Raw genomic sequence first — 72,089 nt, 5'->3', positions numbered from 1 at the left:
AATTTTGGCAAATCAAGACACTATCGATTACAAATTTATAGAAGCATGCACTACTTTGAATCGGAATACTTGTTTTCTATCTCCCGTTTGTACGCTGAATGTTTTGGACCTTATCACTGCGTTGAGGAGTTCCAACTCAGCCGGTTTTGACGGAATTTCAAGTAACTTAATTAAGCGCTGTAAGCTTTTATTGTGTGATGTACTTACTTTTGTAATTAATCTTTCAGTGGCAAAAGGTCAATTTCCTGATTGTCTAAAGCTCGCAATTGTTATTCCACTTTTCAAGAAGGGTGATCCCAATGACTATTCAAATTACAGAGCAATTAGTTTGTTATCATATGTTTCTAAAATTTTTGAACTTAACTTACGAAATCAAATGTTATCTTTCTTGCAGAAATATAATTTTTTCAACGCCTCTCAGCATGGATTTACACAGTCTAAAAGTACTGAGTCTGCACTATGCGATTTTCAAATTCGAATAGTTGATGCACTGGACAAAAACCTGTCGGTGGTTGGCCTTTTTGTGGACTTCTCGCGAGCTTTCGACCTTGTAAACCATGATATATTACTTGCAAAGTTGCACAGATGTGGTTTTCGTGGTAAAAGCTTTGAAATTGATGTGCTCCTATCTCTGTATTATGCAAACTTTCATTCACACCTGCGTTATGGCATACTAAACTGGGGTCTCAGTGCTCATGTGTCGCGAATATTTTTAGTTCAGAAGTACGCCATCAGGATAATGTAGACCTATGTTTAAAAAACTTGGAATTCTTCCTTTGTCTTCTGTTTATATTTATCAAGTATGTGTTTTCGTGTTCAAAAATAAAACCAAGTTTGAAACTTATCGTACATCGCATTCACACAATACACGTAATAAGGACCAGTTGCTGCCGAATTATCACAGAACTGGGTTATACCAGAAAGGCATTTTCTTTAACGGGTGTAAGTTTTATAACCGCATTGACGATTCCATTAAAAATTCACCTAACGTCAATGTGTTTAAGTCTAGATTAAAGCGGCTCTTACTTGAGAGAAACTGTTACAGTGTGGAAGAGTTTTTAGATGTAACGTAATTTATGTAGTTTTGTATTAAGTTTGTCAATTTGATGTATTCGCATTATTTGAGGATTCTTGTAAATGTATTGACGTTTTCCTCAGTTGCATGTTTTGCATGCTTAATTGGAGAAATAAATGATTTATTATTATTATTATTATTAGTACAGTTCAAAATATTGTCACGTTTAGGGGGTAGTGTAGGAAGAGAAACAAGATCGTAGCTCAAGTATGTCTTCTTTATTAGGCTAGGCAGTGAACACTGTCCAAGAGGGGGTGTGTGGGTGTGGGTGTATGTGCGTAAGGCCTTCTGAAGTGCCGCCAAGCGGAACCCGCTCGATACGAGCAGGGTGCCCCTATGTCCAACACGCCCAAAAGACTTACTTAAGGCACTGCGCAAGGTAACGAGCCGTCCGGGCACTAGAAAGTTCGGACTGTCGCTCGTGACCTCCCTCTGGGGATGACCCCAGAGTTCGGTGATTTAGCCGAGCTACGGTGCATCTTTTATACTCGTCAGCGACCTCATTACGCTAACCTTGCTGACTATGGTGGTTACTGGGTGTGCACCGTAACTATTAACACGGGTGTGACAATATTTATGGTACCAAAGTCGGCAATGTTTCCCGCTTTGGAACCTACAATTTGAACTTGTACCAAAAGGTGCTTGTAGGCAGCCTGAAATTGACGGGCTGTTGGGTTGTTGTTAAATCCCCCTTTGCTCCTGATTGCCGCAAAGAACAACTCTAAGTGATCTTGGGACAATCTACAGGTGGCAATATACTTTAATAATTTTGTTTCTTCAACATATTCTTTATATAAAGCCTTAATCGACTCTATTGCGATTCAAAACCCTATAAACCCAGTTTTTCTTCTGCACTCTGTAACTGGGCGACCCTCTAATTTAAGGCCAAGAATATAATGCTTCATTTCTTCAAAATATGAAAAAATTTCATCTACATTGCCAGGAGACAAAGACCGCTTATATTTGTATTTGGCCCACTTACCTTTTGAATTAAAAATATCAAACAGGTTGTTAAAATTTTGAGATTTATTGGGTCTTCTGTCTCACACAAAAAAAGGTTTGTTGGGAAAATGGAATTTCGCACTATTTTCAACTAAGTTGAAAATAACATTAACCTAGTCGTCCCAACACAAGACCACTGACTTAGGCTCGGTCTTGTTACCTAAAAACGCTGACGTTTCGGTGGAAAATCTACCACCGTCTTCAGAGAATCTAAAAAAGAAAAAACACAACGGCAGAACACAGAAAACAACAACTTAATAAATATTAAACCTGATAATGTTCAATATGGAACTCTGAGAAGGGTTTTGTCAATAAAAATTGACATAAATTTTGACTTTTTTAAAAAAAAAAGTCAAAATTTATGTCAATTTTTATTGACAAAACCCTTCTCAGAGTTCCATATTGAACATTATCAGGTTTAATATTTATTAAGTTGTTGTTTTCTGTGTTCTGCCGTTGTGTTTTTTCTTTTTTAGATTCTCTGAAGACGGTGGTAGATTTTCCACCGAAACGTCAGCGTTTTTAGGTAACAAGACCGAGCCTAAGTCAGTGGTCTTGTGTTGGGACGACTAGGTTAATGTTATTTTCAACTTAGTTGAAAATAGTGCGAAATTCCATTTTCCCAACAAACCTTTTTTTGTGTGAGACAGAAGACCCAATAAACCAAGAAAAAAAAAAAATGAGTAATTCGTCTCAACAAACATATAGAACATATCTCCAACAAAAATTTTGAGAGTTCTCCAAAATTTTAATCGCACCAAAACACGTCCTTACTAACTTCAGCATATTGTCACGTTAAGGGGTAGCTCAGAAGGAAGAATATTCAGGTTTCCACAGGTAACCCACTTTTATTTGAACGTAATAATTTAATAGCTAGACAATAACCTTACCCCCAGATTGCCAAGATGGCGGGGAGCATGATGTGGTCCGGGTTTGACGGGGGGCGACGCTTTATCGGGGATGAATGAACCCTAGACTTGTGTCCGAGGGCATTCACCGGGCCGGTAAAGTCGTTAAGTACCTCACAAAGGGAGGTAAGTAGGTACGGCAACTTATGCTGCTCGCCCACACTATTTCCTTTGCTAGGGCTGATCTGGGGTGTGGCACTTGGTCACCTACTGCTCCACGTTGCGTTGCACAATAGGCGTACCCAGACTAACCCAGAGATCAGTCAGTGACTTCCCTCTGGGGAAGACCCCAGAGTTCGGTGATTTAGTCGAGCTATGGTGCATCTTTTATATTCGTCAGCGACCTCATTATGCTAACCTTGCTGAGCAGTGTTGGTTACTAGGTGTGTACCGTAACTACTAATACGGGTGTGAAGAGCCTGTGTTTTCCTGTCACGGGATGTTTAAAACTTGTGTGTAAGTTAGTAGCGTCAACTAGTCGTGCACCAAGATGTTGGACAGCACTAATATTTGACACAGCTCCGTCAAATGTCAGTGAAGTCACTGTAACACCACCCTCTTGAACAAAGAGTAAACACTTTTTTACAACTCAAGGTGTAAGACCGCTGGTTAAAAAATATCCCACCGGAATCTTTTACCTCTGGTTGAGGCAAACCAACATAAAAACTACAGCATTCTTTGCTTCAGACAAATCCTCTGAGTCGTGATGTGCCCCCACATCAATAAAACCGGTAAAGCGGCTTCCGTCCCACTCTATTCTTTTCCTGATGGCCATTTCGTCCATTACTAAATTACACAGTAATGGTCCATCAGTCAAAAATAATCGCTGTTTTAAAGCGTCTAATGATTCTTTAGTGAACCCAGGACTTCCATCAATTGACGTGTACCACCTAGAGATCGTTCTAAGGTGTGGCAAAGAGTTTTTAAATGTCTTCCTAACAAGTTTATAGGCTCTGGGAGAAAAGAAGGCCAAGCTTAGCGCAAAAGCTCTTAATTCTGGTTCAAAGTGGTGTGTAGTGGAACCCTTTATTATGCGTTCAAACATAATTGCGGCAGGACCTTCAAGTGATGCCTAAAAACAAAAATGTTTTAAGAATTGATTTGATTTGATTGAATTGATGATTGTTTAAAATGATTTAAGAAAATGTAATTTAACGTAAAAATACCTTGACAATAGATACAGAATGGTCGGTTGAAAAGCCTTCTTCTTGAAATAATCAAGCAGACTCTTCAAGTCTTTAACTTTGCTCTTCAAATATCTAACATTGCTTTGTAAAGTCTTTATGGTATGATTCTTTTTTCTTATTGAAGCTTCGTAGCTAAATTTCTTTTTCTCTTTCTTGGTGTTGAAAAATCATCACTTGACAAATCTCCAACGTAGTTCTTTCTTTTCCTTAAAGTTAATAAAAAAATTATTTGAAAATTTGTTCCTAAAAAGTTGAACAAAATAAAGTTTGTAATTGTAATGTAATATGATGATTTTTTTAGTACTAAATTTTGTAGTATTTAGTAAAGTAGCTTTTTGTTGGACCCTTTAGCAACTTCAGTGATCCATGGAATTCTGAAGTATCAGGAGGGCTACCAGAACGTTTATGATTTAATTCTGCTAACAACTGTTCTGCAGTACTTGGTGCTGTGCTTGTAGAAGATGAGCATAATACTTCTGATACTTCAGGTTGAGGTTCTGTGAACACTATGTAATTGTGACTAAAAAAATGTAAAATAAATACACTGCTTTAAAAGTTTAAATAGTATATTACACACCGGGGTGGGAAGAGTTTCATTACTGTCGAGAGATTAGTTAGATAGCCGAGACGCGAAGCGTCGAGGTTTAGCTAGGATCTCGAGACAGGAATGAAACTTCCTACCGAGGTTTGTATACTATTTTATTTACAACCATCATATTTCTATCAAAATTTACAATTTATTGTTACATTATATTGTTTTAAAAAATTTGATTCAATCATCTTTTTTTTTTTTTTAAATATTAACAATCACAATTTTAGAGGGCGGGAAATGAGGGAGGGAAGTGAGGGCGGGAAGTAGAGGTGCGCAATATGATACTTCCTAACCTTCAATGACGTTAGTAATGACAGCATTACATATATGGTTGTAAATAAAATTATATTCTATACCATTCAGTTTCCATTTCAAACTGGGTAGACAACACAATATTTGCATCCCCAGTATTTGTAGTAGACTCATGTTGTATGTCTTCTGGAAGGCTAAAAGTGTATATATTGTAATTATTATTTTAATCTTCAGTAAACAAAGATGAAAAAATATATAAATAAAAAAAATATCCAAGTAACAAATATTGAACAAAACAATACCGAATTTTTAAATTAAGTCAGTGCCAGCTCCTTTTGCAACAATGTTTAATACAAAAACTTACCTGCCAACTCCACTTAAAGTATCTGATGAATTTTCATCTTTCGTATTGTCCATTTCACATTTTTCCAATTGGTCACTGATTGAGGTGCTGAACCACCACTATATTCAAAAACTGCAATTATATAAAACAAATGTAATACTTAGTACCTAGTAGTAGAGCTTTTGTTTTAATATTCCTGTTAGGCTTCGGTTTTTAGTTTCATGTAAGTATGAGTGTAACTGGTACTAGTCTTTTCTGAATTCTTGAATTATTTATGATATATTTGAATTATTTTGTTAGACGCCGCCCCTGATTTCTGTTTACAATAGACAGTCAGTACTAATCAGTAGCAACTTACCTATTTAAGACTAAAAGCTGGATTTATAAACTCTGTTGTTCCCGTTGCTCGTAATTCGCGTCGTTTCCACGTTACTCGCAGTTCGTTGCTCGGACCGGTTGTTCGTGTATTAACAGATTAATCAATTTATATTGTGTTACTGGTTGTTGGAGTTGTTCGTTTCTGATTGATCAGATATATTTGACATTTGACATACGCCATATCTCAGCAAAATTGGCCCAGCACAATTCCAATGTAACCCAAGATAATTTTGTATTTTATTTGTTTCATATATTTTTGTCTGTCCTGGCTTCAATTTTAATTCAGTTTACTCGACAGGTTGGTGGTATAAAATGGATATGGATAAACGGATTCTCCTTGGTGCTTTTGGCTTAGTTATATGTGCCTATTTGGCATCAGCTACACAAAGAAAAAAGCAAGTTCGCAGATACAAAGTTCGGCCCATCAATCGGCAGCGGATGGTTGGAGGAAGTTTTTATTACTACCAAAAAATGAAAAAACTAGATGAACCTTAATTTTTTAAATACACGAGAATGACGCATTCAGTATTCCAGAAATTATTGACAAAACTTGGACCTCTCATAAAAAAACAGAAACAAAAAGATGGCATTTCACCTGAAGAAAGGCTTGTGATTACTTTGCAGTAAGTTTTTGTTATTTATTGCATTTCACTTGCTGTACCTGTCTCAAGGAACCAACATGTAGGTACTCGCCTGGAATTTTCAAATTGGACATACCACAGTGCACAAAATTATTCACGAGACCTGCATTGCAATATGGGTAGTGCTTGCCCCAGAATAATTAAAAAGTCCATCTACCTCAACAGAGTGGCTAAATATTTCTAGAGGATTTGAAGACAGATGGAATTTTCCTCATTGTGTAGGGGCTCTAGATGGGAAATATTAACAAGCACCTGCAAAAAGCGGATCCCAATTTTTTAATTATAAGAAGAACTTTAGTGTTGTTTTGTTAGCTGCTCGTGACTCAAAATATCGATTTACACTAGTGGACATTGGAGCATATGGGTCCCAGAGTGATGGTGGTATTTTCAGACAAAGTGTTTTTGGGCAGAGGCTGGAAGAAACCAATTTAAATCTACCTCAAGACAATATTTTTCCAAGGTCATGCACAAAAATGCCCTTTTTTAGTGGCGGACGAAGCCTTCCCTTTAAAACCCTACATTATGAGACCATATCCTGGTAGGGGATTATCAAATACCCAAAGAGTTTTTAACTACAGGTTATCACGTGCTCGCCAAACAATAGAAAACAATTTTGGAATTTTAGTGGCAAGGTTGAGAATCCTAAAAACAACTATTGTTGCAAAAGTGGAAAATATAGATAATATAGTTAAAGCAGTAACAGTTCTCCACAATTTCTGCCTAAGAGAATTGGAACATGATGAAGAAAATATTTACTGTCCTCCAGGATTTGTTGATAGTCCTGGCATGGATAATGGAGAAGAGATAACCATCCACTACATTCAGTCGGGAGATTAGGGGCAAATAGGAGTCGACAAGATCTCTATGACTTAAGAGACAGACTTGCTGAATATTTTATGTCTGATGCTGGAGAAGTTCCATGGCAATACAAAGTTATTGAAGATGCTCCTATGACAAATATATTATAATAATATAAATTGTGTTATTATGTATTAATTTTTATATTCTTGGTACCGTAAAACCGGGTGGCTTTGTGACACTTTATACATATTTTAACAATTTTTATCGATTTTGCTATTTATAATCAAGTTAAAAAAAATACATGTTAAATGTACATCCTTTACCTAATGAAATCACTAGTTAAACTTAATTTATATTATTTGTGAGATATATATTTTTTTGAAAAAAGTTGTCACAATTTCACCCGCATGCGACGGGTGAGATTATGACACCGAACAATCCAAATAGAAGCACTTTCTCCGCGCCCAAGAGAGCGAGATTGTGACAAAAGGTTTAAAAAGATGCTTACTTTCAACCGCCGGGACCAGAACAAATCAAATTTAGTTTCTACACACAAAAAAAATATTTTTTTTTGACACCAAATGTATGCAAATACAATATTTCTTGTCATTAAAAACTTTATTTTTTTTAAATCAAACGTGAAAAAATATAAACAAAAACGTTTCTTAAATGTACCTATGCTACATATTCAAAAATAAATATTAATTCTAATGGTACCTAAGCATTTAATCTAAATAAGAAATTTGTCCATTTCAGGGAAATAAAAAATTTGTCTCCGTGAAATCTGTGTAGGTGGACTAATTTTCTGTTCGATAACGTCGTTGAATTCGTAAAAAAGTTCATCTTTTTTCTCCGGCCACTTCCAATATTTGCCACAGCTTTGCATTGCACTTACATACAATCCGTCGGTAACAAATTTTGTTATTATACCCGGAAAATATTGTTGTTCATACCGTATGATAACGAAATCGCCAATTTTTTTTTTTTTTTTTTTTTTTATTTATCTTTACTTCAAGTTACATAAATGTACTTAATACTACATAAAATGAAGTGGCGTCTAGGAAGAAACAAAGTTCAAATAACATTTACGGTCTGACACAGACCTTATACAATAAACACAATTACATTTACCGGTTTAGAAATTCTTCAATGCTATAAGGCTCTATATTAATTAATATATTTAATGATTATTTGGCGGAGTTAGGGACAAATAAGTTCTACCAGTTCTTGGCCAACGTTTCGATATATTAAACATATATCTTCATCAGGGCTAAAAGGTATAAAATGTTACAAAAGATAGTGAAACATGTACGGACCAAACGCTTACCTCGAACTGTCTTAAAATATGCACACTATTCATATGAGATGTTACAAACGTGTACGTGCACAATACACAATCATGTAATAAAAGGTTAAAACAACACATAACAAACTAATTACAAACACAATTGGGGAATTGTCAAGAAAACGTACGGTCGGGACCCACCGTTAGACTGCAACAGAACGCATAGGGTGATGGCCCACTGACCATTGACCCACAAAAAGTTGTTTTTTTGTGTCCGTTAAATATAAACATTTAGCATATTTAGGTGTACGAATGAGTGTAAGCGAGAATTATTATTATTATTATTATTAATGTTTATTTCCACAAGAGTTAGAGTTAGATCGGTCTGTTCATAAAATTGTCAATTAAGTTCGAATAAATGACGTTTAAATTTTGGGTATCAGTTCTAAAATTTACGGCTTTGTCCCTCCACTTGTTTATCCACAGCATTTCGGAAATCACCCGTTTTTTGTAATTCGCTGCACTATCCAGTATCCTTGGCTGCGAAAAATCAAATGTGTGGCCGTTGTTTTGGTAATGACACGCAAGAGCCGTTGTACCTTCTCCTCCATTGTGTGTCAACCTAGTACAATCATATTGATGTTGTTTTAGTCTTAGGTTTAATTTATTTTTTGTTTGCCCAATGTAGTTATTGTTACAATCTTTACAAGGAATTAGGTAAACTACGCCAGATCTCTCCAACAGCGGAATTTTATCCTTTATCTTTGAGAACAGATCCCCTACTGTTTTTTTGGGATATGTGACTAATCTTATCTGGTCATTATTCAAGATTCTCGTTAGTTGGTTGCTTAAACCTGAGATTAAAGGTATTTTATAATAATGTAGATCAGGTTCTGAATTTGGTGTTGTCTGATTTTGATTGGTACGTTGGGCACGAGAGTCCGATTGACTTAAGATTTTGTTAACTACGATGGGGGGATATTCATTAAGATTAGCAATATGTCTGATTTTATCAAAGTTAGTCTTCCAGAACTTCTCGTGGCTCAACTTTGTGACTCTATTCTTCAAGGACTTCAATATGGCAATTTTCTGTGACAGGGGATGCGTAGACTTGAAATTAATAACTCTTCCAGAGTGAGTTGGTTTCTGGTACCAGTCAGTAAGAAGGGTATTGTCATTATTTCTAATGACTAATACATCCAAAAATGGAATACATTGGTGCTCCTCCACTTCACAAGTAAATTGTAAGTGTGGCTCAAAAGAATTAAAAATATTCAAGACCCTATCACAAGTGTTGGAAGGCACGCAAGTTATGATGTCATCTACGTAGATATAGAGGAAAGGAACCACAAAAGGTAACTTGGGCAATGTGTGGGACAACAGCTCATGCATACACATGTTAGCGAGGAAGGGAGACAGAGGATTACCCATGGCACATCCAAAAACTTGGGAATAAAACACATTGTTGTATGAGAAATAATTAAAGTCAAAAATGAGAGAAATGATGTGAAAGAATTGGTCTTTGGGGATGTTAGTGTGAGGTACTATTAAGTGCCAATGTTTTTGTAATGTATTTAAAGCCAGTTCCTTTGAGATATTGGTGAACAGTGACTTCACATCTAATGATATGAGAACGTATCCATCGGGGACAGCGTTGATTTGTTTTATTTCCTCTACCAATGCAAATGAGTTAGTGATTGAATACTTGAACAAGTGGTTAATATTTGAAAGGATGTTGTTTAAATATTTGGACAATTTATATAATGGTGACTGTACACACGACACTACCGGTCTCAGGGGAGTGTCGTTTTTATGAATCTTAGGTAAACCGTAAATTCTAGGTGGTAATGAATTTTTTGTTATTAGATAATCGTGGGTTTTTTTGTCTAAACAGTTGTCATTATACATTTTTTTAATTAGAGAATTAATTTTATTTTCGTAAGACGTAGTGGGGTTCTTCGTAAGTAATTTATAAGTCTCAGGGTCATTTAATAATTCTGCCATTTTGTTCACATACAAATCCCTGTACATCAAAACTGTGACATTGCCCTTGTCGGCCCTTGTGACTATGAGATTATCATTTTCTTTCAAGAACTTTTTGGACAGGTGGAAAGCCCTAGTATAACAATCACTGTGTTGCGCAGATTTGAGTTTATAAGCGTGGTTACTAATGGCATTTGTACAACGAGCCCTTAAGTTATTTTTGTTGTCAATATCCGGGGTCAGATCTATAATAAATTCTATGTCCTTAATAATGTCAACTATTGGAAAATCAGCCTTAGTGTGGTTTAGTGCAAATTTAGGACCTAATGCTAAAAGTCTAGAGACCTCAGAAGGAGGTTCGATACTTGTTAAGTTTTTTAACCAACCGTCCGGTGGCGACCGACAGTTCCCAACACTCCCCAACTTGAGCGACTCAATCTTTTTAATATGATTAAGCTTAATCCTACTGTACGCTGTATTATATTTAAGATTACAAACACTAACGAACTGATTAAAATGATAAATATCTAAATTTGTTTGGAACAATAACACATTATCCTCAAGAATACTCTTAATCCTACCTATCTTCCAAATGGCTATTTTAATTTCTAGTTTTAAAATTTTGTGCATAAAACTTCTTGTTAATTGGTCCAACATAAACATAAAAGGATGTGAATTGTCCATAACAGAGTACAAGCAATTGACATTCTGCTGAATGTGTCTGGGAAACACTTGGTGAAACTTACATTGTAATAAGAAGTTGCGTCGATTCTCCCAGCTTGCCAATTGAGTCTTGAGATGAATGTGATCCTTGATCGATTTGTAAGTAGTAGGTCCATACCTGTTCCGCACGTCTTCAAAAAACCCCATAGTTTGATGTCCGGTAGCCGCAAAGGTATATAGATCGTAGTAGTGGCGTCCCAAATATGTGAATATTTAATGAAACATTGGCACTTAATAGTACCTCACACTAACATCCCCAAAGACCAATTCTTTCACATCATTTCTCTCATTTTTGACTTTAATTATTTCTCATACAACATTGTGTTTTATTCCCAAGTTTTTGGATGTGCCATGGGTAATCCTCTGTCTCCCTTCCTCGCTAACATGTGTATGCATGAGCTGTTGTCCCACACATTGCCCAAGTTACCTTTTGTGGTTCCTTTCCTCTATATCTACGTAGATGACATCATAACTTGCGTGCCTTCCAACACTTGTGATAGGGTCTTGAATATTTTTAATTCTTTTGAGCCACACTTACAATTTACTTGTGAAGTGGAGGAGCACCAATGTATTCCATTTTTGGATGTACTAGTCATTAGAAATAATGACAATACCCTTCTTACTGACTGGTACCAGAAACCAACTCACTCTGGAAGAGTTATTAATTTCAAGTCTACGCATCCCCTGTCACAGAAAATTGCCATATTGAAGTCCTTGAAGAATAGAGTCACAAAGTTGAGCCACGAGAAGTTCTGGAAGACTAACTTTGATAAAATCAGACATATTGCTAATCTTAATGAATATCCCCCCATCGTAGTTAACAAAATCTTAAGTCAATCGGACTCTCGTGCCCAACGTACCAATCAAAATCAGACAACACCAAATTCAGAACCTGATCTACATTATTATAAAATACTTTTAATCTCAGGTTTAAGCAACCAACTAACGAGAATCTTGAATAATGACCAGATAAGATTAGTCACATATCCCAAAAAAACAGTAGGGGATCTGTTCTCAAAGATAAAGGATAAAATTCCGCTGTTGGAGAGATCTGGCGTAGTTTACCTAATTCCTTGTAAAGATTGTAACAATAACTACATTGGGCAAACAAAAAATAAATTAAACCTAAGACTAAAACAACATCAATATGATTGTACTAGGTTGACACACAATGGAGGAGAAGGTACAACGGCTCTTGCGTGTCATTACCAAAACAACGGCCACACATTTGATTTTTCGCAGCCAAGGATACTGGATAGTGCAGCGAATTACAAAAAACGGGTGATTTCCGAAATGCTGTGGATAAACAAGTGGAGGGACAAAGCCGTAAATTTTAGAACTGATACCCAAAATTTAAACGTCATTTATTCGAACTTAATTGACAATTTTATGAACAGACCGATCTAACTCTAACTCTTGTGGAAATAAACATTAATAATAATAATAATAATAATTCTCGCTTACACTCATTCGTACACCTAAATATGCTAAATGTTTATATTTAACGGACACAAAAAAACAACTTTTTGTGGGTCAATGGTCAGTGGGCCATCACCCTATGCGTTCTGTTGCAGTCTAACGGTGGGTCCCGACCGTACGTTTTCTTGACAATTCCCCAATTGTGTTTGTAATTAGTTTGTTATGTGTTGTTTTAACCTTTTATTACATGATTGTGTATTGTGCACGTACACGTTTGTAACATCTCATATGAATAGTGTGCATATTTTAAGACAGTTCGAGGTAAGCGTTTGGTCCGTACATGTTTCACTATCTTTTGTAACATTTTATACCTTTTAGCCCTGATGAAGATATATGTTTAATATATCGAAACGTTGGCCAAGAACTGGTAGAACTTATTTGTCCCTAACTCCGCCAAATAATCATTAAATATTCACATATTTGGGACGCCACTACTACGATCTATTAATTAATATCTTTCTTAATTCTCTTCTAAATGCTTTCTCCGGTTGTACGCTCCTTATTCTGTTTTCCAGTTTATTAAACAATTTTATTCCCATGTAAAACGAACCCTTCTCATATAATGTTAGTCTATGTAGAGGATAAATAGCGTCATTTTAGCGAGTACTGCACCTCCTATGAAAATTTGGCGTCTTGTTACTACATACTGTATTATTATGTTTGTTCCTATAAGTTAACAAAATTACCTCAAATATATATAACGCAAAAGTAGTTAGTATTTTATTTGCTCTAAACACTCCCCTGCAGATTTGCAAATGAGACATGTTACAAATCACTCTTATAATTCTTTTTTGAATTACGAAAATACTCTGTGCTGGACTGTTTGATGCCCAGAAGATTATACCATATCTCATTACATTTTCGAAGTTTGCAAAGTATAATGTTCTGAGGGCGTGCGGTTCTAGGTACTTTTTTACATTACGTATACAGTAACAAGCTTTGTTCAGTTTGACACCCAATCTCTCAATATTTTCACTCCAATCTAAGAATTCGTCAATGTTGACACCTAGAAACTTTGTAGCACTATTAAGTTCTATCTGATTTCCATTAATATTGAGAGATTGGGGTACTACAATTTTATTTAGTTTTGATCTAAACAAAACAGCAATCGTTTTTTCGCGATTTAGGTATAGGTTGTTTTTACTGAACCATAAATCTGTTACGAAAAGAAGGGTTTCAGTGCGATCACATAGCTGGTCTAAATTTTTTCCTCTTACTAGGAGGTTAGTGTCATCTGCATATTGTGTTATGCTGTAATCACGAGAGCTGTCTAGTTCCATATGTAAATCGTTCACATAAACTATAAATAGAACTGGTCCCAATATACTACCCTGCGGTACACCATATTTATTATCAGATACTTTAGACTTAAAAATCAAACCGTTTTTAGTGATAGAAGTTCTTTGTGTTCTATCTCCCAGATATGATGCAAACCAATCAAGTGCACTGCCTCTGACTCCGTATATCTCCAGCTTTTTTAGTAAAAGGTCTGTCAAACTGTCAAACGCCTTTGATAGATCAAGAAACAGTCCAAGTGTTACGTCCCCGTCATCCAAGTATTCGAGTATTGTCTGTGTGAAGGCAAATATGGCGGTCTGAGTTGACCTTTTTTGTATATATCCGTGTTGACTTTTTGCTAAAAGACTACATTCATTCATGAATTCTGTCAGCTGTTTACACATAACAATTTCAAAGAGCTTGGAAAACGCTGGAAGCAGGCTTATAGGGCGGTAGTTTTGAAAATACGTAGAATCTCCTTTATTTTTATATATAGGCTTAATTACTGCTAACTTGAGATTCGTTGGGAAAATACCTTCCTTCAGAGAGTTATTTATAATATAGCAAATAATTTCAGCCATTGCTGGCATTGTTTGACATACAAGCCTACTTGGAATTTCATCATCACCTGAACTGCTCTTTGGCTTAATTTTTTTAGTGCACTCAAGAATTTCATCATCACATTGGTCTCACCTGCATCGATTCCACGTTTCTTTTTATTTTCGTATCCCATTGAGCTTGGCTAGTTCCTTTGCAGAGCTCTGGAATAATGGCCAGCAAGTACTCGTTGTATGAGTCCGCAGTCTCTTCAGTAAACCCCGGTATTTTGGTGTCGTTAATGTTTGCCTTATTTGATATTTCTTTAAAGATCGTCCACATGCACTTGTTTTTGTTTTCTGAATTATTTATTTTCTTGCTGTAGTGATCTGACCTAACTTTTATTAACAATTTTTCATATTCTTTTTTAGCCAGGGAATATCTTTCTTTATAGTCTCTTTCGTTTTGGCGTTTTAACATTAACAGAACATCCAACTGATTTTTGGCCTCTTGAACCTGATTATTACATTTATACAAGAAATTTCTATTGTAATCGGGATTGTATAACTTTTTTGGAAAACAATGGTGAAAAACTGCAAGAAATGTTTTGCTGAAAAGTGACCATTGTTGGTCTACATCAAACCTAGGAGCGTCGAACACATCCAACCATTGCTGCTGGCCGATTAATTCATAAAACTGTTCATTGTTTTCCTTGCTAAAAAATCTTTTATAATAACAACGTTTAGAACAGTCTCTTTCTAGATAAAATGTTATTTTTTGAGCCGTGTGATCTGATATAGTAGTGTTCAAGACACAGCTATTTATTTTTGATTCCGGAATATTAGTGAATATATTGTCAATGCAGCTTTTGCAAGAAGACGTAATTCTAGTGTTTTCTAAAATTGTGGGGTAGATTCCAAAAGATGACATAACGGACAAAATCTGTGTTCGAGTACTGTTACTTTCCAGAAGCTCTATGTTAAAATCTCCTGCAATAAAAATAGTCACATGATTATATTTAAATATTTCTTCAAGCATGGTTTCCAGTTTTTTAAAAAATACTGTTAGGTCACCTTTTGGAGGCCTGTATATGGTTGCTATAATACATGCTGTGTTCTCTAAATTACATTCTATACAAGCACACTCAAAAACTCCACTTACCGAAAGTTTATTAATCTTATTACGCACTTGATATTTAATGTCTGGATACAAATATATTGATTGCTACGCCGCCATATCCTTGGTCCCTGCAGAAACTTGACGCTAATTTAAAACCGTTTATATTAATGTTGCTAAGGTGTTCCATTTTCTTCCAATGTCAGTAAGGCAAAGGCATTTGCAAGCAGTGTATTCCTCGAGTAGATGATTAACTGCGTCCACAGAGTTTCCGATTGATTGAACATTTTGATGAATGATGCTGATTCTACTATGATTCCCATAGTTTCGGTGTTCGCTCAGCTTGTTCTTCTTAGCAGGTTGCCCCGTTGCTCCTTTCATAAAAAATCCTGTTGTGCTGTTGCCCCGAAGTTTGTGTGTTCCCGTTGTTTTTCGAGTTTTCTTATGAATGCAGGACATTTTTTGTCTCTGGCTGAATGCATTCGTTCAGGTAGCCTAAGTTTTTTACAATTTGGACAATCTAACTTTGTTTCAGGTGGGCACTGACTTGGTTCATGTTTTCCCCCGCATTTGTGACAACAAAAATCGCTTTTGCAGTATTTAGAAACATGGCCAAAATTACAACATTTAAAGCATATTGCTAAGTTGGTGTGTTCTTGAACGTATGCCCTGGTGAGATCAAAAGTTAGGTTTTCATTTTTGATTATCCATTTAAATATTGCAGGTTCAGCTTGTAAAATCCAGTTGTCTTTGTATTGATTTCTGCACGGTTTTTTAGCTACAAAAGTAATCTTTTTCTCAACTTCTGAGCCGAAAGTATCCTTTATTTGGGGATTATCTTCAATTAGTTCGTGAATTAGTTCTTTTGGTTCATATCCTTTCTCTATACCTGTCAACATAAACATTGGATTGGTACTATAAAGCGCTTTGTACTCCACTTCCTGTTGTTTCGACAATACCGTCTGCAGTCTCTGTTGCTGTTCATCAGACTCACACTGAACGACCACTCCTCCATTCTGTAAATGTCTAACGTTTTTGAATGTTTCCTTTGTTCCGTGATTGTTTAATAGAGGTTTCACCGTTTTTAAAATGTCAATTGTGTGTTTAGGATTTTTAGGCTTTATCATAGTTTCGATTTTTTTTCCTGTGGGTGGTGTAATCCACACTTTATCTTTTTCAACCGTATTATCTTTAGTAGTTACGACTGAGCTGTATGTCTTCTTCCTTGTTTCTTGTACAGGTAATTTTGGAAACTCGTCGTATTCTGAGATATTCTGGGTACTAGCTCTGGGGGCGTTTGTTATTTGGAAGTTATTTGTCGATGTTCTGTTTTGAAGACCTAGAGTTACTTCTGCTTCCAGTTTACCTACAGTGAATGCCAAAGTAGTTACAATCAGGTGAAGGTCAAACGAGGCTTTTCTTATTTCAGAGACGTCGCTTTGTTCTATAACTCTTTTCTCGGTCACCTTGTGGATTACTTGTAGGTTTTTCAGGATATCATCAAAGAATGATCGTGTAGTACCATTAGAGTTGCCATGTTCATTTTTTGTTATATCATTTGACATATGGTTATTAGCCTTGTGTTCGTTGTTAATAATATAGTTAAATTTGTCTTCAGTTCCATCCAATAGAATATGTTTGGCTATTTTTGTTCGTGTTGATTCTGGAAGGGTAGATTCCGATCTTGGTCTCTTTGGATTGTTGTCATTCTCGGTGAAGCACTCGCTTCTTGGAGGAGTTCTCATAACAGGCGCTCTACTATTGAAAAGTTTCAAAAAATCATCTTCACTGCTTTTTTTTTCTTGCAAATTGTTTTGTTCCGCCATGTCTTGTTTATTTACATCGGTTTGTTTATTTACAGTTCTGGAAATTTTTCCTTTTTTTCTATTGCTGGTATCGGTGGTCGAGCTGCCGTCTGTCTTATCGTCGGCTATATTCCTGGATTTGAACAATTTAAGTTTTGTTTCTTGCAAAGAAAGTGTCCTCACCACTACTATCGCTCATTTAGAGATATTGATCACTTCACTTTACTTTAAAACTTAAATTAGACTTTATTAACTTAATAAACGCTTCAAATATTTTGAATAACACGGAGCAATTTAATATACGTTCGCACCGTTGTACTGTTCGCACGATCTTTTTCGATTGATCTTTTAGGTTTGGCTCTGCAATACAATCCTTTCATGTTCTTATGCTGAAATACAGTTTTCCTGAAGAGCTAAATTTGTGATCAAATTCAAAATCAACATAAACAAACGGACTGACACAAAAAGACAAAAACTGATTGACACAACACGACTAATACGATAATAACACGAAGCTGTGTCTAAAGGTGGGTACAGACTTGAACCACATTCCGCAACTGAACCACGCCGCGAACCTCGTCGCAAACTTCATGAACGCCACCGCGAAGCGAACGCCGCACTGAACTTCGGGAACTGAAGAGCGTTCCAATTTTCTGCCCGGTCATCTGATTTAGTTTTGTGAAAAAGATCGATCATGGAAGTTGCAGCTGCAGCATATATATTTATTCATTTCGAATTGGATAAAAAGAGCCGTAAGCGCAAACCACGACGATGGTGGCAAACTGATATTTACAGAAATAGAGCTATAACTGGAGGTCGAGCTTTATTGTCTGATTTAAAGATGCAACACATTAGTGGGCACTATAAAAATTTTACTAGAATGTCGCCTACAGATTTTGAATATCTACTCAATATGATTGGCCCCAAATTAAAAAAGCAGGATACAAGATTTCGAAAAGCTATATCAGTGCAAGACAGATTGGCTCTAACACTAGTTACATTCCCACGATAATGTTAATTCTGCTTAGCTAGTTAAGTTCCCATGCTATTCGCCTATTTTATATTCCCATGCAAGCTCAGCAAATGCAAATGTATTAAATATAGGTTAAGCATGATTGTAGTTAGTTCTTTAGTACCATCCTTTGTATTCGCTTCTTGGCAAAATAATTTTTTTTTTAAAAAACCTAAATTTCATTTTTGAAATTCTAACTGGCGCAGTCGGTAGGATTTGCCAACGGTTCTGTGCATCGCGCATCTATACCGGTTTGTGTTAACAATTCGTGGCAAATTCTTGTCCAAAAACGCGAAACTTCAAGGTGGTTCTGAAAACTCACTCCTAGACCAGGGAAAAGGAACCAGAATCGTCCTACATCCTTTTGGTGCGAGCAGCGAGGAACAAGAATCGTCCCCAGCTCATAAGTAGACCAGGGAGAAGACACAAATCGCGACTCCTATTGGAACCTAAGCTAAGAAACTCATCTACATGAAGACATCGAAGATAATCTTCCTATTGCTGTAAGTTACTGATTTATTGTGTATATATTATCTAGTGACAAGTTGGAAGTTTTCAATTTTCTTTGAACTTAACTTTTAACGTATTTTTCTTAAGCACTTTTCTTTCGTTTATCAAACATGGCACAACCAAATTATGCTTTGATTCGTTATCAAGCCGATAACATTCCACAATTTGATGGAAATCCAAAATTAATTAATCGTTTTATTTCATCTTGTGAAAACTTTTTAAACGCACATAGAGATAGGAATAACGCAAATGCTGCGATAAATGTTGCTTTATTTGATACCGTCTTAAGTAAGCTCATAGGCCGAGCAGCTGATTTAATTGCTTCGCGTATAGAACTTAATTCTTGGGAACTAATTCGTAATGCAACAATCAGCACATTTTCCGACCAAAGATCTGTTGATTGCGTAATACAAGATATTATCACCATGAAACCGGATAAAAATGAAAATCCTCAACAGTTTGGTTTAAGATTGCAAGATATAAGAAGTCTTTTGTTTTCAAAAATAAATTCTTCTAATGAGGCAAGAGAAATTAAACTTCTGAAAATTGCTGAATACGGTAATTTAGTTACAAAAACATTCATAAGTGGACTAAATTATCACATGCAGTTAGTAGTACGATTAAAAAATCCACAATCTCTTGAAGAAGCCATTTCTCATGCAATCGAAGAAGGAAACTTTCTTTATTTTAGGAACAGACAAAATACTTCTTCTAAAATTCAAGCTAGTTCACAAAACACCTTAACACCTCAAAACAAACACTTTCGTCCCACACAGAACAATTATACAACACAACCTACACAAAGAAATTTTGTTCCTTTCCAGCAAAATGTAAGTTATACACCAATGATGCCGCAGTATTTTAATACTCACAGAAACGATTTTCCACAAAGAAATAATTTACAGTTTGCAGGATTTGGTCAATTCAGACCTAGATCAGGGCAAAGTAGAATGATTAATAACACTAATCAAAATTTTCAAAGATCTCCGACAAATCAGTTAAGATCAAATGTTTTTAAGTCACAAAATCGTCAATTCCCTAGAGATGAACCAATGGACGTCTCTTCTGGTAATACCATCATAAACAGGGCTATGAATCAACAAAATCAAAATCGCAATTTTACGAGTCAGGAACTGTATAATCAATCGGTTACAAGTCTAAAAGATCAAACCGAAGAAAATTTTGAACCTTATGTTGAAAATTCATATCCTGAAGAGGAAAACGCTTATATTCCAATTAACAATCAATTTGATGACGTAAATCACTCGAATGATGATTTTTGCTGTGAAAATTATCAATTTGAACAACCAGGAAATTTTGATGAGTCAAATTTTCAGATTTCTCATTGAAGCAATCCCCCAATATAGTAGTTAACGTGAACAATTATGTTAATACTGATTTACCAACAATATTCTTACCCGAAATTAATTCTTACTTTCTAATCGACACTGGAAGTGGAAAAAGTTTTATAAAGCCTGAATTAGCCTATGAAATGTATCCACATTCAATCTCAAATGAACCTTTTGCTGTTCGATCAGCTCACGCTAAGTCAATTCACAACGAAGTTGCTGAAATTCCAATTTTTCCATCTTTCAATTCCCCAGGAAATCATAAGTTTTATCTCTTTGACTTTTCACCGGAATACGATGGTCTTTTAGGAATTGATTTCTTAAAAAATACTGAAGCAAACGTAGACTTGAAAAATCTTCTACTAGAGACACCAAATGCTGTCATACCTTTGCGAATTAAAAACCAATCAATAAATATAAATAATTTTGACTTTGCTGAATTTATCATACCACCAAGAACTTGTCAAAAAGTTGAAATACCTGTAAAACAATGTAATGGCATTGGTATTCTAAATTATCAAAATTTCGGAAACGGAGAAATGCCAAATGCGTTAGTGTCAATTAACAATTTTCATGCATTAACAACTATTGTTAATCCTTGTGACAATCCAATAAAAATTCAAATTTTTGAACCTTTCGATGTAGAAGCCATTAATGAAACTGAAATAAATTTTTTCGAAAAAATGGAAACTGACACAGAAATTGACAAACACTTGGACAATGCTCAAAAACAAAATTTAAAAAATTTGAGACTCTCACACTGTAACAAAGAGGAATACAAAGCTATTAGAAATCTTTGTTATGAATTTAGAGACATTTTCTATTGTGAAGGAACACCATTAACATTCACGAATCAAATCAAACACAAAATTAATTTGACTGACGAAACTCCACTTTTTACAAAAACTTATCGTTATCCCGCCGTACATAAGCAGGAAGTCCATTCTCAAATAACTAAAATGTTAAATGATGGAATAATACAACATTCAAATTCCCCATGGACTAGCCCCATTTGGGTAGTACCAAAGAAAATGGACGCATCAGGTAAAAGAAAATGGCGCATAGTCATCGATTACAGGAAATTAAACGAGAAAACTATTGATGACAAATTTCCATTGCCAAATATCTCTGACATACTTGACAAGTTAGGAAAAGCACAATACTTTTCGACACTCGATTTAGCCAATGGTTTTCACCAAATCGAACTACACCCACCTGACATCCCTAAGACAGCCTTTTCAACAGACACGGGACACTACGAATTTAAACGTATGCCCTTTGGCTTGAAAAATGCTCCATCTACGTTTCAAAGAGTCATGAATAATGTACTTAGAGGTCTACAAAATGAAACTTGCTTGGTTTATCTTGATGATATAATCATCTTTAGCGTTTCTTTACAAGAACATTTAGAACGACTAAGAGAAGTTTTCACACGTTTACGCCAATCAAATTTTAAAGTCCAACTAGATAAGTCCTAATTTTTACATAAAGAAGTCGCATATCTAGGACACAAAATTACTAACAACGGAGTTAAACCTAATCCAGACAAAGTCGACGCTGTAAGAAACTTTCCAATACCTAAGACACAAAAAGAAATAAAATCTTTTCTAGGTTTGGCTGGCTATTATAGACGTTTTATTAAAGATTTTGCGAAGATCAGCAAACCATTAACCGCATGTTTAAAGAAAGGTTGTAAAGTAATTCATTCTGATCCTTTCATTAAATCATTTGAACATCCCAAAAATTTACTTATAAATGCTCCAATATTAAAATATCCAGATTTTTCGCAACCCTTCGTTCTCACAACGGACGCTTCTAATGTTGCATTGGGCGCAGTTCTATCTCAAGGAAACCCACCTAATGATTTACCAGTAGCATTCGCCTCTAGAACTCTTAACGAAACTGAACAAAAATATTCAACCATAGAAAAAGAACTTTTGGGAATTGTCTGGGCTTGTAAGTATTTTCGCCCCTACCTTTACGGACAAAAATTCAAGATATATACGGATCATAGACCACTCGTATGGCTATTCAACTTGAAGGAACCTAATTCAAAATTAGTAAGATGGCGACTTCGATTAGAAGAATACGATTACGAGATAATCCATAAAAAAGGAAGTCTAAATAGTAATGCAGACGCACTTTCTAGAATTACGATTCCAAACAATGCAATTGAAACCGAATCGTTAATAAATAGCCCAGGAAATATTGATAATGATATCAATGATTTTCTAAACAGCGCTTTTGATCCAAATTTAATAACAAATGAATTAGTATCTGAGACAATTGAAAATATCGAAAATAAAGTGCAACCTAAAGTTAATGTTATTTCCGATATTCAATTAAATCCCCCTACGGAAAGTTCTAATCTAAGTGAAACAACACATAGTGTCAATGACATCGATAATTTCACTAATATGACTGTACTAGATGAAATAATAAATAATAAGTTACATCAAATAATTGTAAAACAATCTCCATACGACACTTATAAAAAAATCGAAACGGAAAATTTTGATGGAAATCGTATTATTAACGCAACATTACCAACAAATTTGGAAATTATCGGAAATTTCTTAAAAGAATATCTAGTTGCTAAAAATACTTATATCTATTTTCATTCCAAAAATCTTCGTGTTTACTTTCAAAGATGCATGAGTAACTATTTTAGAAATTTGAAACTTATTGAATGTTCCAAATTAGTCAATAATGTTCAGCCTGACGAAAGGGAACTCATGATTAAATATCGACATGAAAGTAAAACAAATCATAGAGGAATTGAGGAGACATTAAAGTTTTTAAAAGCAAACTATTATTGGAAGTCATTAAAAACCGATGTTACCAATTACATCAATAACTGTCCAATATGTCAACGCGCAAAGTATGATAGGAAACCTTCAAATCAACCTTTGATATTAACCCAAACTCCAAAGAAACCTTTTGAAATAATTCACATTGATACTTTTCTAATTGGAAAACAAAAATTTCTCACAATCATTGACAAATTTTCCAAACTTGCACAAGCGTTACCTTATGATGGAAATGCAGTATCATGTGCGGACAAATTAATCCAATTTTTTCAATTCTTTGGAATCCCTCAACAAATTATATCAGATAACGGATCTGAATTTCAGAATGAAGTGGTGAAAGGACTACTAGAAGCTCACAACATCCAAATCCATTTTACAACCCCTTATCATCATGAGTCAAATTCTCCAATTGAAAGATTGCATTCGACTTTAATTGAGCACATTCGAATCTTAAAGGAAACTGATCCCAACTCTGACGTAACAAAGTTAATGCCATACGCTGTAATTGCTTACAACAGCACAATCCACAGCAAAACACAGTTCACACCATTTGAACTTGTCCTAGGTCATACTGACTCTAGAGATCCCATGAACTTAATACCATCCCACGTTTATACGGATTATATTAATAACCATAAAAATAATACGCAAATCTTGTACGAAACTGTCGCTGAAAAATCAAGACAAGTAAAAGAGAAAGTAATTGATAAAATTAATGAAAAACGATCTAATCGAGATTTAAATATAGGTTGCCAAATTTATAAAAAATCAAACACTAGATCAAGTAAAATTAAAAATAAATTTTTGGGTCCATTCATTCTTAAAGAAATTCTTCCAAATAATAAAATAAGAATTGAAAATCCAAAAACAAAGAAACAGGAAACAATTCACATAAATGAAACAAAAATTAAAAATATTGTTTCAGATGGAGTTGGACCTTCGGGACAAATGTAAAAATTTACGATCTAAACAATCAACCCGGAATATTACCATTCAAACTGGGAACCGCAAAGATAATAAATGACAACTGGTCTTTTGTACAAACTATCAATTTAGAACCGATAATAAACCAGTTTCAATCAATTAAGACCAAAAGTAACACTTTGACAAAACATTTAAGAGCAAATGACACACTTGACAAAGAATACACCAATTCACTAACATCCATACACACACTAGAAACACGAATTGAAGAACAAATAAGTCAAATTTTGCCCATGTATAACATGAAAAGAAGTAAACGAGGCCTGTTAAATCCTCTTGGATCATTTATAAAATGTATCACTGGAAACATGGACCAAACTGATGCGGAAAATATCGATCAGAAAATAAGACTTCTGCAAGATAACCAAAACCGATTAAAATCAGACGCAATTAATCAAATTACGTTAATGGAATCGACCATTGATAAATTTCAAGGCTTAATATCTAATATTACGCATAATGAAATAATTTTAAGATCACGAATAATACAAATCGAGCAAAGCATTAAAGAAGCAAAACTTCTCGGTGACAATCTGAGATACTACTTTACGACTTTTACATTAATCAATCAAATATCATCAATTTATCAATCAATTTATGATATTCTTAATAAAGTAGAAATTGCAATAACTTTTGCTAAACTAAATATAATGCATAATTCGATGGTGGATCCTAAAGCGTTCTTAAAAGAGGTTCAGTCAATCGAAAATCTTGTAACTGACAAAAAATTACCAGTTTCCGCCAATATAGAAAACATTCTATTAATCGAGAAACTAGTAAAGATTAAAGGCTATCAAAAGAATACCAATTTGACTTTTATAATTGAGCTTCCACTTGTTGAACTGGATGTATACCAATACTTCAGCGTGCATCCTGTTCCTGTGCCTAATGGTCAAGAATTCATTGTCAACATTCCACATAAACCGTATTTAGCTCTCAACGACCAGAGATACGTTTACTTGGAAGAGAAATGCGAAGAAATGATTGACAACAATTACTTGTGTCAGAACACCCATATGAATGCATTAGATAACTTTCCACCTTGTGAAGTTCAACTAATCAGCCACAGCCAGAATGTTACTTCCTGTCATCCATTCCAGTTGAAGTTATCAACGCCTCAGGTTACCAAAGTTATCGATGGAAAATGGATCGTAACCATACCAAAACGACTTGTTAGTACCGCTGACTGTAATCATGACAAAACAACAATTCCATTATTTGGATCTTATTTAATCGAAGTACCTATCGATTGTAAATTACAAATACAATCGATTATATTGGAAAGTCACAAACCTAGCCAGTTAACATTCAATCAAGTTACACTGCCAAAACTTGAACTGTCTTTGATTACCAATAATCAATCAATGTACGAGCCACCGTCACTGGATCTTGACATAATCAATCTCAAAACTACCAATGAGTTAAAGGAAAATCTTCAACTTCAGAAGAAAACGCTTCAAGAAGCTACAACCAGTGTTTATGTGAATCGGGTTAGTTTGTGGACAATCGCGTTATATGTAGTTTTCGCGAGCCTAATAGTGTACTTCATTTACAAAAAAGTTGTAAAAAAGTGTAAAAAAGTGCCGGAAAATGTAAATCCCGAAAATGACATTTTTTGAAAAAGTGAAACCACATTTTTATGTTATGTGCTTTCATCTTAGAGGGGAGGAGTTACATTCCCACGATAATGTTAATTCTGCTTAGCTAGTTAAGTTCCCATGCTATTCGCCTATTTTATATTCCCATGCAAGCTCAGCAAATGCAAATGTATTAAATATAGGTTAAGCATGATTGTAGTTAGTTCTTTAGTACCATCCTTTGTATTCGCTTCTTGGCAAAATAATTTTTTTTTTAAAAAACCTAAATTTCATTTTTGAAATTCTAAGTCACTGCGGTTTCTAGCAACAGGAGACTCTTATACTAGCTTGCAATATTTATTCAGAATTTCTAAGCAATCTATTAGTGAGATAATTCCAGAAGTGTGTGCAGCGTTACTGGAGGTATTAAGAGAAAATGTTCAGGTGAGTAAGTTTAACAGATTGTGATAATATATTTAAGGTTCTTTAATAATTTGCCATTTTATTAATGAACATATCAGTGTAATTAATGCAACAAAATAGATCAGGGAGATAGGGCCGCTTGTACTAGATCTTGTAAGTGAGATCCGAAGTTGGATTCTTCTGATGAGGCAGTCCTTGCTGATGGTGAGAGAATTTCTTGATGTATGGGGACGGTAAAATTACTTGTTGCTGTTGTGGTGCCGGGAGAGTATACATTTTGCGAATAATCAGGTGGTTGTGAAGTAGATGTGGAATCGTACCCGTATGATAATGTAGGCGAAGTAATTGTATTTGGCTGAAATTGCTCGAAATTGGGTGTGTAAGAACATGATGGTACAGAGTATTGGGATGAACGGTTCAAGGATGTTGGATACGACGAAGTCTTGTTGGATTGAATAGGGTGACGTAGCGTGGTTCATAATGCCCTCTATCTGCACTAAACATAATGTTCATAATTGCTTGCTGTACACTGATTCTGGTCGTAGATGAATACTCAAGCTTCTTTCCTATAAATTTTCCAAAAATTTCGCACTCGGTTTCTTCTTTGCTTTTTGAAGCAGAGGCTTCAAGAATGTTGAAAGCCTTCTCTAATCTTTGTTCTTGGGCATTGCACTTTTTCGTTCTTTTCGGAATTGTGCCCGAAATATTACGAAGAGTTGACTGTTCCTGAGTATTGTTGCTAGGTGGATCGTCAAGAGATGGAGGCGGATCGTCAGTAGGTAGAGCTGCTGGATTTTCAGATTCCAAGCCATCATCGGGAATCTGCAATTAGCAATAATAGTTGTGATTAACAAAAAGCCTCAAGCTTGAAATTGAAACGCATAGATATTAATAAGATTTTCATCTTATGGGTTTTTCCGCAAAAATGTGAACCACTATCGACTATCTTTGATCATTTCTGCATTACATTTTTGAGGAAAAACTCCATATACATTTTTTCTTTCTAGTTATAAGCTGCTTACTAAACTTTTTTCCTTTTATAAAAAAATAGTTATAGTTTTCGCAGTAATCAATCATTTAACCACTACTTTCAAACCTTACTTATTTTGAAACTTATTTTTTAGGTGCCTACAACACAAAACGGATGGTTAACCATTGCTGAGCAGTTCGAGAAAATGTGGAACTTTCCGCATTGGCTGGGAGCTTTGGATGGCAAACATGTTGTTCTTCAATCTCCTATCAATAGCGGCAGCGAATATTTCAATTATAAAAGTACTTTTAGTATTGTCCTGTTTGCTGTGGTAGATGCCAATTATAACTTCTTGTACGCAAACGCTGGATGTCAAGGAAGAATTTCAGATGGTGGTGTTTTTAAACAGAGCCAACTTTACAAGAAATTAGAACAAAATTCATTGTGTTTTCCTCAAGCTGAACCTTTAAATGGAAGGCAAACAGACGTTCCTTATTTTTTTATCGGTGGTGAAGCTTTTGCTTTGTCTGAAAACCTCATAAAACCTTTTCCGGGGGTGCATTCTAAAGGATCCTTGAAAAGAGTATACAATTATCGTTTGTGTCGAGCACGCCGAGTTGTGGAAAATGTATTTGGCATTTCTTCAGCCGTTTTTCGAGTTCTTCGGAAGCCCCTACTACTGGAACCAGAAAAGGCCGAGCTAATAGTAATGACTGTAGTTCATTTACACAATTTTTTAAGAAGTTGTAATTCTATAAACATGTATACACCTCCCGGGACATTTGATACGGAAGTAGATGGCCACATTATTGAAGGCAGCTGGAGAAGGACCGCCAGCGATGAAGAAACGACTTCATTTCTTCCTCTTAGGAATGTTCCACGAAAATCGTGTAAAAGTGCCCAGGAAATTCGCGAAGAATTATCACAATATTTTCAAACTGAAAATCGCCTTGAATGGCAAGATGAATACGCGTAAAAATTCGAAAAAAACGTCAAATTCCTGCTCTACTTATACATATGGCTGTAAGAAATAAAAAAAAAAACATATTTCGACTTACCGTACTTAAAGTTGTTCGTGGTTTATTCTTATCGTGAAGAAACGTCAAACTTTTATAAGCAAACCAGCTACTTTGATAAATTTCATCAGTTCCTAGAAATAAGTAAAAGAATGAATTCATTACTGTTATAAAAACAATTAAATAAACCCACCTTTTCCAGTTCCAGTTCCAGTACTTTTTTTAATTTTTGCTCTCTCCCGCCGCAGAGATGAAAGCACGTTTGTGATTTTTCTCTTACATTCATCCACAGTTGTATCTAATTCTTCAGCTATATTTGTCCACGCATCATGTTTTTTTATTTTGTTTTAATATAATAGATGTTTTAAATTCCATAATAATTCATGTTTTTTGTACAACTCAATTAAAAACAGAATATTTTCGTCGGACCACTCCATGTCGCATGTACAACTGAATGTTGACTGAGCACTGACCAAATATCAAAACTGCACAGTGCACGTCCAGACTTGCATACGCCGTACCGCAACCACTCTTTTGATGTTTCGTCGAAATACCGACAAGCTCCGGAACGTGGCGCGCCGCGTTTCGCAACGCTTATCAGGTTCGCGGTGACGTTTTTTCCGACGTCCTCCAGACTGCTCGCGGTTCGGTTCGGCATGGCGTTCGATACGAGACGAGGTACAAGTATGTACCCGGCTTAAGGCTGGAACCCATGGGTCAACACTAGGCAGTTTATCCGTCAAGGCGGCGAAAAATCTTTCAATTTGGGCGGGTATTTCTGGAAAATTAAAATTGTGCCTTAGTTGAATCGGACTTGGAGGATTATTCAAGTTGGGGGAAAGAGGCTCGCGACGGGGTGAATCGGGGAGAGAAAAAGGAGATGGGGATCTTAAAGGTTCATCAGGATTTAGGTCGAGATCGGGATTAAGTATTTCAGGAGGAGGACTGGGTTGAGGAATAATTGGGTCGGGAGGAAGAGGCTCGCGACGGGGTGAATCGGGGAGATAAAAAGGAGATGGGGATCTTAAAGGTTCATCAGAATTTAGGTCGAGATCGGGATTAAGTATTTCAGGAGGAGGACTGGGTGGAGGAATAATTGGGTCGGGAGGAAGAGGCTCGCGACGAGGCGAATCGGGGAGATAAAAAGCCGATGGGGATCTTAAAGGTTCATCAGGATTTAGGTCGGGATTGGGATTAAGTATTAGGGGTTCAACTGGAACTGGATTAGGATGAACGACGGGTCGTTGGAAAGGAGCTAGAGGGGGAGGTTCATTTAAAAAGGGGGCAACAGGAGGGGGATTATTTAGGATTTGAGGGAGATTTGGCCGTTGGAAAGGGATGAGAGGCGGAGGATCATGTAGGATTTGGTGAGGGTTTTGAGGGACATTTGGGTGTTAAAGAGGGACAAGAAGCGGCGGATTATCTAGGATTTGGTAATGGTTTTGAGGGACATTTGGCCGTTGGAAAGGGATGAGAGGCGGAGGATCATGTAGGATTTGGTGAGGGTTTTGAGGGACATTTGGGTGTTAAAGAGGGACAAGAGGCGGAGGATTATTTAGGATTTGGTAATGGTTTTGAGGGACATTTGGGTGTTGGAAAGGGACAAGAGGCGGAGGATTATTTTGGATTTGGTAATGGTTTTGAGGGACATTTGGGCATTGGAGAGGGACAAGAAGCGGCGGATTATCTAGGATTTGGTAATGTTTTTGAGGGACATTTTTGAGTTGGAGAGGGACAAGAAGAGGAAGTTGATTAGGAATAGGGTTATTAAATAATTGTTGATACAAATCCACTAATTGCTGTCCTGCTCCTTCGATGTCAGCGGCTTCATCCACGTTATTCCACATTTGTAGCTGTCCCTCCATGCCTTGTACAAAGTGTACCGCTTGCCTAAACAGTGCATTTTTTAATATTTTTAATCCTTTTAAAATATAACTAAAGGTACTAGCCTCAAAAAATCTCCAGTTGTAAAACGTCCATCGGCCAATTTGTCCCATGCCTGCCTTATCCGTGCGTCGAAAAGTACATTCTTCTTGGCAACCCTGAAAACTTGCGGATGTCGCTCCAATTGACCTAGCTCCAATGTATACCAGAAATGTGAAAAACATTGTATTCAAAATTACCTATTAAGTCCCAGACACCAGGATGACCGGCTCACTGTTTAGCCGCCTGTGGTAAGCCTGCATCACGTTGTTCGTCCGATGCCTCTGTCCGTAAACGCTGAAATGTTGGGGGGTGACTCGTCCAATCCACTGTCGTCTGATGTAGTTCCTGAATTCGCCGAAAATTGGTTCCCGTTCCCGATCCTAATAACAGATAAAATTGTAAGTAGCTTAATCGCTCTTTATCAATATCCGTTATATGGACAGAACCTGTAACGAATTAAATGCATCTATAATCCTGTCCGCAGGTAGAAGTGCCAACGCGTAGTGCTTCCTCAGGTAAACTTTATGGGCTGCCTCCTCTTGAATTTGCCGGGTTACACCTAGTTCCTTTGCCTTGCGCATTAAAGCCTTACAAATAAAATAACCAGTGTTTTTAACATAATTTTTCTACAAACAGCAAATAATAACACCATTTATGCATACCAGGCAATAATGAAAAAAACAACCTTGTAGAGTCACATCTGGATATCTTGCCTTCACTGATTCGTATAGTCCCACTTCCTAGTCCGTAACGACAGTCCCTCGGATGCAGGTTGGAAAGGTCCTCGCGATGTAGTCAAATACTGCGTCATAGAGTGTCCTGGTCCGGTTAGCCATGAATACATGGACCAAGGGAAATGCCTATTTAAAAAACAGAAAATACTCAATAATAAAAGGTTTATGAAGTAGACACTAGGCCATCAGATAATACAGTATAATTAAATTTTTATCCAGAGCTTGTCAAAAATTCATTTTTGTTAAGCCTGAAGCCTCTAAAACTTTTCATAATTAACTCCTCTGTAGTTGCTGTGTTTCCAAGATCACAATATAGACTATAGAGAATAAAATTTGTTAATATTATAAACCCTGAAACCAACATACTATAAAAATCATATAGTTTAGTTAGATACAAAAACCAAAACCAAACAGCACTAGTAAGTACTGGCCGTCACTGCCGTCAGTACCGTACTGTCATGTGTCCCCTGTCAACAGAGTCAATAAATGGTACTCCCATTATTGTACTCCTAAGGGACAGGTTTTTCAATTTTGGCTTTAAATTTAATTAAATTTATAAACCATACATGCACCAATTTCGATTGACAAATTTACTGTTAAAATAGTGAATTTGTATCCAGCTATAATAATTATACTATAGAATATGGTACTAGTGGCAGTGATGTTGTAATAGGTGAAAGTGCTTTGACCTATATTTTACTTCAGAAATTAAAGGATTTAAAAGTTGCTTTTCTATGATCACAAGATCAAAATTAATATTATTTTTGTGTTTAAAATCTTTCAATTCATCAGTTACCTTGCACTGTGTAAAAAAGTGCTAATACATTACATTTACTGTACTGTAAAGGAAAAATATAAGCAATAAAGTAACATATTATATTTACTTGATGTGGTGTGGCAGACAGTTGTTTGACTAAGAATTTGTACCACCACTGGCTTTGTTGCTATTTGATAAAACAATGAACATGGCACAAACAGACGACACAAATCATATTCATGGTAAGTTGTTCATAATCCATAAAATCAATTATAAAAAAATAAAATATTTAACCAAAAATTTTATATCTAGCAAAAATTTTCTGTATGACAATGACAACATAACATGCCAGTGTGCTTATCTGTGAGTCTTGTAATACAGTGTATATTCCATGAAATTGATATCACAATATTATTCAGTCTTGTTGGGATATTAACATTTAGAATGTGACAAAAAATTGTATTTTATTATTTTTACCAGAATGCTGTTAAGTAATTTTTGATTTCATACAGAAAATTTTGTTTTTTTAAATTTTAAGAGTTATGTCACATTTCAAGCAAGGGTGAGTAATATTTTAGTAATATTATTATTAAACACAATTCAATTTAAAAAACTTAATGAAACTTACATGGTCCATGCATGTTCCAAAAATGGTTAGTATCTGGGAAAATCTTGGTCTTCTCGGTACAGCTTTAAAGGTGCCATCTATAAAGGTGTATTGGGAGTCCACGAAGTTCTGTAGAAAGTCGGCGTTTCCAAATATAATAGCTTCAGCGTCTCCAGCATTCACAGATCCTGAAAAAAACAAACCACTAGCACAGTTGCTGTATCTGGGCCACTCACCTGTATTCAAAATCTGGGACAACTCCGCTAGCGTTTGGGGAATGTGTGGTGTGTTAATCTGCCGCCATCTCCTCATTGAACGTCTGATGGAGTTGAATGTAACCAATTCAGCTCCTTCGACATTGCTGCAAGAAAAATCAGATTATTACTATATTTTTTTTCTTTATTTATAATATAAATAGCTATTTATGTAACCAGTTACGAAAAGATCGATTTTCACACAATAAGACATTTTCGAAACGTGTTACATACATAATTTTTTCTAATTTTGACCAAAAAGCGGTAAAAACCATCTTTTACAGTGATTTAACACAAATATTCACTTTCATAGCACCTTGTATAAACAGTGACAACGACATGTTATGATGGATGTCGCCCATATGTTTCTACGGAAATGCATAAAAACAGGGAGTGATGAAATGAACTTTTCATAACTAGTTACATAAAGTATCACTTTATGTAACTAGTTACATAAAGTAAAACGTTTTGTCACTCTAATCAGTTTTGAAAAGTGTCACTTTTTATGCCAAAATTAGAAAAAATATATTTTATGTACACCTACTTTAAGGCAATTCTATCATAAATGTTCTTGAGGTTTCCTCTCTCCACAGTACAGGCATTTCTTAGCTGAGTCCTCAAAAGTTGGGCTGCTGCTGCTCCGTCGACTCTTGGATGGTTGTGGTGGGGATTGATGTCCTGGAATTCTCCTTCGCCTTGTAGTTTTCCTGAAGCTGAGCATCCAGTGTGAGGGTATTGGCTACAGGTGTAGTACCTATACAAAGAAAACAATGGTTAATTTAATAATAGTTTGTGGCGGTTCTATGATTCTGAACCAATATTTGAGTACTCACCGATTACCATTATGATTTGCTCGTAATTTGTAGAAGTAGCCGTTATGGCAAAACCTTGGTCGCTTCCTCCTTGCTGGTTCCATGGCTCTGGGGGGATTCCTGAATCTAACTGAAAAAAATCTAGACAACAAATTATTAACAAATAAAAATAAAATTTCGATAAAATTCGATTAAATAGACTCTCTGTAAAAAAATAATAATCGCAAATCGTGTGGAATCGCTTTCAGATCGAAATCGTTGAGCAATTTTCATTGCTTTCAACAAAATGTGGCTTGGATGGTAATGGATAAAAAATCTATCACATCTATAAAGCTCGACAATTCGGAATAAAATGATCTATCCGTTTCCGTTACTTCAAACTGCAGGTCTTTTTTCTCCTACTCCTGCTGGATGCTTGAGGCAAAAAACCTGAAGTTAGTTACTTCTGGAAATGTTACCTTAACAGGGAATAGGGAATATGCATTCATAACCAAATGAACTAACAATAGAAAAATAAGATTTCAGGTATCAGGAAAAAAAACAGTTCGCTTCCATTAGTGATTTTTGTATTAAAAATTGTCCCATAATTTTCTAATAATTGATTTGGTGTTATGAATTCAATCATTTTTGAAATTGATGACGTTTTCCATTGATATGTTTATAGCGAAACTCGTATTGTGCTGCATTGTTTTAATGAAATTGTATAGAGCAGGACGGAAATACTCTAAACGATCACCAATAGAAAATGCTATTAGATTCGAGAGAAGAAGAATTAAAAAACAAGGATGCAAGCATGCAAGAAATTAGTAGGCTTTCTCTCCGATCATTTTTTAGGTGTCGGAACTGGAGTTTGGAGGGTGCTTTTAGCAATTAGCCGGTGCACATTGTTTTTATTGCCGGTTGCCGGTATAAACCGGAGTATACAACGTATGACCTCAGCAAATACATATATTTTTATTTTTAAGCTTATAACTTTATAGTAGCCGTTTCGTGAACGTAATGTAATTAATAATAGTCACTCTTCTGCCGTTTTATACTTTGGCAAGTAGGGCATAAAAAAAATAGTCGCTACTGTACTATTAACTATTAATTCACAGTTTTGCTACGCTTGGCATTTAAAGTTTCATACTCCGTCACATAAAGCAAAAGATACCATCATTTTTCTTCCTAAAACCGATTCTGCTACTTGGTCTCGATAATTTTTCTTCTAAAAAGTTTATTTGTCGTACATTTTGTCGTGTTGTTGGAAGGCCGTAGCAGGTAAACGGTTGATATTAGCACAAAACGGCTTGCATATGTTTCTATCTTACTTTTATGAACATTTGTCAAATTTTGCAGTATGACCTTTAGTATACACCAGAAATAGTTAAGATAGGAACATGCAAGCCATTTTGTTCTAACTCAGGAGCTCTGCTTAGGAGCTGCGATATTCCAAAATGTAAAAATGTCATTTTTTATACGTCAATATCTCGAAAACCGTTGCAGGTAGATATACATATTATGAATAAAAATAAAATATTATATAGTTATTATTTATGAAACATACTTGAAATCGTTAGCAGAATAAAGTGTCAATATATTATGTCAAATAAAATAAGTCAAATGGTTTCAAGATAACCCATATATCCATATAGGTTTAAAAAACCTTTTTCGTAAATATAAACAGTGGTTCAAATTGATTGTAATTCAAGAGTGAAAAGTATATTAAAAATAAACTCCAAAGTGTCATATAAACTGATGTAGTCAAAAAGTGCCCTCTCGCGGAGTTAGAGCACCTTAAAAGCGAACCACAAAACGTTTTTTTATTTTTTATTCCTAGACGAAAAAGTTTCTCAAATGACATTTGGCATGCATGTTCACCATTTTGAAGTAGTCATTTAGAATTGTTTTCAGTTTTTTAAAATAATGTGGACAAATACGGGGGCTGTTCAAAAAGTTTGACAGCTTTAAATTTCTTTAAGCTGTAATTTTAGATCGTTATGATGAGGCACATGTAGTAGCCCATACTTTTTCCTAATAAAAGTTTGTCTGAACATTTCTTTTCATTTTGCATAGTTTTTCAAATACCGTCATTTTTATACGCTAATCCATAATGAAAAAATTAATACCTGTCCAGATTATTTAAAAAAATTGAAAAAAAGAAAACGCCAAATGATTACTTCAAATAAATGATAATGATGATTCATATGAGTTTTATTTTAGTTCATTAATTAAGATAAAAGTTTTTTTTTCTTAGGGCATATACTTAGGGGCCGTTAGCTCCGAAAGGGGGCATTTTTCAACCATTGTTTATATGACACTTTGGCGTTTATTTTTTATGTACTTTCTACCCTTCAAGTATTCTACAATCAATTTGGACCACCCTGTAAGTGTCACATAATAAACTAAAACTATTTTTTGCTCTAAATTGGCGTTTCAAGTTGAGATCGTAGCGCCATTTGAAACGAAAATGTGGACCATTTATCTGGCATAATTAAATCACAGAAATTAAGTAGAGACATTTTACGCGCAGACGCAGAAAATACTACATTATTATTTTACTCATCAACTTATCACTATTTTCCCTCTCTCCTTCTCTTTGTTTTGTCTTTAACTTGTCAAGTGTCTATAAAAATAACGCTTCATGTTTTCATATACATCATATAATACAACTTACTCAACTCGCCGCACACAGATGGCGCTTTTGGAAAACACTGTAAATACATATACACAACACAAACTGTAAATACATTGAATGATGTAATCAAAAATCCCTGCGGAATTTTACAATTTCTTTCATTATTATTTAGTTATTTCATTCTTAATAGTCTTACTTACTTATTACTGAAAAGTAATAATTCTTAAAAAAGCAGTTACAACTTAGCGCTACTTGCATTGAATTTACAACAATACATAAGACCTAATATTGTTTCCAAAAAAAAGTCAAGTCAAGAATTCCTTTAAAAATTGTATCATAATTTAAAATTTTATATTTGTTTTAAACCAAACAATAAAAAAATATTTTTTTACATTGTGTAATCCTTACCTACATATAGATTTAGATTTATTTATTTGACAACATTATACATGAAATGTATGTGCAGCAAGTCAACAATACCAATAGCCTAAAATATAACATTAGCACTCATAAAACTTATACATCACACATATACCAATACAAAATTACATACAGAACAATTCTCACTTTTTTTTAAAAAACATAATTAAAATATTCCTGTTCCGAATAAAACGAAGCGTCAATAAAAACCTGCTTGACCGCCCTCTCAAAAGCACAACCCTCCAAGGCTTTAAAGCGATCAGGAAGCTTATTGTAAAATTTCAAGTTAGGGGAATTTTTAGCGGAAACTTGAAGTCGCCGGCGAGGTAAACGCAACAAACCAGCATTTCTGGTATTAAAGGAATGCACTTGAGAGTGCATAGTATAACGTGACTTATTCTTATGAATTTCAATTATACAGCCAAACATATATTCAGATGGAAATGATAAGATTTTTAAATCTTTAAAATGTTGTCTACAAGATTCTCTAGGTCCAAGCCTCAACATAGTTCGGATCGCTCTTTTTTGGAGCCGGAAAATTACAATAAAATGGGGAGAGCCACCCCAAAGAGTTATCCCATACTGCATTTTAGAGTGAAACAACGCGAAATATACACTTCTTAAAACATTTAGTTCCAATGTGTCCCTCAGACGTCGCAACATAAATATGACGGTAGAAAGCTTCTTGGAAAGGCATTCAATATGCACATTCCAACTCAAACGATCATCAATAGTGATTCCCAACAATGTAACGCTACTACCCTTAATCACGACGTCCGAAGTAGACACAATCAACTCTTGAGTTTTACTGTGATTCAAGATTAATTTATTATTAGAAAACCAAGACTCGACCCTTGCTTGCACCTCCCCAGAACGAGACAACAGCTCCGAGAGCGTAGCTCCGCCAGACATAACGGTCGTGTCGTCAGCGAACAGATAGCAGCTGGCTGGCCTTACATACTCTGAAAAATCATTGATGTAGATTATGAAAAGAAGAGGACCTAAAACTGATCCTTGAGGAACACCTCGCTTCAACGGCAAGACAGAGGACAGTCTCCCATTTGCCTCAACGCACTGAGAGCGGTCCAGCAGATAAGATTCAAAAAACCTAAGACAAGCAGGACTAAAACCTATCATTGTCAGTTTCTTCAACAGTAGGACGTGGTCAACGCAATCAAATGCTTTTGAGACGTCATAAAGAGACAACCGCACATGCTCACCCCTCTCAAGTCCCTCAACAACGCCAGATATTACAGCGCGCAACGCTTGCACAGTTGACCTCCCAGGTAGAAACCCAAACTGCTCCTCACAAAAGAACGACATCCCAAGCAGATAATCAAGAATCAAGTTTTTCAATATAATTTCAAATATTTTGCCAAATATGGGAATAATTGAAATCGGACGGTAATTATTTAAGTCAGACTTTGAACCCTTTTTAAATATAGGAATTACCCTGGCACACTTAAACATCATGGGAAAAACAGAGGTGGCCAGAGAAGTGTTGTATAGATGTGATAAGAGAGGTATCAAGAAACATTCAGTATTTTTGGCTATTGCGCTATTGAGACTATAAATATCTAAACACGAAGAGTCTTTCAACTTTGCAATGGCTTGGGATACCATTTCACCCGTTATGTAAGGAAAGTAGAAAGAACATTCACCAACCGACGCCCGCGTATCAGCTATGCGCCCCACCGCGTCCTGCCCAGAAAGATTATCTAACAGAACGTCAGTCATAGTGGCAAAGTGTAAGTTTATACTCTCACAATCCATCGCATCCAAATTACTACCCAATACATTTCTATTAAGCTCAAAGTTAATCAACTTCCAAGAAGCTTTATTTTTATTGTTAGACTGGCCAATAAAGATATTAAAGGTCGTTCGCCTAGCCATTGAGATTTCTTTATCATATTCACGTTTTAGCTGTTTGTAAATATCTGTACAATATGGGTCATTTTTTTTATCACAAAACATCTTTATTGTTGACAATAGATCGCGTTTGCCTCGAAGGGAATCGGAAAACCAGTTTACGGGGGCTTTACGATTATTACTAACCTCTCTTAAGGGAAAATGTTTTTGTACCAGATCTCCGTATGTATTACAAAGAAGAGAAGCCATATATTCAACATCACACGAACAGTAAAACGATCGCCAGTTAATGGCAGAAATAGATTCACTAAAACTACACATATTTTTCTGGTTAAACTTCCTACATAGCGTAGGTTTTGTAGGTGGTAACAAACCTTTATTCCATAAAAATGTCTGAGCTTTATGATCAGAAAGACACGGCTCCATGACCCCAACACTATATTCTGTTACCGAAATAGTAGTTAAAACATTATCCAAACATTTCGATGAGTTTCTTGTCGTTCTTGTAGATTCTGTAATGGTAACATGTACACCAAAAGAATCCAAGACACAAGTCAAAGAGGTTAAATTAGCGTATATCAAATGTACGGAGGGTGTCGAGTGTTTCTGTGGGTAGTAGCAGCCTCGCAGGAGGGTCCAGTGACACCCAGAGCCCTTGGGATACAATCAACACAATCCTAGAGGAAGGAGATATGGTGGTATCTGACAATGAAGAACCCTTAGAATGCATAGTGACAGTGACAGAGACAGCTCCCACTCCAAAAAGACTATTGGAATCTGACTCCTCCCTCCAGAGAAATAAGGTTCCAAAAAAATCACCCCAGGAGGAAATGTGCCAGACTCTAACAAGCACGGTACAGAAATTTGCAGAACAATGTACTGGCCAGTATGACCCAGATATTCACTGGGTAAAGAGTCTTGCTGCAGACATGAAGGTGTTGTCTGCAGCCCAAAAAATTAGTTTTAAAACAAAAGTCTACCAATTACTGGGAGATACTTTGAATAACACCAGTACCCAATAAGTTTTGTATTAAAATATGTTAAATACTACATTTTATGAGTTTTATTAGAAAATTAGCCTTAAATATATTCATTCCCTAAAATGGTCAGGCACCCCATACTGGTATAGTTGGTTTAACTGGTGACTTAATGCACCAAAGGGTGACAGAAGCCAATCTGCTAAATGTTCACGCAGACTCTGAACTCTTCGCCTGGCATTATTTGAACCCAGCTTCCCAACGGTTCTTAGGCCATGTCCTACTTCCCTCCAGTGACCTGGATGCATCACTCCATTGTTGTCATACAAGTCAGTAAAGCCTGTTGGACAGTACCGTCTTTTCTCTATTGGTATATCTTGTTCCCCCTTCTGTATGTAATTGTGCAGTACAACTGTTGCCATAATTATATCCTGACACAGATCCTCACTTGCCAGAATAGGGTTTCTTAAACGTCTCCATCTTTGTGCAAGGATGCTAAAGGTATTTTCGATTGTACGCCTAACTCTAGAAAGCCTCATATTAAATATATTTTTCCTTTCATTCAAGAAGGCTCCTGGAAATGGCCTCATAATGTTTTGATGCAATGGAAAGGCAGCATCAGCAGCAAAAAAATGTGGAAATGGAACATTAGTTCCAGGCAGAGGTTCTGGCTCTGGGATTGGCAATTTTCCATTTAGAAGTTCTATCCCATAATTTGACTCCTTAAAAATGGTTGAGTCATGGCAGGAACCAGCTGCTCCAATGTCGACATAAATACATTTGTAGTAGCTGTCACATGCAGCCATCAGAACCATGCTAAAAAGGAAACAAAATATACATGTTGATTTTATTTTGCTTTTTTTTTCATTATTTCTCAAAGTTAACATAGTTATGTTTTTACATGTATAGTAATTCACTACATACCTAAAAGACTTTTTATAAGAAAAATATGTGCTGCCTGAATGTTTTGGGCACTGTATTTGTACATGCTTTCCATCTATGGAACCAATACAATTGGGCATGTTCCACCTTTGAAAGTTTTCTTTTGCGATGGCCTTTAGGGTTTCTTTAGTAGGTTCAAGAAGTACTACTGGACTGAGAACTGTCCACAATACTTTACAAGTCTCCTTAATTATGCAATGTGCTGTAGTCTTCCCTATGTAATTATTCCATGCTATTTCCTGCATAGAACAACATTCTGATAAATAACTGAAAAACAGAACTGGCAATACTACACATTTTTATTTGGAATTGAGAATATACTTACTGCAGAGTGAGGGCAAGACGTTGTTTTGAGCTAATGGGATTTTTTGTCTTGTCTTTCTGCAGGAATGGCCCCACAAGAGCTAATAACCGATGGAACAGTTCTGGAGTCATACGTGTATATTTGAAAAACTGCTCTGAGTCATGTTTTTCTGCAAACTGAACTATTTTTTCAAAAACACTATGTTCAGTCCTTTTTCTGTTCATAGGTCGCGTTTTAAACCTCCGTATTCTCTTTTTCCTGACATTTAAGCTTAATGCTGTAGCTGCAGAGTGCAGCACCCATCAGGAGTAGAAGCCCCAATTGTTGCCAAGGTTCCATCTGCAATTGTTTAATAAATTCTTGATATAAAGAGAAACTAATTAGCTCTAGATAATTTTTACCACTAAACTTTGTTTTTTCCATATACACTTCAACTGTTTTTATTGCACTATATTACCAAAAAATCACATACACAAAATCAATAACAAACCACAATTCTTGAACAATCCACAATTCATAAACAAAACAATAACACAATACAATGACGGACGGCGGATGTCAAAATATGACATTACAAAATTTTGCGCATGCGTACAGCTGTTTTCGCATAAGAATTGCATAGAAAGTTAAAAATTATGAACTTTCTATGCGGTATTGTGCAAGTGTTGTGCGCTGTATAAACGACAGTAGGCATTACTGTAAAGCCAACTTTCTATGTTATGCATTAAGTTATGCATTGTGCGCTGTATAAACCCAGCTTTATTTTATCAATTTACTTGAGTTAATGAAGTATTAAAAAAGAAACAAAAATATTGATGTCATTATATTCAGTTACCCTTACCCCTCTGCTGTGCCCATGAAAGACCTTGAATTATGAAGCGTAATCATGCAAAATACACTCCTGTAACTATGGCGGTTATAGTGGAGGCTTGGGCGCCTGTGTTATGTATGGAGGCGATTAAGATAGAAATGCATGTATATACAGGGTGGTCCGAATTAATTGTAGGATACTTAAAGGGTAGAAAGTACATGAAAAATAAACGCCAAAGTGCCTTATAAACTAGGATCGAAAAGTGCCACCTAGCGGAGCTAGCAGGCTTTAAAGGTGTGCCCCTAAAATCAGTTTTTTAACACATTCGCTGCCCGAGCCGTAGCATATGCGGAACCTGCTATTTGCCAGCCACGCTGCTTCCGCATATGTTGCGGTCGCGTGGATAGGGGAAAGAATAGTAATTCCTGTTGCCGGACAAGTTAAGACTTGAACGCCAGTCTGTTCTGGTGTTTCACAGTGGTATGATATGCTATGTTTGAGTTTTGGTTTCCGACCATTGTACAGTGTGTTTATCCCAATCATTTGGTTATATATGTATAAAAGGTGAGTAATTACTTTGACTATTATATAAGTTTTGAACTATTTGTTCGATATAATGATCAAAATATAGGTGTTTTCCAAGTAATTAGTAAAAAACACGTGTTCGCCGCAGCACATGCGCCCACAGCTTGGGGCAGAGTTCTTGTAATAAGGTAAATTATTTTGGGTTTACAGATGACAGAAGAACCAGGACTATCTAAAAGAACGAGATATGGATCTAACAAGGGGTTGAGTGATGCAGAGTTATTAAGGTTATTGGAGCAGTCAGATGATGAAAAAGATCCATTTTCAAATGACAGTGAGGATGATCCTGATTACAACCAGAGTACTGCAAGCAATTCAAGTGATGAAGATGAAGTTATGGATGTGCCAGCGAACGTGCCACCACAATTACAACTTGTTCCAAACGATGAGCAGATCTCGGATTGGAATTATGCAGAGGTTCCACCTCGAATATTTCCTTTTACGAAGCGAGCAGGTTTGCTTGTAAATGTAAATAATCCGGAAGAGCCCCTAGATTATTTTAATCTTTTTGCGACGGATGAATTCATTGATGCATTATGTTATGCACTCGAGCAAACAGACATGCAATTGACCTTATTGCACTGGGGAAAGGTGAAGAACCAAGAATTTCGCGGTGGGTCAATGTTACACCGGTTGGTTGAGGAGATTTTTGGGATTGCTGTTTCACATGGGGACGATAAAATTGAACAGAGTGAACGATTATTGGAAAAAACATTATCTGTTTAATTTACAGTGTTTCTCTGCTGTTATGAGCCGCAATCGCTTTTTGCTTATTCTAAGAGCTTTGCAGTTTGAAGATATGGATACCCAGGTGCCTCTAACTCAGTATGGAAAAATCAAGCCTATTATAGATTTTTTCAACGACAAAATGAGAGATTTATTATCCGAAAAGAGAATATTATCTATAGACGAATCCATGGTTTTGTGGCGAGGCCGACTTAGTTTTCGGCAGTACGTGAAAGGTAAAAGGCATAAGTTTGGCATCAAGCTTTATGCTCTCTGTGAACTGACTGGTTTAGTGGAAAACCTAATTGTTTATACGGGGTCAGCAAATCAAATCAGAGCTAACAGGTACTGGGCATACGTCAAAAGTAGTATTATCCCTTATGAAGGATTATCTAGATAACGGCCATTCTCTTTTTATGGATAATTACTACAATAGCGTTCCACTGACTAAAAAACTTCTTGATCACAATACCTATGTTACGGGAACTTTACGGTCCAATAGAAAAGACAATCCCGCGGAAGTAGTAAAGAAAAAACTAAAGAAAGGTGTATTAATTGTCCAATTTAATTCTGAGGGCATGTGTGTTGTGAAATGGAAAGATCGGCGGGAAATCTTGGCAATATCAAGCGAATACAATGCAAATATGCAAAATATAACTTCAAGGCGTGGACAAGATACCAAATTTGATCCACAAATACAATCAGTTTATGGCAGTTGATCATTCCGATCAAATGTTGTCATATTATACCTGCGAACATAAAACCATCGTGTGGTACAAGAAATTGGCAATTCATCTATTCCAGATAATGTTGCTGAACTCATATTATCTCTACAAACAAGGACATTTCAACAATTGAAAAGGTTTTTATGAGTTTAGACTAAGTGTTATCGAGAGCCTTGTTGGACCTCCACCCTCAGTACCAGTGATAACAGAAAAAATCCATTTTCCACAATTGTCTCCTAGATCGGAAGGAAGTAACCGTGTTAAGAAAAGGAAGTGTCAGGCTTGCAAAGAAAATGAAAATGCATGAAAGGATTCAATCTACTATTGTCCTCTATGCCCAAATCAACCTGGACTATGTTTAGATCCTTATTTCGAATGTTCCATAAATACCAGTAATGTATTTAATTATTAGTTTTGACTAAATCTATAAAGGCATTTTATGTTTGTATATTAAATTAAAAAAAAAAAAAAATTACAATTAAAACTTACGTATTCATAATGTTTTGTAATCAACCGCAAAAAAAACAGAGTGGCACCCATCATGAGAGCACTTTTTTGCATGGCAGCGAATGTGTTAATTTTAATTCCTGAATGAAAAAAATTTGGCATGCATGTTCACCATTTTTAAGTAACCATTTGGGATTTTTTTTGATTTTTAAAAACTGAACAGATACGAGAGCCGTTCAAAAAGTTTGACAAGTTCAAATTTCTTTTAGTTGTATTTTTTTGGCATTCTGATATGGCACATGTTACATGGTCCTAAAAAAAGCTTGTCTTGACATTTCTTTTTATTTTGCACAGTTTTTCAGATATCGTCATTTTTTTCAATTAATGCATGATTGCGTTAAAAAATAAAAAAATGCTTTTCAATAATATGAGATAGCCATGAAACAAAGCGCATTTGTTTATTATTGTTTATTGTCTGTCACTTCAACTTCAAATAAAACAAATCTTTGAAAAAGGTGTCCTAAGACAAAAATGCCAAGAGAAACATTTTCACACAACACAGAATACGCAGATATCCATTTTGTGTATGGATACTGCAACGGGAACGCAAATGCAGCAAGTCGAGAGTACCGAAGAAGATTTTTCAACAGAACATGCCCTAATCCTCGAGTGTTTATTAGTACCCATCAGAAGTTTCATGAATGTGGCTTAAAAAAGACTCCAAGAAATGAAGACGCGAGAAATGAAGAACACCGTAATGACATTTTAAATGTATTTACTGATGATAACCGATTAAGCACTCGAAATGCTGTTCGATTATTACGGCAACAACATGTTACAGTGTCAAAAAGTAAGGTCCTACGGGTACTCCACAGGGATCAAAGAAAACCATACCATTTGCAACCTGTTCAAGATTTACTTCCAGAAGATGGCCCTAAAAGAGTTAATTTTTGTCGATGGATATTAAATTCAATTGATAGGAATGAGTTATTTCAAAGAAAAATTATTTGGACGGATGAGTCGACGTTTACGAGGAGAGGACAAGTAAATTTCCACAATTTACATGTGTGGGCTCACCAAAATCCCCACGAAATTAGGCCGCACTCTTTTCAAACTGAATTTAGTGTCAATGTTTGGCTAGGAGTTCTTGGTGATAACTTAATTGGGCCTCATTTTTTACCACCTCGACTAAATTCGGAGCATTTCTTATCCTTCTTGGAAGAAGATTTCCCCAATTACTTGGAGGACGTTCCTTTAAACGATAGAGTCCATTCATGGTTTCAAATGGATGGTGCGCCCCCACACTTTGGCAGAAGAGTTAGGGACTGGTGTGACATACACTTTCCTCGATTGGGCGTATGCCTAGGGTGCCAGAGCAGGGATACATATCTAACCAAGGACCAGCTATCTTGCCCCCGCGCTCTCCAGACTTAAATGTCCTGGATTATTTTGTTTGGGGTACTATTGCAGGTTTGGTTTATCAGAATCCCATAAATACGAGAGATGAGCTGGTGCATTTAATTGAAGGCGCATGTGAAACCTTGCGTAACAATCAAATCAAATATAAGCTGGCCGTAAACTCCATGGCCGGGAGATGTGAAAAATGTATCGATGCCATTGGCATGCACTTTGAGCAGGATTTGTAATAATTCAATTTCTACTTAGTTTTAATTTGCGTTACTGTTTATCTTCTAGTTGTAGTTTATCTTTTCTTATTACGATAACATTAATTTGTCATTTTATAAGTACTCTTAAAATCTGAAGTAATATACAGTGTGTTAGGTTTGAATTAAGAAAGTTGGTATACTTTGTGACTGACCCTGTATACTTGCGAACCTCATTTCACCCTCACGTCATGCGCTGTTATTTACTATAACAAGACGCAAATTTTGAGAAAAATAAAATCAGCAGTTTTCGAGATATTTGCAATATTCCAGACTTTTTAGACACCCTGTATATATACCAGGTGTCCAAGAGCACCCCGGACATAGGAAATTAACATGGGAAAACGGTTTTGATTTTTTTGCGCCTGTACGGTTGATTTGATTGAAAAATCGTATTAATGAAAGTTGTAGTACCTATCAAGGACTAGTTTTCTGTATTTTTTTCAGATCTCTAACTTGAGCCCTTTCGTCGTAAAACACGAACAAAAATGCGAAAATTTAAACTTTTAGCCTGCACTGTATAAGCGGTTGTCGAGCAACGGATAAACAGGTCATTGTTGCTGATACGGTCATGTTGCTAAACATTACAATTTTTTTTTTGTAAAAATGTTTTTCCTATGAGCATTGCGTAATATGCAATGTCGATCCAATATTTGATATCACTCTCGATTGGGGTCAATGCGATGTTTGCAATAGATGGACACATCAGCAATGCGATAAATTGTTTGACCCTAATAAGCCATATGTGCATTTAAGTAATTGTCAACGTAATGTATTAGAACAAAAAAACCAAAGAACAGAGAAACTGTAAATTGTGGTTTGAAGAACATCGAAAACGTTTAACTTGTTCGAATTTTGGTAAAATTGCAAAAGAGAAAAATTATGTCTCCAAACTTAAACTAGCTGAAAGAATATTATCTTTCAAAGACATTACTCACATTGAGTCAGTTAGGTATGGTATAAATAAATAAAAAATTCAATTCAACGATACACTAAGCAATCTGGAAACAATGTAATAAAATGTGGATTATTTATTCACGAGAAATATCCATTGTTATGATGGGGTTTTCCTCAGCAATATCGGAAATAAACACCGCGATTTTTACTCAACAAACTTTGAATTATATTTGGATAAAATTGACCGAGGTCCGAAACATGGATTTCTTTCACGTGTTTCTTACGCTAAACCGCTAACGAGGAAGGCCAAGTTATCAACCACGCACACAAAACATATCGCTCGGTCTCTCTCGCACCGTCTCGTCCCCACTCTCGGAGGAAACGGAAACGTTCTAACAGCGAAGCTCTCGCGCTTAATTTTAAAATTTAAAAAACTGAACATAGTCGCCCCTCTTGAAAGGCTAGGGTGAGACTTTCTAAATATTAACAACATATCAACCGTTATAATGACAACATATGAATTTGCCGTATTTGGCATTACAAAGATGAAATTGAAGGTCACTAATTCACATGTTAGTTCACGGGCAACAAGGCAATTTTTGTAACAGCACGTTTGAACACACCGCCTTTAGTTTTCACACTCACTACACGGACGATTCCGTCTTTGCCAGGGTGAACCTCGACGACTCGCCCCAAAGGCCAGAACATGGGAGGTACATTGTCTTCTTGCATCAGGACCATGTCGCCAACTTGCGGACTTGAGTCACAAGAAGCTTGCCATTTAGACCTCTGCTGAAGGTGGTGAAGATATTCCTTTCTCCAACGCGCCCAAAAATGTTGACCCATAAGCTGAAGGTGTCGATATCGCTTAACGTAGTTGATTTTGTCATTTGTAATGTCTCGTTCAGGAATCGCGGTCAATTCATGTCCAATCAAAAAGTGAGCGGGAGTGAGCGCACTTAGGTCATTAGGATCGGATGATATTGGGACAAGAGGCCTGGAGTTCAATATTGCCTCAATTTGAGTTGTTAAAGTATAAAATTCCTCGTAATTTAAGTTAATACCTTCCAAAACTCGTTTTAAGTGATGCTTACAAGACTTCACCGCTGCTTCATGAAGACCGCCGAAATGAGGAGATTTTGCAGGCATAAAATGCCATTTTATGTTTGAATGTATCACGTAGTCATTGATATTACTAGAACTGATCAATTTTTGTATCGAAATAAGTTCATTATTACATCCCACAAAATTTGTTGCATTATCGGTATATATATCTGAACATATACCTCGTCTAGATACAAATCGCTTTAAAAGGCTCAAAAAACCGTTGCTGGTCAGATCAGTGATAACTTCTATGTGAACAGCCTTGGTTGACTGGCATACAAAAATACAGACGTAACCCTTTATTAATTTATTTGATCTTGTCTTACCTTCTTTCAAGTTAAAGGGCCCAGCGTAATCAGCGTTTACGAACAAAAATGGACGTGAAGGCGTAATGCGAGATTGAGGTAATTCACCCATCTTTGGATAAGGTATACCTGGTGGCCTTGCCTTGAAACAAGGAATACATCTCCTGATGCATGCCTTTACAAGTTGCTTACCATTAAGCGGCCAATACCTTTGTCTAACATGGGACAAAGTACAATGTACCCCAGAATGAAGAGTACGCTTGTGTTCGCGTTCAATTATGAGTCTAGTAAAGATATGCTTTGAAGGCAAAATTATTGGATGCTTTACTTCAAAGGGAATAGTAGATTTGCCCAACCTACCGCCTACCCTAATGACGTGATTTTCATCAATAAATGGGGATAAAGACTTTAGTTTGCTCTTTGAAGAAACGCAATTTTTAGTTTTAATATCATGGTATTCCATAGAAACGGCTTGCGATTGTACAATTTTTGTTCTTATTGTTAACGGGCTTAATAATCCGAGCGGGTCAAAAATTTTTGATATAAATGAAAGTATAGTTCTTTTTGTGACACTATCATGTTCAAAATCTGACATGTTTAGAGAGTTATATTCAAAGATATCGAGGTTAAGTACCCAAGAAATTCCAAGAGTTTTTATACTTGTATTATCCGTGATAGTATATTTATTGTCAAGAGAGCTATTAAGGTTTATAGAATTGAGTAAGACTTGACTGTTTGATTGGAATTTTCTGAGTTCAAACCCATAACTCGAAAGAATTTTGCAGATGCTTAGTTGTATTTGTATCAAAGATTCTACATCAGGGGCTCCAGTGAGCAAATCATCTACATAAAAGTCATTCGCTATTATCTGACTTTCAACTGGCAAAGTCTCAGCGACATCTGATGATATTTGCAATAAGCAACGTGTAGCTAAAAATGACGCTGAAGCTGTGCCGTATGTTACCGTGTTTAACTGAAAATGTTTAACTTCACCCTGAGGAGAATCTCGCCATATTATCCGCTGCAAATTTCTTTCATCTTGATCTATTAAGACCTGACGATACATTTTTGCTAAATCTCCAACTAACACAACATTATGTTGTCTAAAACGCAGCAAAATTGAAAATAAATCTTGTTGTACGGTAGGCCCAACCTTGAGGACATTATTTAATGACAATTTATTGGTTGTCTTACAAGCAGCGTCAAAGACTACTCTTAACTTAGTCGTGGTGCTGTCGGGTTTTTCAACGCAATGGTGAGGAATATAATAAACTGGTGTCTTTGAAGGTAAGTTACGAGAAATTTCAGTCATATGACCAAGTATTTGATATTCGCGCATGAATGACTTATATAATTCATCCAGTTTAGGATTTTTACTTAATCGTCTTTCGATAGAATTCAGTCGATATAACGCGGTTTGCTCTGAATCGCCTAATTCAGTAAAGTTACTTTTTAATGGCAACTTTACAATAAATCTACCATTTTCATCGCGAGTTGTAGTCTGTCGAAAGTAATTTTCGCAGTATATCTCTTCTTGAGACATCTTCGAATGAGGATTTATATCGATCTCTTCTAATAACCAAAACCTTTCCAAATCTTTATTTAATGTGTCCTGAGAGAACAAGCAATTTACGAGAGAAAAATCTGATTTGCCAATTTTACCTCCACCACATGGAATGTGACCGGTTATCACCCAGCCCAGTAAAGTTTTCTGCACAATTGGAAGGTTTTTGCCCAATTTTATTTGTCCAATACAGAGAAGTTCAAAAAAGATTTCACAACCCAACAACATATCCACTTCAGTGGGAATATTAAAATCAGAATCAGCCAAAGGAAGTTCTTTGGGAATTTGTAACCGTTCTGCATCAAAATGAATCTGTGGGGCAAGGTCTGTAATAGTAGGCAAGACGAAAAAATTTAATTTTGTTTTGAATCCAGTGTGTTGAGAGGCAATCGATATGGTGGTGCGATTGAAAATATTTGTTTTCGTTTGATTTATTCCGACCACTGGCAAATCAACCTTTGTCGACTGTAAATTTAATTTCTTAAACATTGCAGAAGTAACGAAATTTGATTGGGAGGCAGAATCTAATAATACTCGACAAGGTACAATATTTTTATGACTGTCATAGGCATTTACGATGGCCGTGGACAATAAAATGTAAGAACTCGAAATTTTGCAGGTGTTAGACATACTCATAGTTAAGTTATTGCAGTCACTTTTGACAGTTTCAGAAGGATTTTCAGTATTTACCATAAAGGTTCGATTTGACGGTGAATCATTTTCGGAATGAGATTTATCGTTGCCGTTTGGCATTGTAGATTTTACTGGAATTTCCGAAGATTCTTTTCCACGATTCGAACTGGTTTCTTGAGACCTGTGCAATAAAGTGGAATGTTTTTGCTGGCAAATTTTACAGCCTGAGGTTCGACATGCCGCCGTTTTGTGTCCATATCTCAAGCAGTTCGAGCAAAGATTCATTTGCTTTACTTTATCAAAGCGATTAGAAACTGATAACTGTTTAAATTTTTCACAATAGTAAATAAAATGTTGTTCTTTACAATATGGACACTTAGGACGGTTTTCTACACCTGATGCGGATGCAAGACAGGTTTTTTGTTCAAAAGGCCTTTTAAAACTTGCCTTTGAATCTACCGATTCTAAAAGCTGACATCTTTTGGTCAAAAAATTATTAAAATCATCGATTTTTGGGGAGCTAATATCCTGGGAAAATGTTTCCCATTCACGCTTGGAATTATTATCTAATTTAGAAACGAGAATATAAATTAATATTGTGTTCCATTCATGAACATTTTCACCCATAGCTTCTAAAGATCTGTAGTTTTTAAGAAATGTGTTTGAAAATTGTAGGATACGTGAGATTCTTTAGACAAAGCGGGTAAGTCCATGATATCTCTTAAATGAGCATTTATAATGATTTTTTTATTTTCATAGCGTTTTTTGAGAAGTTCCAAGCTGTACTGTAATTGGCGTCCGTGGGTGCTAATGAAGCAATTATATTTTTTGGTTCACCTTTAAGAGAAGCTTCTAAATAATAAAAACGTTGAACATCAGTTAATGAACTGTTATTATGAACCAAAGCCAAAAACATGTCGTGAAACCTCTGCCAATCTCCGTAAGAGCCAGTAAACTGGGGTAACGTTAGTAATGGGAGCTTTGCGGATATATTTGGCAACACTGCATAGCCCGACGGTTGTCCGCCGGCCGGCACCGATGTCGATGCACTATGTGACGACATGCTCGGACCCGCCATTGCTAACCCGGCACCATAACCACTGGACAGGGGTTTCTGAGACCCATTACAGAAGTAACCATTTAATATTTTATGTGAAGTAGCTACAGCTTGAAAATATTGATTTTCAAACTCATTTCGCTCTTCAGCAAGCTCCTTTTCGTCGTAATTACTACCATCAGCTAATAATAATTCTTCAAATTCTGTTTGAACGAGCTTAAACCTGTCCAGCAATGGTTTTGCTGCCTCGTATCTGGCTTGCAATAATTCAATCGATTTATGCAAGTCAGGTGCTGATAAAAACTCATGAAAACGTTTCAATTCAGCCTTAAGCTGAACTTTACGGTTGTTAAACTTTTTTAAATCGAATTCTAACTCCATTTGTTCAGTTGAAGTTGACATTGGAATGTATCTAGACGAGAATATTAATTACCATATAAGGCGGTATAGTTTAATCGGCTTATTTCCGTGAAATACGTGAAACATTCAAACAAAATGCACTGCAAAGGTTTTCGTGGCACCACAATAACAATATTATGGTTTATTCTTTAATAGAACGAGTTAAATATGGCTTTAAATTCGTGATTAAATGTAATATTTACAAAATAAGCAAGTCCCTTTACCTTTAATCATTTGCCCAATAGCTTTATTTATTGAAGATAGTTGTGTAATTTCTATGAAACGAGATTTGGTTGGTAACGAGAGACAAATTGTATGTCTAATTGTTATAAAATCGATTTGTTTTGTGGCAATATACACCAAGAACGAGATTCAGGATTTAGGCAAAATGATAAATGTAAGGTGAGATAGCTTAGGTTAAGAAACGTATGTTGGAAAGAACTGACCTTCAGACACGTGGTTTTATGGATACTGCTTGTAGTTTCGACCTGGACATATCCGACTCGAATGGACCAATGTTATGATGGGGTTTTCCTCAGCAATATCGGAAATAAACACCGCGATTTTTACTCAACAAACTTTAAATTATATTTGGATAAAATTGACCGAGGTCCGAAACATGGATTTCTTTCACGTGTTTCTTACGCTAAACCGCTAACGAGGAAGGCCAAGTTATCAACCACGCACACAAAACATATCGCTCGGTCTCTCTCGCACCGTCTCGTCCCCACTCTCGGAGGAAACGGAAACGTTCTAACAGCGAAGCTCTCGCGCTTAATTTTAAAATTTAAAAAACTGAACATCCATATTTGGCCGGTTCTCCAGATGGTAAAATAAATAATGACGGGTTAATTGAGGTCAAATGCCCTTATAATGTTAGAAATGAAAAAGTTGTTTTTGAGAACATTAAATACCTCAATTCTGATAATGGTCAATTAAATAGAAATAATTTTTATTATTACCAAGTGCAAGGGTTGTTAGAAATTACGAATCGCAACTGGTGCGACTGTCATTTTGACAAAATACGACATAACTATAGAAAAAATAAATCGTAATCAACACTTTTTTGATACAAAAATGCACAGCCTATTAAAGAATTTCTATTTTAAATATGATTTGCCCGCCATGCTTACCCCCAATGAAACTTATTCGTCAGAAGAAAGAAATTGGAATTGTCCATTATCGGAACTAATTATCACTGATAATAGCCTATTAGAGGATTCTATAGATACTAAGGTAGATTCTAAACATTTTGAGTTTTTCGAAAATGGTTTAATAAAAGACGCAGAATATTACAAGCCCTTCAACAATTTTACCTTGCTTTATTTAAAAGATTCAGTCTTACAATTTCAGAAATTGAATCAAAAGAATTTGAAAGTCTCAAAGACGATGGTTGGTTGTTCGATAACGTTGTAACTATTGGTTTGCATCTATTTAATAAAAATGGAAAATTTCAAATTGTTGAACAAATTTAAGAACAAATGATAATTGAAGGAAATTTCTATCATGACTTTCTAAATAGATTTGAAATAACTGCAACTGTACTGGTATTACCAATGAACGTATCCAGAAATCATTGGTGCCTCGCCATTGCGAATTTTGATAAGTTAACGTTCAGCTTTATCGATTCGATGGCTAATAAAACATTTGATTCGAAACAAGGCAATATTTATTATAATAAGTTAAAACCGTTTTTCAGCATTCTAATGCTCAATTCAAAACATTGGATATAAATCTGACAATACGCACTTATGACCACATTGTTCAAACAGATGGTCACAATTGCGGTGTATATATTATTTATTTTTTCAAACAATTATCTGAGAAAAAGCTTTTAACAGAAGAAGCAAGTATGACTGAGTTTCGACATCAACTTCAATCTTTAATATTATCTGAATTCAGATAATATGCAGGACATCTGTCCGTTATGTTGTTTTACTGCGAAGAAAGAATACATTAAATGTCAACATTGCAAAAGGTTATATTGTCAAACTTGTTTAATAAAGCAACATATGATGTTTAAAGATTTCTGCAGTTTGTGTAATCATTATCTGAAGAAGAAGTAGAAACTGTATGTATGTATTTGTACTTATACATACTTACATATTTTCCTGATAAAATGTTTCAAAGCATATTACGTATAATGAATTTGAAGATGTTTATTTAAATCTTTGAAAAGATCCAATTTATTGTTAATTTCATATAATTTTAAGAAATTAGTGAATCCAGCACCTTTTAGTGATTTCACCACAACCCATAATAATACTAGTTACAATGGCCATGTGGGTAATTAATTCTAGTGCACCAATGGTCAATCTGCAAGTTTATTTTATAATATTATTATTTTGCAAATCAGCCATTTTAATTTGAGGGTCCCAATAAACTGTGCAAAAAGTTGCAATGGCTTGAAGGATAATTAGTTGTTCTGCAATATGATATTTGTCAGCCATTTTAAGATAAGGAACCCATAAAAATTGTACAGGGTGCTGCATTTTCGATGGTTTTACGGGGTACAGAGAAAACGGTAATAGATAGAAAAAAAGTAGCATACGTGTTCCGATCTCTTTTTCCGAGCGGAGATGACTGGCGAAGAGTGGGCAGCGCAAACTTCTTTTGTTTCAAAGATACGGGGGGCTTTTGAAAATTGGTCATTTCGAAACAAAATTTGGCTATGTTCATATTAACATGTTACATGTCGTTTATAAACAGTTTTTTTAACTTCTACCTTAAAAATAGTAGAAAATAGAAATTACCACTTTTCTTATTAAAGTGACGGTAGAACTGTTTGTATCTTAGATTTTTAATGAGATTTATTAAAAATATTTAATTTCCTGATGTGTTAGTTTATATGATTTCCGATTTTGTTTGGTATTTTAGATATTGGTCTTTTCTTAGCTTAGCAAAGGTTTTTTTTTTAAATAACAGGATTAACCTCTACAAACTTACGTAAAAATATATAGGAGGTTCCATCTAAAAAAAATGTAACTTACTGTCATATGTCAGAAACTAAACGGAATAGAAAAAAACTGACTACGCCATTGGATTCTAAATCAAATTTTTTGATAACTTTAAGAGCAACTGAAATACAGAAGAAGTTCAAAAATTACCAATTTTCGAAAACCCCCCGTATCTTTGAAACAAAAGAAGTTTGCGCCGCCCACTTTTCGCCAGTCATCTCAGCTCAGAAAAAGAGATTAGAACACGTATGCTACTTTTTTTTCTATCTATTACCGTTTTCTCTGTACCCCGTAAAACCATCGAAAATGCAGCACCCTGTACATATAATGGTTATAACGGCTTTAAGGATTTTTTGTCCTTCATTTTTCCTCCATTTCGCAAAATTCTATTTTACATATTAGCCATTGTAACAGCAGGGTCCCATGAAAATTGTGCAAGAAAGTTGCAATGGCTTCACTTTTTAATGTTACATATGAACGCCCAGGGATTATTGTCACATCTCGTAGAAATTAGGAAACTGCTGCATGATGTACAACCTGAAATACTCTGTATTAGCGAAACACATGTAACTTCCGAGATTGGAGATAGTGAGTTACACATTCCGAGATATATTGTTACACTTTGTTATTCGAACAGTACACATACAGGGGGAACAACCATTTACATAAAAGAACATCTTAAATTTACTACATTAAAACAGGTTTACATTGATTATAATTATTGGTCTACCTGGATTAAGATTGACCTAGGATTCGAAAGCATTATAGTGGGGGCTATTTACAGATCACCGAACGGAAACTGCAGAGATTTTTTTAAATTTCTTGAAGAAGAATTAGATGCAGACAGCAGCCAAAAGAACAGAACTTTTATATTGGGTGATCTGAATATAGACTTTTTAAAGAATGACGGTAATGCATTACATTTGAAGCGGATTGTCCAGGACTCTGGCTTTAAGCAAATTGTGGCGAATCCTACAAGAATAACGAACGTCTCTTTAAGCTTGATTGACTATATAATCACAAACGAGTTTGCATGCTGCGAAGTAGAACGCGTGTACCCCGTAATCTCAGATCATGAAATAATCGGAACAGAATTGACACTAAATGAAAAATCAACAAAAGATACAAATACTTTCAGAAGGAAATTAAATGAGGAAGCAATTGCAAATTTAACTCAGGAATTGGTCGGAGCCAGCTGGAATTTTACTTCTACTGATGTTAATGTGTTATATGCTGATTTTATGAGCATAATACTAGCTGCCGTGGATAAGATAGCACCAATTAAGAAAATCAGCATTAGAAAATATCCATGGATTACCGATAAAGTTTGTGAAGTGCAGAAAGACCGCGACAGAGCTTATAAAAAATTTGCTATATCTAAAGATAACAGGGATTGGGTAGCCTACAAGAATCTTCGCAATAAAGTTACAAACACAATAAGGACTGAAAAAAGAAAACATTACAATGACAGAGTGGATAGGTGCCACGATGATAGTAAAAAAATGTGGAGGACCCTAAAAGAATTATTAGGCAGTAAAAAACCTGCTACGGAAACTTCCCATGTGCAATTTAATAGCATTAGACCACCAGAAGAGAACTTCAATAACTTCTATTGTGACAGTATTCGGGAAGTTTCGGAGAGTATAGAAAAGCGAAACTGGAATTATATGTTCGTATCTCAGCAGACAGAATTCAGCATGTTTACACCGTTGAACTTAAGTGAACTTAGGTCAGTTGTAAATGAGCTTAAAAGTAAAAGTACTAGTGATGACTATTTTACTGTTAACATGTTAAAAAAGCTATTTTGCGTAATAGGATTTGCCTTGTTATATCTGGTTAACACATCACTAAGCTCAGGTTGTGTTCCAAACGAACTGAAAGTTAGTTTAATTGTGCCAGTGCCCAAAGTTCCTAAGCCATTATCCGCATCAGATTTTAGGCCTATAAATTTGCTCCCTCTTATTGATAAAGTAATAGAAACAATTGTATGTCGCCAGCTAAGAAATTATTTTGAATCAAATAAATTATTATATTCGGGGCAATCAGGATTTAGATCAAATCACTCGTGTGATTCTGCTCTCCAATATGTTTGTGCTGTGTGGAGAAATGAAATGGCTCGTGAAAATGTGACTGTCAGCGTTTTTGTAGATCTACAACGGGCGTTCGAAACGATTGATAGGGATATTCTGCTAAAAAAACTTCATAATTATGGTCTAAGGGGTGGTGTACTTATATGGTTTGAGAACTACCTACAGAGCAGATTCCATAAAACTAAAGTAAATAATCGCATATCAGAAAAAATAGTAAGCCATTGGGGGGTTCCTCAGGGTAGTGTACTTGGGCCTGTCTTGTTTATAATATATGTGAATGATTTGCACTTGTTATTAAAAAGGTCTTTTATAAGTCTATTTGCGGACGACACTCTTATTTGTATGTCGGATAGGCCGAGCGAAAACATTGCGGACTTATTAAATGGTGAGCTTAGCATTTTATATGATTGGTTGTGCCAAAATAAATTAAAACTGAATGTTAATAAAACTAAATGTATGGTGCTGGGTTCAACAAGAAATTGTCAAAAATTTGCAGAAGAAGGGTGTAACTTGTACATTAATGGTTCCTTAATTAAATGTGTAACAGAAATTAAATATTTAGGAGTAGTCTTAGATCCACAGTTAAATTTTTCAAAACATATTGATTTTTTATCTAAAAAATTGGGCAAGAAAATTGGATTTTTTTACCGTGTCTCACAATACTTGTCAGTGTATGCAAAAAGGTTAGTGTATAATTCAATAATTTTTCCACATTTTAATTACTGTTTTTCGCTGCTGATTTCTTGTACCCAAGATAACATCAATAGGTTACAAATTTTACAAAATAAGGCTATGCGTATTGTTCTAGGTTGTAATAGGTACTCCTCTACTTATGACATGTTACAGACATTAAAATGGTTGAATATTAGACAACTAATTGCTAAAGCAAATATTGTTACTATTTATAAGATAGAGCATAACTATTATCATGGCTATTTAAGTGATTTTCTGGTACGTAGATGTAGCTCTGTACCATATAACATCCGATCGGGCTGTGATTTCAATATCTCTTTTGTTAAAAGTACTTTGCTACAGAAATCATTGTTATATGATGGATTGCGCCTATATAACTCTCTTCCTGATAAACTTAGAGAAATTAACAACTTAGGATTGTTCCAGAAGAGGATAAAACGCTTTTTGTTTGATGAACAGTTTTAGTATCATAACTTTGGTGTTTGAATGTTTGTATAGATGTTAAATAGTAAGTAACTTCATGTTTCAATGTTTATAAATGTTTTGTATTTACTAGCAAGAAATGCTAAATAAAGTACTACTTTACTTTAAAGAGCAATTAAGCTGCTCTTAAATCTTTTGATTTTATGAAATAGCCATTTTAACATAAGGGACCCATAAAAATTGTACATTCAACAGTTACAATGGCTTCAAGGACTTACGTTAAATGTTCTTCCGTTTCATAAAAATGCAAAAAAGTTACAATGGATTCAAGAACAATAATTTTGGTACCAATCACTTGTCCTTGCATGCCGTAGGGACTTTGAAAATTGAACATAATGAAATCGAATACTAAGCATATATAGGGTGATTCTTCTCAGCTCCCGTCTTTTGTAGCTCAGTTATTATTTAATTTAGGACTTTCAAATTTTGTACACATTATCTTCGAACCAAATGCATTTATGGAAAATAGTTTTGGTTATACAGGGTGTCCCACAAAAATGTGACGTTATTATGACATATTTTCCTTCATTGCAACCCCCCTATTTTTCTACATGTTTAGGTGTTTTCTATGTTTTTCTACATAACCCTAAAATTTTATTAAAATCGGTTGACAAAGATGGGAGCAAAAAAATTAAATGTGAAATTGGTTTTACATCACTGTATATACAAGTTTCTAAAAATAAAACTGATAGGTGGTTATTTGATTTAAACCAGAAATGCATTAACCAAGGCTTAACAATCATACTGAGAAAATTTGGACGATCTATATTATACAGGGTCTCCAAAATTTACTGTCAAATCTTTGGAACTTTAAAGAGCTTTTTCATTCTTATTGTAAATAGAACGCTCTGTATATATTGATGTCATTGGATGCTGAATTAAAAAACACAACTTTTTTCTAATTATATCCTTACCGATATTCATAACCGTTTTAAAGATTTTTACCAAAAACCCGTTTTACTCAGCGTTTCAAAAGCAGCTGAATTAAAAAAAAACTTAGATGGCTCTGTTACATCAATTTAATTACAGGTTCGGTTAAAGTGACATGATGCTTTTTTTGCCAAATAAGAAATAATTGTTGTACGACATTTCATATCTTACTTAAGTGGTTTATGCGTCTTTTATAATGAATTATAGCAGAGAAGAGCTTGTGGATATGATTTTCATATTGGGAGTGCTTTTCATATTGTGTCCCAAAAAAACTGTTTTTTTGGCGAGTCGGATTTACGCAGAACGTTATCCAGAACGACGCCATCCAGATAAGCGGAGCTTTCAGAATCTATTGGAACGGTTTTCACAAACCGGGAAAGTGGATTACCCCAAACCAGTTCGAGATAGGGCGGTTCGAACAGAAGAAAAGAAACTGGATGTAATGTTGCAAGTCGTGGAAAACCCCTCTGTAAGTCAGGAGAAAGTGGCTGATGCGCAGAACGTTAGTAAAAGCTCTGTGCAACGTATTTTAAAGGAAAACCATTTCCTCGCGTATCACATCATGTTTCATCAGGAACTTCTTGAGGAAGATTTCCAAAAACGCATGGAATTTTGTATGGGCCCAGGCTAAAATAAGGCTTAACTTGAAGGCAGCCTTCCACAAAACGGGTTCGTAAATAGACATAATTTCCATTATTATTCGGACCACAATCCAAGAATATTTAGACAAATTGATAAACAACATAGATGGTCTATTAATGTGTAGGGGGAATTATTGGAGGTTTTGTCATTGGGCCCCACTTTTTTTACGGCCATCTAAACGGGGAAATGTATCCGGACTTCTTACAAAATGAGTTACCCCGCTTGTATCAAAATATACCTTTAGCGACCAGGAATGCAATGTGGCTGCAACATGATGAAGCCCGAGCGCATTATTCAATGCAAGTTAGGAACCATTTGAATCAAGACATCGTTGGATTGGAAGAGGAGGACCAACTAAGTGGCCGCCACGGTCACCTGACCTGACCTGATCTAACACTTTTTTTATGGGGTTTCGCTAAAGAAACTGTTTACCAGGACCCTCAGGCATACCTGTCAAAAAAACGTTTTGATACTATTAATCAAACCGGGCATTAAATTGATTTATGGCAAATATGTTTAAAACGGTTATGAATATCGGTGAGGATATAATTAGAAAAACGTTTTGTTTTTTAATTCAGCATCCAATGACATCAAAATATACAGGGCGTTCTATTTACAATAAGAATGAAAGAGCTCTTTAAAGTTTCAAAGATTTGACAGTAAATTTTGGAGACCCTGTATAATTTAGATCGTCCAAATATGGTCAGTATGATTGTTAAGCTTCGAAAATATGATTAAATCGTTGCGTTGAATAATTGACTAATAACAGAACGAAATTTAATAAAATATTGTATTAAATTTCGTCCTGTTTTTAGTCAATTATTCAACGCTTAGCAACGATTTAAACATATTTTTATTCACTAGATGTTTAAAAAAAAATTAAATCACTCTGAATGACATTGGCCTATTTCCAGATGTAAACAAACAAACATCAATGTCACATCTACGGGGGGCAGTGCAAAGTTAATAGAACTGTGTAGCCGGTTTACGTTTTAAATCCTTTATTTCTAATTTTAAAGTATTAAAAACTAACTACAACAACATTCGTCCACAACAACCTTCTTAATCCTCTTTTGTCACACGTCAGTTCTGTCAATTCTTCCGAAAAGGCACTGTCAAACGTCAGTCTGTCACTTTAAAGTCCCTGCAACCCGCCTTACACCGGCTTGTACGGTGGGCTGCATACCTGGTCGCTACATCCTCCCCCTTTGGATTCTGCAACGTCCCGGGAAGAATCCAACAACTTAAATGGTGTTCTCTCCTTCCCTTTTGCGGATAGGGACTACGGGCTGTGGATCTGGATCGTCATTCCCGACAAATCTTCGTATTGCCGATACGTGATAGGTTCCCAAAGGCGTATCAGTTTTACCTACTTCAGCTATCTGATAGGTGGTTGGTGATATCTTCTTCAGGATAACGTAAGGTCCGTCCCGACGAGGCGCAAATTTGGCGCTGAAACCCAGGGACGCCTTACTTAAGGCATGAACATCTATTAAAACTTTTTCGCCTGGCTGATAGTTCTCGCCTTCACGACGATATCGGTCCTGGAGTGCTTTAGAGGCATCTTGGCGACGTTCGCAATTTTCACGAGCACGCGACAGATTGTTTGCAATCACTCGAAGATATGAACCGATTTGATGGTTAAAGTTTTCGTTCTCGATAACCCCACGAAAGTCTCGGTACACTTCGCCCGGTGTGCGCAATTCCCGACCGAAGCACAACTGTGCAGCACTAAATCCAGTTGCGTCGTTCCGGGCACTGTTTATCGCGAATCGGATAGATGGTAAATGTTCATTCCACTTACGATGATTCTGCTGCGTTAATATCGCCAGTTGCGTTTTGAGATCACGATTTCGTCTCTCGACCGGATTGGCTTCCGGATGATACAGCGGCACAAGATTTTGTACGAATCCTAGGGTGTATGCGACGTACTGCATTACTTCTGCAACGAATTGGGTGCCATTATCGCTTATGACGCGCCGTGGTGTTCCATAGCGAAGTATAATTTCATCTATAAGCACTCGTGCACAGGCTTCGGCGGTGGCTACCTTTAGTGCAAAAAGTTCAACCCATTTGGTGGTAGGGTCTTCAATGATAAACACCCACTTCTCTCCAGTTTCAGCTTCCGGAAGCGGACCAAACAAGTCCACGGACAACACCTCGAATCGTTGAGCTAGCACAGGAGTCTGCAGAAAGCCAGCTGGTTTTCTGTTGTCTGGTTTGAACCGTTGGCATTGGATGCACTTCTTAATGTGGTTCGTGACGTCGCGTCTCATAGTCGCCCAATAGTACTTGGATGAAACTCGATGCAATGTCTTGTCAAGGCCATAATGACCGGCAACTGGGGAGTCATGACATTCGAAGAGAATTTCTGAAATATACTCTTTTGGTACTACAAGTTGAGCGTCCTCCGAGTCAGTATCAGACGAGTAACGATAAAGCACGCCATTCATCATAATGAATCCCCGCTCTGTCCATCGTGCTAAACGTCCACTTGGAGATTTAAGTGTCATCAACCAACGTAGTGGCTGATGATCTGTGAGTATGCGGATTTTACATCCTTCGATGTATCCTCGAAACTTTTGAACAGCAAACACGACTGCTAGGGCTTCACGCTCCGTTGTAGAGTAATTCCTTTCGGCTTGCGTGAGAAGGCGGCTTGCATATTCAACAGGGCGTTCGTTAGGTCCCTCCCCCTGGAGCAGACATGCTCCGATTGCGTATGAACTTGCATCCGTTCGTAGCACATAAGGTTGAGTTGGATCGGCCTGACGCAGTATTGGGGCACTAGTAAGTAGTCGTTTCAAAGTGTCAAACGAGTTTTGTTGAGTCTGTCCCCATCTCCACACAGCGTTCTTCTTAGTCAATTCCGTAAGTGGCTTTGCTGTTCCAGCAAACTCTGGAATAAAGCGTCGAAACCAGGAGGCAGTTTGTATGAAGCTAAGTAAGTGCTTTACATTTCTTGGCGGTGGTAGGTCAGCTATGGCAGTAACTTTATCTGGATCCGTTGCAATGCCTTCACGTGTAAGTCTGTGTCCAAGGTACTTTACATTTGCACATAAAAACGAACACTTCTCGCGATTAGCAGTAAGTTTAAATTGTCTCAGTCTTGCAAACACTTTGTTTAGGTCCTCAATATGCTTCTGAAAAGATGGCGATAATATAATAATATCGTCGAGATAAGCAAGTATTGTAATATCAGGTAATCCTGTTCGAAATTTGTAAATTAACCTCTGAAAGGTCGCTGGTGCTGTCTTAAGCCCGAAAGGCATGCGCTTGAAACGAAAAGTGCCAAATGGAGAGACAAAAGCAGTTTTGTCTCTATCGGAGGGTTTCACTGACACTTGCCAATATCCTGACCGCAGGTCTATAGTAGACATAAACGGAGTAGATCCGGTGGCATGAAGAAGATCGTCCATTCGTGGTATTGGATAACAGTCAGAAATAGTAATGCGATTTAAAGCACGGTAGTCCACGCAAACGCGCAGTTTGCCGTTCTTTTTGGGTACTAAAACCACTGGCGCTGAATATGGAGACTCACACTCTTCGATTACTCCTTCCTGAATCATTTTATCGAGCTCCTCTTTCAGGTATTCCTTCTTCATAGGTGACATGCGATAGGGCGGCGATGACGTTGGTTCAGTCGAAGTTAGATTTATGGAGTGCTCTGCGTACGGAGTCGGTTCTGAAAAAACTTCAAAAACATCATTGTTGAGTAATATTAAATTTTCTAGCTGCAGGCGTTGTTCATCCTCGATTATGTCTCCACTAGCTTCATCATCTCGAAGGTGTAGGTGTTGATTTAAAATATTAATTTCACAATCGTGATTCGACTGAGATGGTGGTGTACAAAATTTGTGAAAATTTCCAGGTTCTTCTGCAAAGGCCCATCTCATTCGAGGTATATCCAAAATAATATTTGACATTTGTATGAAGTCACATCCTAGTAATGTTTTTGAGTTTGTATACTCAGGCATTGCAATAAAGAACATTGTTAAAAGTTTGCTCTGCACTTGTACTTGACATTCGAAGCGAACAGCATGTGCATTACGAGGTTCCCAATCTGCAAAAGAAACTGTCAAACTTATTTTCGTAGAGGGACAGCTAACTTGTTTTAGATGTTGATACAGCTTTTCACCGGCAATACTGTACTTTGCTCCAGTATCGACAGTAGCAAGGCCTCGAAATCCTGCAATTTCAATCTCAAGAAGGGGTTTTTCATTTGAATATGAACTTGAGCAAATTTCAAGGTTTAAAACATCCACAGAATTGGTCTCAGATGGACTGGGTCTTTGAGTTCTTCGGCACTGTGGACAGTTACTGCGAAGGTAACCAGCAAGTCCACATCCATAGCAAGAAAAACTGGGTTTCGCTGTGGAACTCGAGGTGGAAGTATTGACAACTTCCGTAGGTTTTGTAGACGCATATTTACGACATGCTTCAATAGTGTGACCAAAATTATGGCAAAATGTGCATTTCGGACGTGAAAGTTTAAATTTCTCCTCATCTTTCACTTTGGGCGAAGAGTTACTGAGATTACTGTCAAAGTTTTCTGAGAAGTTAGCTTCAACAGCTCTAGCTTTTGTAATTAACGTTTCAAAAGAATTAATGGAATCACGTGGGACATTTCGTCTAATACGACTATGTAATAGGCCATATATCATGTCAATTTGACTCTTTAAAGGTATAGGCTCATCAGCTGATGGTAATTTGGACAAAAGGGCTCTTGCTTTATTCACAAATATATCTGTAGGCTCCTTACCTTGTTCTTTGGAGAACAGTTCACGGTAAATTTGATATGGAGGCTGGTTTCTTCCAAAAGCATGTTGCAAAGCTTCCATGGCATCTTTCCATGTTGTCACAGTTGTTTTTGCACCTTGCCACCAGGTTGCAGCATCACTGTCTAATAGCATGGATAAACCGAGAAGTGCATTTGCATCAGATACATTTGCACACTGTTTGTACACTGAAATGCCATCGATAAAGGCATCAACACTGTCTGTACGTTTGCCCGAAAAGCGCGATTTGCAGTCCACAAAGTTTCCTTCTGGTATGAGTGCAGGCACCGGTTCCACGTTACGGGGAACGTTTGTCATTACTCCAGCAAGCAGTTGTTGTAACAATTCCTGTGTCATTACGATGTTGGTTGCCATGGTGGATAATTCAACGTTGGGTTGTTGGCTTTTTGCAGATTCACGTCTGAGGTATCGCTGAGTTCGGGAACTGTCTTTTTCCATTAACAGGGCACCAAAACGTTGGTGATTGGCGGCAAACTAAGCCGAAAAGCAGACGCAGAGAATCAACAAGATTGCTCCGAAAAGTCTGAGAAAAATATAATACACGAAAAAGGATTTACCGGCACCACGTTGGGCAGCCACTTTGTAGCCGGTTTACGTTTTAAATCCTTTATTTCTAATTTTAAAGTATTAAAAACTAACTACAACAACATTCGTCCACAACAACCTTCTTAATCCTCTTTTGTCACACGTCAGTTCTGTCAATTCTTCCGAAAAGGCACTGTCAAACGTCAGTCTGTCACTTTAAAGTCCCTGCAACCCGCCTTACACCGGCTTGTACGGTGGGCTGCATACCTGGTCGCTACAACTGTAATTTTAATTTTTTTTTATATAAGTCGAAATTTAATAAAAAAAGTCCATTGCTGTATAAATAACTAGTATAAAACACGCGATTTAAACCTGTTTAGATGACGTAAAAATAGTTTGAGTCACTTGCTGTATAAATAACTATTAAAGTTGTTGCTCTGGAATGGCGTGTACTTACAATTTTAAAGTTTTCACTTCGAAATAGAATAATGGTTTAAAACCTACACCAAATGGAATTGTCATGGACCTAGCTGAAGACATTTCAAACGCAGGCAGAACAGTTGTAACCGATAACTGATACACTAGCATTCATTTAGCTATGCGATTAATCGATTCAGATACTCCCTTAGTAGGTTCGGTACGAAAAAACCAATGTGGTCTGCTAAAAGCAGTTGTATTAAAGAAACTTCAAAAAGGTCAAATATTTGCGCAGCAGAGTAAGGAGGGTCTAATTTTTATAAAAAAAAAGATAACATAAATGTTTTTATGCTGTCAAGTAAACATACTGACAAAATAATCGAGGTGAGGGGCACAAGAGGGGTAAAACTAAAACCTGAAGTTCTAATAATAAACATTCTGGCTCGTTCTTAGAAAACACACGTGATAAAAGGTTGATTCTTCGATATAAATCGGAACTGGGCAGACACAAAAAGTTAATTTTGCTGTAGGATGTTAATTAGTTGAAAAATTGTACGTTTGATGGATATTAATGACTGATTGCTGGTCTGGTTCAATTCCAATGTCAACTTCTGCACAGTTACTCAGTTCGCCATGCGTAGGTTGACATTTAAAGGAATGACAATTTTTCAAATACATCACCATTTAGTCGGACATTAAATAAAAATTAGGCGGCCAAATATTGTGGATAAAACAATGCTGCATATGGCATAACAGCAAATCGAAATAGCAAATAAAACTACACACAACCCGCGCCCCAATCTTTAGTTTATTATTAAAATAAATAAGAATTCCAGCGTTCCCTTGTACGACTTTTTATGGATCTCGCTTCGCAGGGAGAATATCTGAAATGAAGAAAATAATTACGACAAGAACATATAAAACATCAACGTGTTTTAACCGATTTCAGCTGCATACCTAAAAAAAATTCAAAAACTTTTCATTACGTCCGGAGATTTTCGACAAAAACCGAAAAAGTCAAATTTCTATTTGATTTTTACCACTTTATTAATGATTATTTTGGAATTTACTCCGAATATAATAAAAAATTTTGAATTTTTTTTTACCAAATTATGTAGCAATAAAATGCGCAACGTTGCGTCCATTTAACTAAAGCTCTATCAACAATAGTTTCTGAGATAGCAATGCTAATGCATCGAATTTGTAACACCCTGTATATAGTGTAAAAGTTTAAGAATTAAGTGTAGAATTTAAAATGTATTAAAAAATGTGGTTCTATTTAAAAATACCAATATTTTATCTGCCACGAAGTTATGCAGCAGCCTGCATAGTCAAAACAATAAGAAAATATTTCTAATTTTTGTTTTATAAAAAAATTGCCCAGCTTAAATTAAAACTGTTTTTTATAAGTGAAATCAAAACTCAGAGTCGATCTCCACAAATATTTATAGCTATAAATATAAGCTATGTGATAATATCAGTTTTAATTTAAGCTGGGAAATTTTTTATAAAACAAGTTTTTTTTTCTTTTTTATAAGCTATGTGATAATATCAAAGATCACAAAACGGTGCACGCTAGATGTAACAAGTCTTCCTGATCAATCAATCAATGAGATAAATTCGAAAATTCAATGTTATTGTATTGTAATTACTTATTCAGCAAATAATCGGCCACTGACCGAAACAAGTCGTCGACCACTTGAGGTGCAAAATAAGCAATCGAACCTTTTTAGAACGGAAGCTAGCTAAGGTGTTGCAATCGCCAGTCAGCAATAAGTCATCAATTGTTCGGACAATGATCCAAGTGCTTAGACAAGCAATTAAGAAATTGAACTGACTAAGGGATCGCAATACCTTACAATAAATAGCCGAGAAATTTGGAAGGAGAGTTAGTTAGAAATTATCCGCGAAACTAAACGGTTCGGTCGCGAAAGTGAAGGGAACTCTACCCTGACACTTACCCTCGGTCCAAAATGGTTTGTGCATTTATTATCATGTAAGTACAAACTCTGTAATTTATGAATAAGCCAACTTGTGTCTGACAATGTGTATAAAATCTAAAGTCTTCAACTTTACTAGTTTCTCTCTGTGAATAAACGTTGTTGTTTTTGTTATCCAACCTTTGAGTTTAACTTGACTACGACCCCAGCCTACACGTCCCCGCGTTACGACTAAAAATTAGATCGTGACAATATACAGGGTGTTACATTATAAAACAAAGAAAATTTGGACTGTCACAGTTTTACAAGATACTTTTTATAGCTACCCAAATAGATTACTCTGATTAAAATAATCAAATCAACCTTAATGTTAATTCCTGTATATCTGAGATATTATTTATAGAAAGGGAATAGCTTGAATAATCAAATTATTTAAAAATTCAGAAGAATTTACTTGGTTTTAAAAACACTGCAACTACACAAAGGTGTTTGCTTTATAATCATAGTACTCATAAGATACAAGCGGTGTCTTGAGTTCATCATTTGTACTCACTGCAAACTACCTCATTATTACTATTACTTTAAACATGCTTTTAGATAACACTAAATATAATACATATTGATTTGACGTTCAATAATGCAATTTACCAAAGTAAATAATGATGATTATCGTTGAGATTATGGTGTTAACGTAAAACAATAATGAAAACTGCAATGCTTTTCATTTTAATGTCAATTTCAGTAAAAATAGTTAACTAACATTAAAACTTGCTCTTTTATGCACTGTTCTAATGTAGTACTTCTTGGTGGGTAATTTGATCCTTGTTTCAGTCAATTTCTTCATAAAAGTTATGTTTTCTCACATGAAAATGTAGTGAAGTATTTACCAGATACATTTCTGTAAGAGAGGCCTAATTTGTTACTTGAACTATACTTTAAAAAATCCAGACTAGAAAAATGTGTAGTAATGATGCATCAGCAGGGTTAAATACATAGGTTAAGTATGAAATTGGCATTGTAATCTTACCTGGACCAGCAGGCTCTATGTCCTTCAAAAAATATACATTTACTCGATTTTAGTGTATAATTTTCAACTATTATTTAAATAGTGTATTAAAATTAAAAATATAACTATTTTAGCTGCATGGGAATCTGTTTGACATAACCAAATAAAAACAAACACAAAGTGACAAATTCGAACTTTAGTTGACATAACAACAGATGGAAGATGGCTTAATCAGCTGAATTTGTTTCCTCAAAGTGATAACCCACATGACGTCACAGTAAGGTGCTCGGGCTGCACAATATGCGCTTAAAACTTTTTATATTAGTTTTTACATTGAACAGTAGAAACTAGAAATCTACTTTCACAGAATGTACACACTACTTTCCATCTGAGACCATATTTATAGAAAATGGTAAGCTCAAATAATCAAATTATCAAAAAATTGAACTTCATTAAGTAATGGATTGTTAAAAAAAACATTGCAGCTGCACAAATACAGGGTGTTACAAATTAGATGCATTAGCATTGCTATCTCAGAAAGTATAGTTGATAGAGCTTTAGTTAAATAAAGGGAAAGTTACGCATTTTATTGCTAAATAATTTGGTAAAAAAAAATTTTACATTTTTTATTACAACCGGAGATATCCAACAAAAACAATTAATCAAATTTCTATTTTATTTTTTTACCACTTTATTATTGATTATTTTGGAAAATCAATTGCACCTTCTGGAGGCATTAATTTATGCTATTGAAGAAAATAATGTTTGTATTTAGCTACAACGTTTCTTTTTTGATTTCGTTTTTTTAGTAGGTACCAACCTCCCGAAAATAATGATGTGCCACACTTGTCAAAAAATTATACCTAGTGTACTTAGGTATTTGTTTTTTTTTCAAATATGCATTTGAAATTCATGTTATCATAATGAGTAAATAATTTAGTTTGATATGATTAAGCTGTTTCATCAAAACTCAACCTCGAATTCAAACATGTGAGTATCCGAAAAATAAATAACTAATCAAAAACATATTTTTTTTTTTAATAAATGAAAAGTACCATAAGAACCTCTCTCTCTTTTTCGAAGAAGCAATGAACCTAATTATTAAATTATATAAAACTAAATTATCTACTCATTATGACAACAAATCAATTTCAATTGCTTAATTTTTTTAAAAATCTCAAAATACCAAGTACATAATATGAGTACACAAGGTATATTTTTGTGGCTACTCTAAAACGAAATAAAACGTTGAGGTCGGTATTTGAAAATTTGAAGTTGATGTTCGTATCTAAAAAAGTAACGTCTGAGCTGAAAACTAAAACAATTTTCTTGAAGAGCATAAAAAAGTGCCTCCAGAAGGTGCCATTGATTAAAATGGTAAAAAAATAAAATAGAAATTTGAGTTTTCAGGTTTTTGTTGGATATCTCCGGATGTAATGAAACTGGACTGAAACTTTTTGATTTTTTTTTACCAAATTATTTAGCAATAAAAGGCGCAACTTTGTCTCCGTTTAATTAAAGCTCTATCAACTATACTTTCTGAGATAGCAATGCTAATGCATCGAATTTGTAACACCCTGTATGTTTGCTTCACAATCATGGTACTAGATAAACAAATGTTGTATCATATAAGTAATTTCGTAGCCATCATTTGATCTGAAGAATTGACACATATGATTAGATTATTACTGTTCCTTTAAACATGCATTTAGATAACATTACACATACAGTGCTTCTGTAACATGCATGCTGCCTAAGTTCAATAAAATTAAAAAGACTTTTGACAAAAATTCTCGGACCCCTATGTTTTTAATTTTATTAACCGCTGCTTGTGTTATATGAATTGGAATTATACAGGGCCCAAAAACTGGGTATTTAAAATATTTTTGATCTTTTAAATGGCAACAGTTCTTTATTATTGTATAATTTAGATTCTAGAAACAAACCATTCTAAGTATTGTTCCATGCAATTTGTACCACAATTGTCCTGTAAATATTGATAATTTGAAACCAATAATTTTCCAATAAATCAGATTAACATCCCCAAAAATGATTGCTGACATTTTTAAAAAAAATGTAAAAAGATAATAAACCGTCTTGGTTATTGTAACAGTCCATAGAGTTCATTTTGAACAGCTGATTTTAATTTTTTTCGATTTTTTTAAGTTAAAGTTGTGGGACCTAGTTTTGAAAAGTGTTTTTGACATTTGTTTAAAAACAATTGAATATCAGTATGGAGTATGTTGCACGAAATATGTTAAGAATTGTTTGTAGAATCCAAAATCTTCTATAAAAATACGGTTCCAAGTGTTTTTGCAAAAAGTATAGCCCACTTAATAGAACAAAATTTAGTTTAAGTATTAGTATTCACAGTAAAAATTGAAGGTGATTATAATGGTTTATGGAGGTTATTACATGACATATAGACTGACAACTGCCAGTACATAAATAGTAAATATTAAATAAAAAGTTGTAGCTTTAAGCCGGAACCCAAAACAAAAACGAAAAAGTTAATAAAATCATGTATCATCATCAATCAAAATCATGGGCAGGGTAATTAAAGGGCTTGAATTTTCCAAAGTATGTTTTTCGCTATTTGATCTCCAAGGTGACCTTGAACTGTCAAATATATGTCAAAATAACGGTTTTATAAATTTTGCTTTAGGAAACGATGAAAAGCACTATAGATAATTCACATACCAAATTTGAACCGTCTACGTAGCCCTGATAGCTTTCTACGTCAATATTTTAGTGCGGCTCCTCCTGTGAACAAAGCATTTCGTAAAAAACGCCTTAACTTTAACAGTTTTTATAATAAAAACTCGAAATTTGGGATACCAACGTTCAGTCTGGATATCTCAAGTGTGCCGTAGGTGGCTTCTCGGAATTCAATATTTGACATGACCTTTGCGTGTCAAATAATCGTGATAATGTTAAAATTTAATTATTTTTTCTCAAAACTGTAAACGGTATCCAAAATCCCTATTTTGAATTTAGTGCTTCTAGGTTGTTCCGTTATTATTATAGGTGAAATTATTTTCATCTTAAAATCATTCCAAAAAAAAAATTATTTCAGAGAATGCCCCACGCAAATGGTGGAGCACCGCTGCTTCTTTTGACTCTATTGTTACAGTTCATAGACGCGACGCCACGTCGTAAATTGCGTCGATCGCCGAAATGTTTATTTTCTGGTTTTATTTATTTAATATAAAATATATGGCATTAATACACTACTAGTTATCATCTGGTTATTTAATCCTATTGTTCCTTACAAAGAAGTGTATACATTAACTATTTACCTGAAATAAAAACTTGCTGATAAAAAAACTGTAGTTACGTATAAGGCTATAAATGCATATTTGAAATATAAAATTTTGTTACTTATTAGATATAAATCTAAACCAAAACGGCCCAGTAGTGTTTGTGACATTAATGGCGGCATATTTTTCTCTTAACGATATGAAAATTATTTTTATGAACTATAAATAACTTTAAAAAGTAATTTTAAATATATTTTTATATTATTATATTTTAATATATTATTATAGATTTTTAAATTAATTTGTTACTGCTCAAAGTACATTTAAGTCAGGACTGAACTAGCCAAGTAGGGATCTCGTGGAAAACCGGATAATTTCCACAGTTTTCAACTTAAAATTTTGAAATTTGGTGTACGTCTAAACTAACCGAATTCCTGATATCTGGAGTTGATAGAATTTCTATTTTCGACCTTGGACGCCACCTTCACCTGTCAAAAATACGTCAATTTTGACAGAACATGATTTTTTAATTTTTTATCGAAAAGTATTACCTTCGGCCATATCTGTGTCAAATTTCAGATTTTTAAGTAATGTCATATATTAGGTTTTGTCGAAATACCGCCAATAGTCCAAAACGCATGGCGCTAAAAGTTGTGCCATATCTCTCTACTAGTTTCATAATGGCTATAATGATGCTCTTCTAAGAAGGAGCGGTACGTACTTAAGGGCCATCAAAGGAGTAATTTTGTAACCAAGTTACTATCTTTGTACTTTATTTTTTTGAAAAATTGACATCGTTTTTGTCTTTGTGACATAAACATGCCTTAGTCAAAACTTCCGCCCTCTTTTGCCAGCCCTTCCACTGAACATTCACCCCCACCGATTTTTCCGGCAAGTGTGGGAGAATCAGAGTGGTTATAAAAGGGCAAAGGTCGAAACCTTGCTTCTTGTCGCACCGACCTTCGTTAGACTGTTTGACACTGATCTAAGTACCAGTTCCAGTAATTTACCGAAGTCGTTACCAACCAAAAACGTATTTAAAACCGTACAGAATAATTTTGTCTTTTGTGTTAAACACCGCTTCTTTGCACATTCCGTCGTCATTTCCTGTATTGAGTTAGCGTAGTCTTACTTAAGTTCTCCCGAGAATTTTGTTTGCGTTCCGTAAATGTATT

The 72,089-nt window shown here is 35.6% G+C and overlaps 2 protein-coding genes across 2 annotated transcripts; both read right to left on the bottom strand.

The window, feature by feature from the left end:
* Positions 1–4,475: 4,475 nt before the first annotated feature.
* LOC145738111 (uncharacterized) lies at positions 4,476–6,719 on the bottom strand. Its single transcript, XM_081992973.1, has 3 exons — positions 5,381–6,719; positions 5,121–5,210; positions 4,476–4,692 (listed from the first exon to the last, which is right to left on the bottom strand). Exons 1-3 carry the CDS (start codon positions 5,431–5,433, stop codon positions 4,476–4,478), a joined length of 360 nt encoding a protein of 119 aa, XP_081849099.1. The 5' UTR covers positions 5,434–6,719.
* A 19,376-nt stretch (positions 6,720–26,095) lies between these two features.
* Positions 26,096–37,300, bottom strand: LOC145738110 (uncharacterized). Its single transcript, XM_081992972.1, is given in 11 exon segments — positions 26,096–26,872; positions 28,079–28,170; positions 28,230–28,346; positions 28,551–29,291; positions 30,195–30,342; positions 30,409–30,549; positions 30,625–30,822; positions 32,082–32,421; positions 32,859–33,078; positions 33,148–33,256; positions 36,872–37,300. Coding segments are annotated over 11 exon segments (2,940 nt in total). The 3' UTR covers positions 26,096–26,467.
* Between the last annotated feature and the right edge of the window lie 34,789 nt (positions 37,301–72,089).

Source organism: Ips typographus, linkage group LG15, assembly GCF_016097725.1.
Source record: "Ips typographus isolate SLU linkage group LG15, UJ_Ityp_2.0, whole genome shotgun sequence".
NCBI classification, from domain to species: Eukaryota; Metazoa; Arthropoda; class Insecta; order Coleoptera; family Curculionidae; genus Ips; species Ips typographus.
The sequence above is the reverse complement of the archived record's forward strand: the minus strand, read 5'-3'. Positions and strand labels throughout refer to the sequence as shown.

Coding starts and splice junctions, on each gene's coding strand:
- LOC145738111 (XM_081992973.1), bottom strand. CDS start 5,433: ATGGACAATACGAAAGATGAAAATTCATCAGATACTTTAAGTGGAGTT. Junction 5,211..5,380: donor ACTTTAAGTGGAGTTGGCAG/GTAAGTTTTTGT, acceptor ATACACTTTTAG/CCTTCCAGAAGACATACAAC. Junction 4,693..5,120: donor TTTGAAATGGAAACTGAATG/GTATAGAATATA, acceptor ACATTTTTTTAG/TCACAATTACATAGTGTTCA.